The sequence below is a fragment of the Cervus canadensis genome, chromosome 25 (genome assembly GCF_019320065.1).
Source record: "Cervus canadensis isolate Bull #8, Minnesota chromosome 25, ASM1932006v1, whole genome shotgun sequence".
NCBI classification, from domain to species: domain Eukaryota; kingdom Metazoa; phylum Chordata; class Mammalia; order Artiodactyla; family Cervidae; genus Cervus; species Cervus canadensis.
Window position 1 is genome coordinate 36,166,199 of NC_057410.1, and position 71,852 is coordinate 36,238,050.

Genomic DNA, 71,852 nt, shown 5'->3' on the forward strand with positions numbered 1-71,852 from the left:
TTCTTTTTTTTCTAATTGAAATATAATTGATTTACACTGCTGTGCTAGTTTCAGGTGTATAGCAAAGTGATTCACTTTATGTAAATAGATCCCACATGTGTGCATGCTAAGTCACTTCAGTTGTGGCTGACTCTTTGCGACCCCATGGACTGTGGTTTGCCAGGCTCCTCTGTCCATGGGATTCTCCAGGCAAGAATACTAGAGTGAGTTGCCATGCCCTCTCCAGGGGATCTTTCCGACCAGGGAGTGAACCCACATCTCCTGCGACTCCTGCATTGCAGGCAGATTCTTGACCACCAGGGAAACCTATATATATGTATATACACTTTTTTTCAGATTCTTTTGCCTTATAGGTTATTCAAAAATGTTGAATATGGTTTCCTGTGCCATTCAGTAGGTCCTTGTTGTTTATCTATTTTATATATAGTAGTATGTATATGTTAATCCCAGACTCCAATACATTGATCAACTTTTATGCGGATGAATCAGGCAAACAGGTCATGGAAGACTGAGATACTGTTATAAATTCAGAGGTGTTGTTATTAACATGACATCAATGTTCCTTCTAGAGATTCTAGTGTTTTTGATGCAAAACAGTAAATAGGTGTGTGGTGTCCTCTCTGGATGGGTTCCAATGACTGTGTCTACCAAGAAGGCAAATGCCCCATTAGAAATGTGGTTCTTTTCCTGAATGATTTCTGAGCAAGGAAGAAAAGGTTTAAAAATAATCATTTTTGACAAATGATGGGAGCAGATTATAGAGGTATGTGTGTGCATCTCAGGGGAATATTCTGTATCCTAATAAAAAATTATGGCTAATCCCCGTCGAACCTACAGCAACGGAGCACGTTGTGGTAGATGACAAGGTTATAGACGATGAGACAGCTGGAAGGGGAAGAGTGAGGATTGTGGTAATGACCAGGAAAGGGAAGGCCTGGTTTCTGGTCCACTTAAGCTAACTGGTCAATGATTTCCTGTTTTCATTTTCGTTGTCTAAAGTGTTTGGTGAACTAATTGCTACTTTGCGCGAACAACCATTTCCAGCTGGGAGGTGAGGACATTTGACTCCCCTTCTCCCAGCGGTTAGACCCAGCGTCTACCTATGAGCCAAGTAGATCATCTCTCTCCTTTGGAATAGAAGCACCTGGCAGGCAAACACCTTGCCTGCCTAGTTTACCAGTGCCTGGTACAGAATATTAGAGAATATATTCTGTATGCGTATGGAATAGGCCCTTGACAGGCGCTTGTTGAGTCAAAGAACAGACAGAGGTTTTTCCTCATTAGGCTGCTGGAGTGGCTTCCGCAGCAAAACCAAACAAGAGGAGGAGGGAAGGAAGAGAAAGGAGAGAAGGGGAAGAAGTGGGGTGGAGGAAGTGGGGAAGGAGGGGGGGGGGAGGTTCCAGCAAGTTGAGGAGGGCTCTGATCAAGGTTTCCAGAAGTTCGTCTTCTCTGCACTCCTTCCCTGGCTCCCTCTTGCTTCCTAAGCTCCATCAGAGAAGGCTGGTCATTGCTGATTTAGGATACTTTTCAAACCAAAGCTGAAAATAACTTCAAAAGAATGTGACATCTTAGGGATATCAAATGCCATAACCAGGAGATGCTGCTTACAGGAAAGTAAAATACAGTCTGTCTCTTTCTCAGTGGCTGTCATGCAGAAACAGTGGTTCCGGCTGACTTTAAAATTGCTGCCTAAATGAAGGAATGAGGATCTTCTGGGAAACGTAGGCTCCTAATGGAGGGTTGTGGTTTGAAAAGTTTCCCACGCAGTGATTTTTTAAAATGCCTATTGACCTCTCTGCAGTGGCTGCTTTTCCATCATAATCTGTTACATAATTATGGTGCAACTTCCAGGCTGCTTCTTACAAAACTGATTTAAACTTAGCCACCTAGACCAGCATCACTTACCTTTTTCTAGAATCTGTGGGGCTTATTAGAATTGCATTGGCAGAGCTAGAGAATCTGGTGATTTCAGCCAAATGAACCCCTGGGAAAATTGGTTCAAGGGCTCCTTTTCCTTCCTAGGCTTGCAAGCGATGCTGTAAAGCCAACAATTGCAATTTGAACGGCTTGAGAAAAATTGAGTTTGGTGCCTGAGTAAATGTTTGTTTCGGAGCAACTCTCCCCACCTCCCACATACTGACCTTTCAGCATTGCACATTGAAACTTGCAGCATCTAAGAATCGATTTTAGTCCGAATTCTGTGATGAAAATAACAGAAGCAGAGTTCGGGTATCTTAAGCAAACAGATGAATGTATTGGAAGGATACAAAAGAGCTCATGGAACAGAAGGAGAAGCCAAGAATCCACTATATCAAAGTCCGAGAGAAGTTGTAGGAATTCAAGTGGCAGGAATAATACAATTCCCTTTGGCCATTGCTACCAGAGTAAGGGACTTAGAACCATTCTCAGTTTTCACGTCACATGTCTCCACACTAAAATTCCAGGTCAGGAGCATCTGGGACACCTAGTTTCAGCTATGTTCGTGCTCTCTGTTTGGTCAGGATAGGGGAAGGCACCGTGATGGAAAAACGTGTCTTACTGGGGAAACGTTTCTCCTACAGGGATTTTTCTCTCCAGAGAAAAATCAAGGTGCTCTCTCTTCAGGCTATGGTGGCACGTGTCTGCCCTACTGCAGGGGCAGAATGGGGTGTGTATTTTTAACTCGCCAGCCTCCAGTTCTACGTCATATCTTCCTTCTCCTCCAAACTGTGTGTTAGCACACCAGGCCAGCACACACCCGTCCCCGCAGGAACAGTCAGATGTGTGAGCAGCCTAGAATTTGGAGAAGGAGAAAAATGAGTTAAAGGAATGATATGGGAGAGTGGAGGTGTGGGTATCATGCTCTTCTTCTGAGCTGTTGATTTCTGTTTTCCTCAGGTCAACACATTTTTAATTTAATTTGAGAGAAACTCGAATTATACTTCTGCGGCAATACCATCAAATCTGCTATCTGTGATTTCTTTTTTTTAACATGTGAAGAGAAAACAAAGATAGAGTAATATCCAAGATGTTTTAAAGTTTCTTTTTCTAGAACTGACCTCTCTATAATTTTTTATTATATCATGCAGTTAATTATAACAGTGCATCCGGAGTGGAGCAAAACAACACCTCCTAGAAAAGAAAATGTCTTCCAGAGTTACACCCGTGCAGGCCTTAGTTTGAAGAATACCTATCTAATTCTGTGGCTGCTTCAGAAAATACAGAGACTTGTAGCTCTCGTAAACCTATTTGTTACTTCTTTTAAAACTCTGGTATGTTTTATACAGTTCAGCAAAAAGTTAACCCTTGAGTTTGATCCATGTTAGAGCAAATCAGTATGTTCATTCTACTTCTCTTTTCCCTTTCAGTTCCAATTACCTCCCCCAGCACTGCAAATTGCCCTCACCTCTCTATGGCGACAAGTCCCCACCCCAGAATGAAGCTGATGTTTACCGGATACCTGTCACGTGACAAACATGCACATATGTGTAATCCAAGATCCAGAGAGGTTTTTAAAAAAAAGTATTCAGGGTCACAAAGCTAGTAATTGTAAGTTCACATTGGAACCTCTATCTGTCTGATTTCAAAGCACATTCCTCCCATCGTATTACGTCAAATAAGATAGTTGGCTATCAGCTCATCTAGAACTACTACAGATTCCAGGAAAAAATGCATATTACAAGTTCCTAAGACCAAAATGACGCTAGAAGAGTTGGCTAAATGGAGGCAGAAATATGTCAGATATGTTGTATCTGACATATAGTCTCTTAGTTCTCTCCCTTTCCCGTTGGGAGTGCCCAGAGGGTGAGTGAGTGGATTGAGTACTCCTGAGCTCATGTTGAGGAGTTTAGGTCAGGGAGAAAGATGGCTAAAGGTTGGAGGACCATAAAGTCATGGTGAAAACTTATAAACTAGATGAAACAAAGCTTTCATTTTAGTGGACATTGATTCATTCTTTCATACAATGAGTATTTATGCTATGTGTTTGTGAGTGTCTATGAGAGGGCAGGCATACAAAGATGAATAAGACATGGCTCTTGCTTCAAGGAATTCAGTGTCTATTGAGGAAGAGAGATAAGTTAACAAGCTGTCAGAGTGGAGTGGGATAATACATATTTTCTCTGTCCTTAGATGCCCTTTCTATAATCAACATATTATGGGCACACACTGATTTTTGCCTGTTCATTATTCTCTCCAATTTGACTTTCTCTAGAAGGATTACATCTTCTCCACTGGAAAATCTGATGAGACTGTTAAATCTAGGGGTCCTCAACCCTCTGTGTACACGCGTTCTAAGTCACTTTAGTCACGTCTGACTCTGTGTGACCCTATGGACTGTAGCCCACCAGGCTCCTCTGTCCATGGGATTTCTCAGCCACGAACACTGGAGTGGGTTGCCATGTCCTCCTCTAGGGGATTCTCCCGACCCAAGGATCAAACCCAGGTCTCTTTCGTCTCCTGCATTGCCAGTCAAATTCTTTACCACTAGTGCCACCTGGGAAGACCCCTCAACCCTCTACTCACCAACAAGTGGCTTCCTTACCCAAGCTGGAACACTGTTTATTCCTTGGAATCAAAATCTTAAAGGAGGATAGAAAGAAAAAAAAAATCCCCAGAAATGACAGAAAATCATTCATTCTGGATCAGGGCACTGACAATACTTGAGTGTTCCTAGACCCATCTCATCCTCTCCCTGCCAGTTTCTATCAATTTAAGCATCTTCTGGACCCTCCAGAGGGCTGATAGAAATCCTCCCATTGCTTTTTTTAAAATATATGATTTTATTTATTTATGTTTGGCTACACTGGGTCTTTTTTGCTTTGCTTGGGCTTTCCCTAGTTGCAGCTAGCAGGGACTATGCATCATTGTGGTGCGTGGACTTCTCATTGTGGGGGCTTCTCTTTCGTTTTGGAGCACAGGCTCTATGCACGTGGCCTTCAGTAGTTTTGGCTCACAGGCTCTAGAGCACAAGCTCAGAGGTTGTGACCCACGGGCTTGGTTGCTCCCCAGCATGTGGGATCTTCCCAGACCAGGGATTGAACCCATATCCCCTGTATTGGCAGGCAGATTCTTATCCACTGTGCCACCAGGAAAGTCCAGGTCGCACTGTTAAACAGTGAAAAGACAAAATCCCCTGGGTGTGATATGGGTTGTCTGGGACAAGATTGAGAGCAGGAGGATCAGTTAGGAGACTATTGTATCAATCCAGGTGAGACAGTCAGCGACTAACTCACTGAGTAGAGAGTGAAAGAAGGAAAGATGAATTCTAGAATCGAGAGAGATAGAGCTAGCTGGAAGTGATGACCACCAGATGCAGAAATATGAAGAGTCGAAAGAATTGTTTTTCCATGAAACCATGTAGGGCAGCTCACGTCAACTCCTTTCTGTTGGTCTAGAGGGTATGCTCTGACCTGGCCTTGGTTCTGGCAGTATTTTCTTACCTGTGAAGGCTGTCTCTTCCCCCGCGCCCCCACCCTCCTAGTCCTGGGATGAACATATCACTTCCTCCCGAAAAATCATCTCCATTATCCACTTGGCAGGGACATCAAATTCCTCCTTTCACCTTGCCTCCTAAGCCCCCAGGGTACGTGTACAGTAGATTCTTGGAAATAGTTCTGGACAGCATGTCATTGTCCAACCTCAACAAGCACATTCTGATGACGACTGGACGTCGTGTGGATATCTGCTACATTTGTGATTCCATTTACATCCTCACCTACACGACCACAGCCCACGCAGTTCACACAACCTCAGCCCTCCTTCCCTATCGGATTCCTGAGGTGTCCTGTGCTGTCAACTCTGCTACAGAGGAAAGGTGTTCAAGGAGTGGTGTGGTCATGCGGAAAGAACCCCCCGGCGCTGGGCAGAGGTGGACTAGGTGGACTATGCTCTTTACCCTCAAAAGGAACACATGGGTCACAAGCAAACAGCAGCCTTTGTGAGTCAGCGCCCACTCTGCCCGACTGTCCTTTGCACCAATCTTTTGAACCAATAAATACAGGAACACCCACAACTACCACCTCTTATCTGCAGGAAAATAAGCCAGTTAGGGAAGTTGTGCAAGACACTGAACAAACATCCACAAGAACCAAGGACTCCACCCTCCCTGGAAAGCCCTTCAACCCCGGATGTGGGGCGCTCACCATTGAGATGGAGAAGAATTGACAATGGCTTTACTTGGGTCTTTCTCTAGTTTCTCTTTTTTTGGAAGATATCTTGGAACTTGAGGATCTTTTTAAAAAATAACATTTTAAGGAACATTAGTGGCATTCAGAATACATTATTTCCTGGGTGATCTTCTGAAAAAAATAAAAGCAAGATATTGGTAAGTTCAGTGACTTCAGGAACCTCAGAATTTTCAGATCCATGCTATTAAATAACTCCCCTATTTAAGGCTGTCCAAGTAACTAATGTGCTGCAGACTCTCAGACTGTGAAGGAAATCTTGAAGGATGATAGAAGACAAAGAAACAAACATATCTCACTTACAGTTGATGCTCCCAGGCAGTTTTTTGCTGGGTGATTAGATTATTGTATGTGTTACAACTTGATCACCTGTATTTCACTTTAAATACATTTTCCTCAGTTTCTTTGCCAGCAAAGCACACTTGATAGAAATGCCTCAAAATCAATTTATACTGCTTCACTAGTTTTATGCATTTTAAATTTCAGGAAACAACAATTAGGATATTTTCAATGAAGAAAAGAGCTCCATTAAGCTGCCACAAATGTCAAAAGTTCCTGGCTATGCTAATACTTATGTAATTGTTCTGGAAACCCCACGCACCAGAGTAGACCTACAACACAAGGAGTGACTCACTGAATATTTCTACGCACATACACTCTCTAAAATGTGCTCCAGTTTTTTTTTTTTCCCCCTGATGGGGGAAAGACAAAATATGGTACATCAAATCCAAAAGTTCTTTCTGTTATTTTTTCAAAGTACTGCCTCACATGAGAGCATTAGAAGATGCTGCTGTTTTCACTAATGAAGCAGCCAGATGGGCTAGAATTAAAACAGGTTGAAACTCTGAAATCCGTCCTGAAAGACAAAATCACACAAAGAACGTGTGGGTTCTCAAGTTTCCAAATGGTCTGCATTTCCTCTTGCGACTTTATTCCCAAGTTTGTTTTTTAAAAGTTGTGGCTGGTAGCATATGACTGGTGTCCTATCTTCTGAGCAATGTTAAGGCACCTGCCATCAAATGCCAATCAGAACACACAGGCCTGGGCCCACAACACCAAGGTTCATATACTCCCAGAGCTTTTTTTTTTCTTTTTTAATATTTATTTATTTGGCTGTGTGGGGTCTCAGCTGTGGTTTGTGGGATTTTCACTGTGTCAGGCATGGTCCTTCATTGTGGCTAACGGACTTTCTAGTTGCTCTGCAGCATGTGGGATCTTACTTTCCCGACCAGGGATCAAACCTGTGTCCCCTGCATCACAAGGCAGATTCTTAACCACTGGACCACCAGGGAAGTCCCATCTCCGGGGGCTTTTAACAGATAACTTGTTATTGTTCAGCCACTAAGTGGTATCCATCTCTTTGTGATCCCATGAACTGCAGCATGCCGGGCTCCGCTGTCCTTCACTATCTCCTGGAGTTTGCTCAGATTCATGTCCATCGAGTCAGTGTTGCTATCTAACCATCTCATCCTCTGTTGCCCCCTTCTCCTTTGGCCTTCAGTCTTTCCCAGCATCATGGTCTTTTCCAGTGAGTTGGCTCTTCGCATCAGGTGGCCAAAGTATTGGAGCTTCAGCTTCAGCATCAGTCCTTCCAGTGAATATTCAGGGTTGATTTCCTTTAGGATTGACTGGTTTGATCTCCTTGCTCTCCAAGGGACCCTCAAGAGTCTTCTCTAAGTCCAAATGCTTATGGGGAACTTGCTGAAGCATACTGCATATGCTGTGTCCCCCACAGCATATGTTTGGTGCTACCAACACCACGGTAGAGCATCAGCAAGAGATGGAATGACGTTTAGAAATTCCATCAGTGGGGAACCAAACCGAGTTTGTTTATGTGAGGACTCTAGGGGCAGCTCTGTCAGGCAGTTGAAACAGATTGTAGATGGGAGTTCCTGTTTAGGCAGTGATGGGCAGGCTATATGGTGGTCATCAGAGATTTTCAACAAGAGGTTATCAGTCTGTACTCTACCTGAGAGGATGAAGAGGAGGAATCTGGCAGGCAATAGCCATCGTGGATCAAGCTGCCACAGCTGGAGATGAAACAGGAGTTCAGAACAGAACCTGGAGCCCAGCTGACCAGATACTGATTAGATGAGCTTACACTTCCTCTGACTAAGAGTAGATATGGGTTCAACTTCTGGGGTAGGGCTGATCTGCACATGAGTCTCCATGGCCTCAGCCCAGGATTGAGCCTGAATTCAGGGAAAGACAGCAGGCAGCTGGCCAAGTACCGCCCACACCAAAGTTTTCGTGGCTCTCAGCCCACTTTTTTTTTTTTTTTTTTTTTTACAACTTCATCCCTTTTCACAAGATGTTTTAATTACTTGAAATTCCCAAGTCCTAACTCCTCAGGATCCAGTTCAAAAAGCGTCTCCTCTGTGAATCCCTTCTTCACTCCTGACACTTTCTACACCTTGTCTTATCCTGTTTCTCTTTACACATCTCTCCCTGAGTAGCCTTCAAGCTTCTTGCCAAATGAGCTTTGGCATCTCCTGAGCCCAGCACAGCACCAGCGCAGCCTAAGATCTGAATACATATTTGATGATAAATAAATGGATGGTGTAACTGAATGATTCAGTTCACTTAATGGGGTGAGCAAGTATTTACCAAATGGAAGCTGATCAATAAACAAGTTAACGAATGAATTGTTAACATTCCATATATTGACAAAGGATACAGAATAATAGCAGTAGATAACAGTTATGTATCCTGACTGTCCTGGGCGCCTGTGTTTAGTTCATTACATAGATTATCTTATTTCATTTTCACAACAACTCAAGATGGAAGTGCTATTATGACACCCATTTTACAGATGGAAAAATGGAGGCATCATGCTAGAGTCTTTAAGAAGTCAGTCTGATCTGAGATCTGTTCATTCTACCCAGCAACAGAATCACTCACTTCTCAGGCCTTTCACTTGCCACGGCGATGTTGTGACTGCTGGAGGTGGGAAAAGATGACATCAGGCCCTCCTTGTCTCTCTGCCTCTCTCCTCCTCCCCTCCCCGTCTTGCATTAACAAGAAGAGTATGTCCCCTTCAGTTTGACTGCTGGTTCCCCCATGACGACTGCCCCTTTCTCTCCTGATGAGGATAGGCTAGAGTTGTAACGAAAAAGAGCTTCCCTGGTGGCTCAGATTGGAAAGAATCCACGGGCAGTGCAGGAGACCCGGGTCCAATCCCTGGGTTGGGAAGATCCCTTGGAGGAGGGCATGCAACCCACTCCAGTATTCTTTCCTGGAGAAGCTCGTGGACAGAGGAGCCTGGAGGGCCACAGTCCATAGGGTTGCAAAGAGTTGGATACCGTGAAGTGACTTAGCATGCAGGCATGCATGTACTGAAGTAGTCTACAGAGTTGGTTCCTTTGAGTTCTTGACCTTGCTAGTATCAAGGTATAGGTGTGGCTGAAGATGAAATGAAATAATAAGGCATTTCTGTAATCATCTGATATCAGTGTATCTACTTCCTTTTGAGGACCCCAGGAAGTACTTTACCTACATCATCCACTTCAGTCCTCACTCCAGCCCCTGGAGGGAGGTATCCTTATCCCCCAACACACTTATGAGGCACCTGAGAATCCCAGAGGTTTGGCAATCTTGCCTAATGTCCCTGAAGCTAGACAAAGAGCCAGGATTGGAACCGAGGGCCGTCTGCCTCCAAGAGATGCAATTCAGTAACTGTCTATGGAGTCCTTCTTTTTGAACATGTTTATCAACACGTAGCATGCTGTCACTAAAATACTTTGGTGGTGGGGATATGGCCACAGTCACCTTCTCTGGCTGTGGGTCAAGGTCTCCTTTAAAGCATGACTTTGATGGCAGCCTTTTGGTCTGCTTACTAAAGAAAGTCACAAAGATGTCATTCATTCATGTAAAGTCAGGGACAGAAGCCAGGTAGGATGGTGTCTCCAGTTGGGAAATCCAGACTCCTTCCTCCACTGACTTCCTCCGCCCTCTCCTCATCTGCTCTTTAGCAGCTCAGTCACTCATATTTTACACGCAGCCATTTTCGTTGACCTGCTCATGATGGATGACAAGCGGCTCTTACGAAATAGGGTACCAATAGGAGAGAGGAGCCCGGAGCCCACGCCCACACTGTTTGCTGTATGAAATTCCAGACTGTTTAATCTGCTCTACCTCATCCTAAAAACTCCAGATTCCACTTTTCTGAATGACTTTCCCCTCCTTGAATGCCTACACAGTTATCTTTGAAGAAGGAGAAAAAGAATAGATGAATCATTTGCAGGAAACGGAGCGGGGAGAAGGGTGGTTGGAACAGCAGATGGCTGAGTGTGTGGGCACGTGGCTGTCTCTGTTGTTCCCTCCACCACCCTCTGGACACGAGTCCTCTGGGAGTCAGGGTACACTCATTTTGGGGTGGGGGCTGCACCCGCTTTCAGATACTAACATGTAATGCCACATCTGCTCGGATTCCTCTCAGACACTGAAATTTCAGGGATAGAGGGAAACTGACTCAGGCTGGGCTCAGATGGGACTGTTGGTTCTCTCTTTGAAGTTTTGACATTAAACATTCTAATAAGGTGAAAAGTTCCTTTCAGTTAGCAGCAGGAGAATTTCTCGTGCGGCCTTCTTTCTCCGGTAGAATATGAAGTCAGGACGTGAATATTCTTTCCATGCCGCAGTGCAAGCTCTGTAACCTGGGAAGGGGTTGGCAGATGCCTACAGGGAAGCCAGAGGAGACAGATTACCTACAGATAGAAATCTGCATTAAGCAGGAAAACACAAATTGTTCTTGGTGGGGCTTTTGGTGGGGGGGCGTTGCAGAAAGGACATAAAGACACTACAGCCTTGGGGACAAGTGTCCACGTATTGCTCCCCAAAGTTAGCTGTTTGCTGTATGTATGGAGATGATACCAACTATGGTCTGTTCACCTGGATAACTGAAATCAGTTTCCAGAATCCAGAGAATCTAAGAGAACATGCGCTTTTGGAAAAGCTTGATTTTTTTTCCCAGAAGGTTTCATGTAGACCCTCCTGTTACGTCTATGTAAATTTCCAAATGTTATCTGGATGTCACACTAGGATAAGTAATTATGGCTATTTTATTTTTAGATTACAAAACTCATTCCATCAATAAACTCTTCCACTGATTTTTTTCCCCCCACTTCCATCATCACCATCTGCCCTCCCACCTCTATTGCTCAGGACAGGACTCTGGTGTGAGCACGTGAATGAATGTGCAGAGAGGTAACAGCTTGTTAGTTTTTAGTGCAATAGGATCTTTGGTAAAATACATGGCTAGAAGTTGAGATATGCTTCTTAATGTGTGAGCACGCCTACTTAAGCCATTCGTTAAGCCATGTCTGTCTTTTTGTGACCCCACAGTCTGTAGCCCACCAGTCTCTATCCATGGGCTTTCCCAGGCAAGAATACTGGAGTGGGTTGCCATTCCCTTCTCCAGGGGATCTTCCCGACCTAGGGATTGAACGCAAGTCTCCTGCATTGAGAGGTGGGTTCTTTACCACTGAGCCACCAGGGAAGCCCATGTTTCTTAACACAAATTATTATATACCACTTGGAAACAAAGAACTGTGGCAAGATGCATTTTTAAAAATTAATGAACACTCCTTCAGAATCAACTTTAATCATAAAAGTCATCTGATCAAGAATGAGTAAACTCAGTCCAGAAATCAATCTGAATGATCATAAAAAAAATCTGTCATCATAAATCTTGTAAATAATAGAATTTTCACCTTCATTATGATGTGATGACTTGTTTATCTGAAAGTCCTTCATATTACCCTTCACAAAAGCACTAATTCTTGGATCCTCAAAAGCTTGAAAATAACTCTTCATAATTTATAAACATGACCGTACCAGACTAATTTGTATGGTTCTTGGGATGCCCCACCCAGCTTCACCTGACCCCCAGCCCCAGGCTGGTTCTGAATAGACAGCCTCCTGGGGCTAGAGGGGGTGGGGGGGTTGGGGTGGGGATCTGGTGGGATCACAGCTTACCTGCCATAACAGGAACCTCGTCAGTGGTTCCTGGTTCCTGGCCCAGGTCTGACCTGACAAAACTCATGCCCAGGGAAGGCTGCTGCCCTCCCGCCTCTCCGAGGCAGCTTGCTAAGATGCGGAATCTGGCTTCCCTAACGGCTCCCTGAAATGGCTGAATAACAACCCAGATGTGCAGGGGACTAAAACTTTGAATCAAGGAATAGAGGCTGAGAAGATAAATCCTTCTTCCTTTCTCCACCCCCACCTCTATCTGATGGATTGTTTCAAGGTGACTTGCAGGATGAGCAACTGGCTCGTAATTCTTCATGACTTTATGGCCAGTCCCCAACACGCCTGCCTAGTAACTGCATTCCTTTCTCCCCTGTCTCATCTCTTGGTCTCATTTTTGCAGCCCTGGGATTGCAGAAGCCATCATAGCAATCTTTGCCATAGGTTTTATTCTCTAGGGAATTTGGCTAATACAATGATCAAAAAAAAAAAAAAAAATCACACATCATATCTTCAGCCTGGCCTCCTACCTACAGTCTATTTTCGTCTATTTTCTTTTTAATAAGAATGAACTGAGATCTAAAGTTTACATCAAGGTTAACTAGAGCCGCTCTGGTCAAGTGTCTCTGGGTGGAGAATATGTTCTCGAAATCTAACTTTCCTGTAAGTGGGTTTCATCTCACCACAGGATGCTTGGATACTAGCAGTTCTTTTCTCAAACTGATTGCTTCTATCCAGCCTGGTTGGAGGGAACATCTGCCAACCCCTTTCTGGGTTAGAAAGCTTTCACTGTGGTACAGAAATAACAACCTAGAAACAGTTTCTCTTACATATAGCCTGGCATTTACAAACCTACCTCCAGATCTCTATCGTATTACCTTTGATGCTACGCTCTATCTTCCTTGTATCCTTAACTTCCATTTCACTGTCAGCAAATTCCTGATATGTACGTATGATAAATCTGTTTCAAAGGAAAAATCAAAATCCTTTTGATTCAGGACATTCTGTTTTGGGTAAAATATGTATCTTTTAATCAACGGTTTGAGAACATCAGACACCAAGAGCAATGTGATATTTGAAGCTTGTAAACAAGACACTTTAAACCATACCCAGAATGAAAAAGTGAAAACTATTTCACTTCCATATTTAATGAACCAGATAGCATCTTCTTATGGAGACATAGGGGGTGAGGATAAAGGCACTTAGATTTTTAGTGCTTCTGAAAGGCAGAGACTGTGAATGTTGGAAGAGAATATTAAGGCTGTTATTTTAATGAGTTAAAATTCTTCAGAAGGTTTGCATTGATAATATCTGAGGCTGAATTTAAGACAAACACTCTTCTGGGATTAAAACAAAACAAACAAAAACCGGGACTCTTGGATCCTGAGCAAACCTGAGGAATGAGAAAAGCTTTCGTTATAAGATGGCATTTAGAATGAGAAAGAAAAAGTCAGGTATCGGAGTTATATATAAAAGTGTGTTCAGGGATTGTTAAAGGCCTCTACATTTTTTTTTTTTAATTTGAAGCTAATGATTGACTTATGGTATTTTAAGTTCAGTGGCTACTATCAACTTAATATTATGGCTGAAAAATAAGGTATAAAAATAAAATAGGAGTTTTATTTTATTAACCAATCAAAAAAAAAGGGGGGGGGGAGGGACAGAATATGAGTAGATAGTTCATAGACAAGGAAATTCAAACAGCCTTTAAACATGTGCCAAGATGCTTGATCTGACTCTTAGTAAGAGAAATGGAAGTTAAAGTCGCCGTGAGATATCAAGATTCATCTATCAGATTGGCAATAGGTTTGACAGCACAGTGTATCAGCCAAAGTACGAAAAAATACATTAGTGGTAGGAATGCAAACTATACAGTCTCAGAAAGGGGCATTTGGGTGATAAGAAGCAAAATTATACATTTGCATACTCTAACCAAGCAGTTCCACATTTAACAATGTATATCACAAACATACGCATACAAAAAGCGGATAAGTGTATAAAAGCATATTCACTGCAGTCATTGCTTGCACTAGTAAAAAAGATTGTGAGGAACCACCATGCCCCCTGACAGGAAGATTTCATAAATAAACCGTGCTGTGCTCACGCAACGGAAGACTATTTGTGTGTGCTAAGTCACTTCAGTCATGTCCGACTCTTTGTGACTCCATGGACTGTAGCTCGCCAGGCTTCTCTGACCATGGGCTTCTCCAGGCAAGAATACTGGAGTGGGTTGCCGTGCCCTCCTCCAGGGTATCTTCCCAACCCAGGGGTCGAACCCACATCTTTTATGTCTACCTCCATTGGCAGGCAGGTTCTTTACCACTAGCAGCACCTGGGAAGCCCATGGCATACTATGCAGCCATTAAAAAGAATGAGGAAGCTCTATGTTTTCTGATGTGAGCCCATTTCCAAAATGTGTTCAGTGAAAAATCAAATTGCACTCCTTTATGTTTAGTCTGCACTGCTGTGTAATGATAATATCAGCAATAGTAAATGTGTATGTTTGTATATGTATAGTCTCTCTCTTTAGGAGCATGCACCAGAGTAGTTAACAATAGTTATCTCTAGGGAAAGGATCTAGGTGTCTAGGAGAGGCTTACTTTTAGTCTTTACCATTTCTTTCCTTTTGAATTTTGTTCCATGCATATGAGTATTAACTGTGCTGTGACTTAGTCACCCAGTCACGTCTGACTCTTTGAGATCCCATGGACTGCAGCCCGCCAGGCTCCTCTGTCCATGGAGATTCTCCAGGCAAGAATACTGGAGTGGGTTGCCATGTTCTCCTCCAGGGGATCTTCCCAACCCAGGGATTGAACCGAGATCTCCCACACTGCAGGCCGATTCTTTACCATCTGAGCCACCAGGGAAGTCTGAGTATTATCTATCCAGATATGTCAATAATATTTATTTTTTTAAGAGGAGGAAAAACTGTATACGTAGATATTTTAAAGGGGGCTTTCATCTAATTCATAAGAAAACTATATTCTGTTGTTCCAAGTCAACTGGAAGCAACATACACATTAATTTTTCATTTATTTTAAAATAAGCTTTATTTATTTAAAATAAACTTTATTCAGGGCAGTTTTCCATTTAGGGCAAAACTGAGCAGGAGGTACAGAGATTTCCCATATGCTCATGTGCACAGCCTCCCCCATTACCTACATCCCCCACCAGAGTGGTCCATTTGTTATAAGCCATGAACCTATAATGAGATGTCATTATCACCCAAAGTCCACACATTAAATAAGGATTCACTCTTGGTTCGGTACATTCTATGACTTTTAAGAAATATATACTGATACATATCCACCATTTTAATACTGTACAGAATAGTTTCACTGCTTTAAATATCCTCTGTACTCCACCAACTCACCCCTCTCTCCCTACAACCTCTAGCAATCACTGATTTTTTTCCTGCCTCAATAGTTTTGTCTTTTCAAGAGTGTCATATAGTGGGAATCATGCAGTGCACGGTCTTTTTCAGATGTGCTTCTTTCATTTAGCAACATGCATTTAATTTTCTTCCATGTTTTTTCATATCTTGATAACTCATATTGTGATATTTAAATTGCCCTTAAAATAAGACCTAATTTGTGCAAGCTTTAAAAAGTTAAGTTATTCTTCTGTAATTTGTAATCTCCCAGTTGCTTGGTGATGAATTTTGCCAGTAAGTTTTCCAAGAAATGCATGTTAAGAGAGAACAAGTTAAACAGAATAATTTACTGTACCAGAACAAATATTTCCATTTTGGATAACTAATCACTTCTTCTTTATGTAACTGTACCTTAGAAAGTACTGTATATTATCTTCTTCTTATGCCTTCCTGCCATGTCTTCTTATTATATCATTCTATAATCACTTAGTTTTCATATATAAAATGAAGATTTTTGGAGTTCCTCATTGTAAGTCTAAATCTTCCCGCCCTGTGTTGGCGGGACTCCACCCATCACCACCATCACCATCCTTTTGGATCTTGAACTTGATACTAAGACCACACTGAGGCTACCTCTGCAACAGTCTCTCTTAGATCATGGTCCCAGCTGTAACCTACTTGAGGGGAGTGTCCCCATGTGATTTATTCTTTTATCCCAAGAAGACCTTGCCCCAACTCAGCAGAGATATTGGGCATGGATTCTCTGAAAGGTAGAAGACAGTCATTTTGACAAAACGTAAAGCATTTTCAATCTGTACTGCATTCTGCAACAGATACCAATGATATATTTCCAAAAAGAGGAGAGAAGTCTGCTATGGTTCAGGGCGGTGAAATGGACATCTCGTTGTCAGAGAGACTCTGGGAGCAGGTGGAAAAGGCATGGCCAGGTGTCCTTTGCAACCAGGCCAGCCTCCAGGAGCCCCAAACACAAAAACACCTGATAGCAATATGCCCAATTCTCCACTTAAATAACCATGTTTAGCTCTGTCTACAAAGGACGTCCCTCCACCTCCATTGCAGCAATAGGAATAATCCCTTACAATTTTGTTTCTAATGAAAAATATGAGGGACAGAAGCCATATTCATTTATTTATTAACAAAACTTCACTTTAAGGAACAGTGTTTGTAATCACACTTGTTGCATGTATTAGAAACGCCACTTCTTGAGTAGTGGAACTTCTCTAGAAACTTAACTAGGATGCTTTTACTCCACTTTCAACTTTTCTGCAGGTCTGAAATTTTCATAATAAAAAGTTAGAGGCAAAAGGCAGTTTCTCTCCTGAAGAGAAATGACATCACTGGCATTTAGAAGAACGGTTCCCCCTCTTTCCTGGCTACAATTACAAGCATCTCTCAGTACCTCCTGGTGTGAGGTAGGATAAGGATTTTGTCATCTTCTATTAATAGGGAGGGATTTTGAGTCACAGAAGGGCTAAGTGATTTTTCTAGCCCCAGAAATAAGAAGAATAAAACGAAGCAAGATGATTAGTTCATTATTTTAGGAACAGAACTATTGTGGTGAAGAGCATCATTTTCTTGAACAGTTGCAATTCCTTCCTAATTGGTTTTCCTGCCCCCGTCTCTCTCCCCACTCCCGTCTACTCACTCCTTTTGTGAACAGAACCATATTCTGAAATCACGTCACACGTATAAATATCTGTGATGACTTCTCACTACCTGAAGAAAAATTCCAAACTCCTTAGCAGGACCTCCAAAGCCCAGGTCCACCTGGCTTAAAGTTCCCTTTCCTCTTTCCTTGCCTCTGTGTCCTTCATAGGGCTTCCCATGTGGCTCATGCCATGCAAGAGACGTGGGTTCAATTTCTGGGTCGGGAAGACCCCTGGAGAAGGGGTAGGCTACCCAGTCCAGTATTTTGGGGGCTTCCCTGGTAGCTCAGATGGTAAAGAATCCAACGGCAATGCGGGAGACCTGGGTTCGATCCCTGGGTTGAGAAGATCCCCTGAAGAAGGGAAAAGCTACCCACTCTAGTATTCTGACCTGGAGAATTCCATGGACAGAGCCTGGCAGGCTACAGTCCATGGGGTGACAAAGAGTGGGACACGACTGAGCGATTGGGCATGCACGCCCTCTCTAACTGCTCGCCCACCCTCCAGTTCTCATGCACAGCTGTCCTTGCCGCCAAACCTTTGTTCATGCCACCTGGCTCTTATCCAGAGTGCCTTTATTTCTCTATCCCTCTGGGACCGTGGAGAGAGGGCCATCTGCTAACAATGACACATTGCAAGTGCCAACAATTTCAGTAACAGAAATAATTTTTTGACATTTTTTACGCAAATTAAAAAAAAACCTCACAAGTCACTGAGTCTAACTAGAGAATGTCACAGCTAATTCTCCATCTTTACAGCATTAGAGTACTACAGGAGCTATACTGAATTACCTAAAGGAAATTACCATATAGGCACTCTAACAAAAGGGCAGAGAAATCCCCATTATAAAGGCTTTGTCCCCGGGAAACTGGTCAGGCCAGGGGGGTGGATTAAGGGAGAGGGGTAGGGTGGAGGAGGGTGGGGCATGGCCAAGCAAGGGTTTAGACTTTTGGTAAAGAATCCAAAATTTCTGATGGCTCCAAAAAAACTTGACAAATTTACACACACACACACAAAGCACATTTGTCAGACGTTTAACAAAAATAACTTTGGAACCACGCATGTGCAAAAATTACCGTAGAGAGTGTGCTGAGCAGGTGGCCTGTTTACTCAAGACGAGGTGTGCTTCTACCATGCGGCCTTTAGCAAAGCACCCTTCACCCACAAATGGAAGATTCCTCCCATTCATGGGAGAGTGGCTCTCATACTCAGTTCTGACTCAGCGCCTTCTCCCTCCACCTGAAAAGCTCCCGCCAGGCGAGACATCAAAGGAAGGAAGGAACTTCCCAGAGGGGACGTCTTAGATGCAGGAGGCCTTAAAACCTTGAGTATATAAATGGGTGCTCTTCCCAGCGACAACAAACCCAGATCACAGAGGATGGCTGCATGGCTTCGGCCAGCAGATTTCCAATTTGCCTTCTGTAGACTGTGCAAGGGGGATTCCAAGGCAGCGCAGTGGTAAAGAATCTGTACACAGATTCGATCCCTGGGTCAGGAAGATCCCCTGGAGAAGGAAATGGCAACCCACTCCAGTATTCTGGCCTGGGAAATCCCATGGACAGAGGAGTCTGGGAGGCTACAGTCCATGGGGTTGAAAGAGTTGGACATGGCTTAGTGAATGAAGAACAAGACTGTGCAGGCAATGGGCATGGCTGTGAGCCATCAGAGATGGAGGGCAAGAGAGCCTGCCGAAGTCCCAGACTGCTGGGAAGGCCCTCTGAGACAACCAATATTCCCAACGTCCCCAATTTATTCATCCAGATCTCTAGGCACCTTGAAATCCAGGCTGCTGACAGTAGCCACTAAGAGGGGTACTAAGGCAATGGGCTCTGTTCTTTAACATTTTTCTTTCAGAATCTTGCATGAATTTTTTTTTCTTTCTATTCCTAAGAATAGAACTGACACTGTATTGTTTCTTATGATATGATCCCTTTTCAGAGAGGTCAATAAACATTTATTAAGAGCTGTATGTGTGTGTGTGTGAATAAAAAAAACAGGTAACTATCAATGAATTAGTATTGCTTCAGGACTATTCTAACCCCTTTACAAATATAACTCATTTATCACGATAGTCCTCTGATATACTATCTTCACTTCAGAGATAAGGAAACTGAGGTATATGACAATTACGTGATTTCCTTCAGAGTCACATGCTAGAAAGGTTTAGAATCCAAGTTGGCCTGACTCTAGAACTTCCAGTCTTGACCTGCAAGATCCAACTGAACAAAAACAGCAGACGCTGCTCTTTTATGACAGGTTGTATGAAGTCACTCTTATCAGGCAGGGAGTAAGGTGTACGAAAGAGGCTTTGAAGGGACTGAGGTATTTGAATTCCAGGGTAATGACCTGATATCTGAGGCCAGCCCTCCCCACTATAAAGCTGTGATAACAATATTCCTGTTATGCAGAATTACCAGGGTAGTTAGACTGAACATGTGCAAAGCTTGATGTAGAATCAATTGTAGCTTTACGTTATTATTTTCACGGAATAATTACCACCTTTGTAATTAGCTCACCAAATGGCCCAAAGCAGGACTGCTTAGACTGGAGATTGGAGGTCTCTGGAGTTCCACTAATATATTCTTGGGGAATCAGTGAGTTCTTAAGTTTGATCAACGGAGCTAAAGCATTCCTTGCATTGTGGACACACATAGTTGTTTCCATTGACTGCTGAGGCAAAAATAGGCTGGCAGGAAATAGTACCTACTTAGAAAAATAATTAGTTCTCTTACACAACAGCTACTTGTACTGCTCACACCTGCGTAAACAAAAGCACACAAGATGAGGCAAAAAGTCTCCCGGGGAAATATGGCCCACATAAGGAGGTGCAAGGTAAATGTTCTGCATGTAGAGGCAGCATGGCCAATATGCAGGGTCCTTCACACATGAGGCCCCATGACTAGGCCAGGGAACGTTCTGGAAAGATAGGCCCTCAGACCCCTGGAAGGCCTAATTTCTCACCCAAGATCCTTGCTGAGGCTTTGGAAATAGTACAAGGGGAAGCAAAGTGCCATTGTTCCTTGCCCAAAACAAAAGAAAACTGAAAAGAAACCAACAGAAAATGAACTTGGCTGTACTGCTGACGCAGAGCTGCCAACCTCCTGATGAGTTCTAACATATGTATTTACATGCGCTTTTACATTTCCTACTTTGTCAAAATAAAGGGTAAGTGGAAAGGTTTCCATGGTGATCCAGTGGTTAAGACTCAGTGCTTTGACCGCAGAGGGCACAAGTTCAATCCCTGCTCTGGGAATTAAGATCCTACATGCTATGTGACACACGGGACCCCCCTCAAAAAACTGATAAAGGATGAGGGGGAAAAATCAATGAATGTTTTCCCTTTGGAAGGAAAAGGACAAAAGCATCTGAAGGAAGAAATCAACACTGCTAGCTTGACATGAATTTCCTTACTAGAAACTAATTTCCAAAGTTAGGTTCAAGTTTACAAAGTTATGTTCAAAGACATGTTCAATATTCTTGATAGAATCTCTGTGAGATCCAGGAAATACATTAATGGGCATTCCATCAGATGATGGGAAACAGAAACAGGAGAAGGACGATAAAGACCTAAGCTTTTGCCCGATTGGGGTCAAGGTCTGAAGTTCACAGGAGTTCCTATCTTACTTCAGGCTGTATCATTCCGGCAAGGTGAGGAAGTGCCATCTCTTTTATAGGAAAGCTCCGTCCACCCCTCCCCGTGACTGTGGACGCGACTCTGGAACTCCAGCTGCTTGAGTCACCACCTTCGCTTTCCCGCCTTTCCCTTCACTGCTGCACTGTTTGGGGAAATTGTTAACCTGCCTTCAGCAAGGCCCTGCAGACCCCTTGAATAAGCTCCCTGCAGCTGACCCTCGGGCAAGCTGCATGAAGCTGGGAACACTGGAAGTGGTAAGCTGGCAAACCAGAATTTGCAGTCATGGTATTTTCATTTGGGGCTCATATTTGAAACTCCCTTTGGTTTTCTCCATGCACAGCCCATCACTGTATATTACCTGGGTGTCCGATTGTCAGAGATTGGGGCCTCTTGTACAGGTCCTGCTGTTCTGACTTAACTTGCTGTCTTGAGCCTCCTGTGTGTATGCTCAGTCACACTGAACTCTTTGCAACCTCATGGACTGCAGCCCGCCAGGCTCCTCTGTCCATAAGATTTCCCAGGCAAGACTACTGGAGTGGGTTGCCATTTCCTCCTCCAGGGGATCGTCCCAGACCAGAGATTTAACCCATGTCTCCTGCATTGGCCAGGCAGGTTCTTTACCACTGTGCCACCTGGGAGGCCCTTGTGAACCCATATGCCCTTTATTTACAGTCAGACTATTTCAAACACATTTTTCAAATGCAGTTAAATTCTGTTCTGAGGTTTAAGCTGTCCTGAAAGTCACCGACTATCACTTAAAAAAAAAAAAAATTGGAGTATAGTTGATTTATAATGGCGTGTTAATTTCAGATGTATAGCAAAGTGAATTAGTTATCCATATATCCACTCTTTTCATGTTCTTTTCCCCAAAAATCACTAGAGTATTGAGGAGAGTTTCCTGTGCTATGAAGCAGATTCTTATTAGTTATATATTTTATATATCATGGTATGTATATGTCAATCCCAATTTCCCAATTTAGCCCTCCCCTCCCCTTTCCTCCTGGTAACCCTAAGTTTGTTTTCTACAACTTTGACTCTACTTCTGCTTTGTAAATAAATTCATTTCTACCTGCGTTTTTCAGATTCCACAAATAAGCACCATCATATGATATTTGTCTCTGTCTGTCTTCACTCTGACTGTCACTTTGAGGGCCTCCCCAGGACCTCTAAAAATACCGAATCCTGGATATGTCAGAAGGCTCCATTTTAAGTTTGATCTTCCAAAACACGCTCTCCATATTAGGTGAAAATCTGTTTAACTATTTTCACATGATGTGTTAATAAATGTCACTGTATTCACAGAGATTACTCCAAGAAGATTAAAGGTCGTACCAACCCTTTTAGGTCTCATAAATCACAAGTGTTCTCAAACGCAGGAAAATTCCTGCCAAGTTGGAATGCTTCTCCAATAACCAAGCAAACGTTTATAGCCAAAAGATTTTAAGGAACTTTCCAGGGGGAAATACGAGGAAGAATTCAGCACAGGTGCTCGTTGCATGCACAAACGCACACACGCAGAGGGACAGCAGGATCTATGAAACTGTTTCTGTGCACTTGTGAAAATGGATCAGAGATGACCTGCCATATTCTGCAACGTTTAAACAGTCTTCTATATGTGACTGATACCCTAAGCAGGGAACTGAGGCCTCCGGAAGTAAGGAAGCCAGTGGTTCTCACAGTCACTGGAATTCTCCTGAGAGAGCTTTTCCTGGGAGCCCTGGCAACAGGGCCAGAATGAGATTCAAAGCAGGATAACCAGCAACAGCCAATCAGCTTTATGCAGAAATGTAGCAGTGATTTTAAAAAACATCATCCATTGAGTATCTACTTTATGCCTTTTGTCTGTCATCTTGGCTGTCCCTAACCCTCACAGTCATTTGAGGTGGGCCTAACTATTCCCCATTTTACATACTGCTGAATTCCTTTCCTCGCTTTATTTTTCACTGTAGCAGTCTCCCTTTTTAACACGCTGTATAATTATTTATTTTGTTTATTGTCCTCACTAGAAGGTGCACTCCAGGAGGACAGCATTCTTACCAGTTTTACTCACTGTTGCCTTCCTGGAACCCAGAGTAAATGAATAAATGAGTGAATGAATGAATGGAGGTGCAGAGTGGTTAAATGACGTTCCTCTGTCAAACTATTACTTAAGAGACAGAGCTAAGATTTGAACTCAGGTCGTGGGTGCTACACCAACACACATCAGTAATGGTAGCTGTGAGGATAAGCATCTAAGACATACTCTAAGAAAGCTAGTTGGGCATTTATTGAATGGTTGACTGATGAAGAGGTGTATGAAGTCAAAGAAAACCACCACATGTAAAAGAAGCAGGAAGGAAATGAGCCTGACTTTTGATCCTTGACATCTGTGGGGAAGGAGCAACATAACACGTGAAGCCCAGAAAAGCCTGGTGGCCAAAATTCAGTTCAGAAGTGCAGACCTTAATTCCTTCAAACTTCAGGAGGAATAACAAAGTGTGGTGGGTCCGGTCTCCACAATGCTTTCTAATATGGGTACATGGTAATCCTTAAGGGTCTGTAAAGAGTCAGACCTCAAATCTCCACCCCACCATATGCTACCCTCTGACCTCAGGCACATTCCTTAATCTCTGTAAAGGGGAATAATTTGCAAGGGTTTTCTGAAGACTGATAGAAATACCATATGTAAACACAGAAATTAAGACCATGCCCAGTGTGGTAATGGGGTAAATGCCCATTAGCTATTTCTTCAATTATATCAGTGTACAGAGTGTTTAAGAGGGGAGCAGTAGTGAGAAGTTAGAAAGGTAGCTGGGTATATTTTGTATTTAACCGGTTTAAAGGATTTTGATGTCGGTCTGTAACAGCACATGCTTTTCTTGACATCTGAATTGCGATGGATTACACTGCTTAGCACAGTTCCTCAGAGGATTTCTCCTGAGACTAGGGAATTCCAGGCTGGCTCTTAGGCCCCACACAGCATCGTTGGGATGGAAAGGACTGGGTCCATTCTGCAGGTTACGAATTCAGAAAGATCAAAATAATACCAATGCTTAATGACACACCAACAACGTCTTAGGGCATCTCACTATACCTTTTCAATCATCACAGAGATTCTATCAATTTCCTTATGCCAACGTGGAAGACTGCAGCTTAAAAAGGTAGAGGATATAATCAAGGTCGCACATTTAGAAAGGGGTGGGGACAGACCCCTTCAAACCCGGGCCGTCGCCACCCCAGGGGCCCTTTCTTTCAAGTCAGTTCAGTTCAGTTCAGTCGCTCAGTCGTCTCCGACTCTTTGCGACCCCATGGACTGCAGCACGCCAGGATTCCCAGTCCATCACCAACTCCCGAAGTTCGCTTTTTTTTTTTTTAAACACCGCACTTTTTCGGACCCAGTGGTTAGAAAGCCATTCTATAAAATGTCTAGAGAGGAGGTGAAGGGTTTAGAAGCACGGGCAAAACTAAATGTTTCGAGTTTGAAAAGTGTGGCCACCATCACCCCAAACTGATGCCCAGGCTCAGGTAACTGCATTTTTAAAATGGCTAAATGGAAATCAACTTCTCTCCCTGTCTCTTCTGTTGGAGGGCTTGGGCTGAGAGGTTTTGCACATCTCAGTTCCGCTGCAGGGCATCCTGCCTCTCCCCTCCTGGCCTCCAGGTCCCATTAACAGAAAGGCCTCGCGGTAGAAATATCTGCAACAGGTGGGGGCGGGTCGGAGGCGTCACCTCCCGCGCAGGCCTCCTCCAGCTCGAACCGGATGGTATCCAGTGAAATATGGGAGTTCTGTTCCAAGGGATGACCAAAAAGGCGCAGGGAGAGGAGTGCTGCAACCCCCACCTTCTCCCAGCACGCTCCTCCAGGGGCGGCCCGACCGCAGCAAAGCTCCAAAATTGGCAACCTGGGCCTAGCAGCCGCTTTTTTTTTTTTCTTCAGCGTACATTCTCCACACCAGGGAAGAGACGGGTGACTAAAGATGCAAATTGGAGCGGGGGCGTCAGCAGGCAGGCCCGTGGGTGCAGGGCGTCTAGCTTGGGGAGACCCCGCGACCTCAGGTGCCCCCGGCGATATCCGCGGTGGGCGCAGAGCGCCGCGAGGGCGCTCGGAAAAGCCGCTCCCAGCCGAGCCGCTGCCTCCGCTTCCGCCTCCCCGGCGGCGGCGGCGGCGACGGGACAATGCGCGGCCTCTTTCCGCCCGGGGTTAGGGAGGGGCGGCCGGATTGGGGCCCGCGCCTTCCGGCCGCAACCCTCCCGCCCCCACCCCCTGCGCGCCGCGCCGGCCGCACACAGGTGGTTTTCCGCTCGGGAGCAGCAGGCTCGGGTACTTTCATATAACAATATGGTTGTGCGCGCTGGGAATGTTCCTCCCCGCCGCCGCCACCGCCGCGGCCCCCACCCGCCACGCCTCTATCCGGCAGCCCGCCCCACCCCGTGGTACGCCGGCCGAGCGCGGCTCGCTGCTCTGGCCAGCACCTCCCCAATTACCTGCTGGCTATGCAGCGCGGTAGAGACGCTCCCCCAAATCCCCAGGTCGCCTTTGGAGCAGGGGCAGGCACTCCTCACCCCACACCCGCCCCAGGCAGAACTGGAGCCCAAAGTTCTGTACTCGGCCCCCCACCGGTCCCCAGGGTCCCTAGACGCTCGGCGCCAGCTGAACTGGGCTGCGGAGGCGGCGGGTGCTCACGAGGAGCGCAACGCGCGGGAGGGGGCAGTGTTCCGCCAGTGCCCGGAGACTTGCAAGGGAGGGGGTTGCTGCCCCGGGAAGGAAGGGGCTGACCCGGCGCGGGTTGTCGGGGTGGCTCCGTTCTCACCTGCCTCGGTCTACAGTAAGAGTAGACCTTACTGTAAGTGGGTCTGCCGAACCCACCTTGAGCCCCCGCAGCCTGCAGGCCTTGCGGGAGGACTTCCCCACGCTTTGCGGATGGTGGGGACAGCCTGCCCGGCTCCGCGTGCCCGGGTGCACCTCGTCCAGGAAGCCCCTCCAGGGAGGCTCCTGTGTCTGGAAGCTGAGCTCGCTGCTCAGAAATGATTAACGAGCGCTACCCACCAGCGCGCAGTGGGTGACGGCGGGGACCGGGGAGGGGGTGCTTGGATCCCCGGAACAATGGCTTATAATGCCCCACGCCGCCCCAGAAGAATAAAAGCATCAGACTGCCCAACGACTTTGTTCTGCAGTCTCCACTGGTTTTTAAAATATTAATTAAAACGCCGTTGTGTTTTTTTAAAGAGGCTTGCTTCCTATTATCTGGACTTCCAAGCATTTGCTTGCTTAAAAATGTTTCAACAAAATCCTGGTTTGTTTCAAAAGATGTTTGGATTAGCATTTAACACCTCATCGGTCACTAAAGCCCAGGCAGTTTACCAGCCCCAACAGAGCCTCGGCTAAAAGAACATCAGGGGAAACAGAGCTGGGCTTTTAAAACTGGCAAACAAATGCCACACACACTGTCTAAGGGGCGGGGGGTGGGGGAGCGATCGTGAACTCCAGTGCAAATGAGTTTAAAGGGAAGAAAAGGGAAAAAGTCAGCACAAGTTTCCCTAAAGCTAGCTTGCGCTCACAGGCGTCGCGAACAAGGGCTTTTGTGCCCGCTAATTGCACCATTTGTGCGCAAAAGTTCCGACGCGAAGTGTGAACTCTCAACAGAAGGAAACATGAGACAACTGAAGTGCCCCGGTTTCTGTGCCCTGCTCCTCCTCCGCCGCCGCCGCCTCTTCTTTCTCCTTCCTCCCGCGGAGCCCGCTGTTGCAGCTTGTTTGCACTGGGGCTTATCCGGAGCGGAAATTCCTTTCCGTTTTTGTGAATGACAAACTCATTAACAATTCATCAACACAACCTGTTCCAGCCGGCCCGTCCCCACGGCAACAGCCCCTTCCGCAGAGCGCTCATTGGCTGGCCCGGAGAATGTATCCATTGAGACGCTCGCTGTTTGTATCCATTGAGGAGCTGCCTCGCGCAGGGGGTGTGCGAGCGCCGCGTCCAAGGGAGAGTGAGCAATCGAGGTTTGAATAATCCTAGGAGAAAGACGGCCGGGTGGATTTGAGGTGCAGTCTTGGAGGGAGGGATTAGGAGCCGCTGGACTTTTCTTTCCTCCCTTCTCTGTAGCACGGAGTCCGAATTAATTGGATTTCATTCATCCTGGAGGAACAAAACTGTCTGGGCAGCTTCATTCAGGGAGATTCATTGACACCGAGAACGAGCGGCTGCAGCCGGGTGCAGAGGGAACCGCCGGCTTCACTTCGGTCTCGCCTGCCCCAACCGCTATCCCGGCTTGGGAAGAGCGAGGTGGACTCCAACCCCGCTCCGAGAGCGGCGGCTTCCCGCGGCGCGCTCGGCCTCTGCCTGCCCCGAGGGGCGTCTGATAGGCACCCCGCCCTCTCCGGCAGCTCGACCCCCATGATAGATACGCTCAGACCCGTGCCCTTCGCGTCGGAAATGGCGATCAGCAAGACGGTGGCGTGGCTCAACGAGCAGCTGGAGCTGGGCAACGAGCGGCTGCTGCTGATGGACTGCCGGCCGCAGGAGCTCTACGAGTCGTCCCACATCGAGTCGGCCATCAACGTGGCCATCCCGGGGATCATGCTACGGCGCCTGCAGAAGGGCAACCTGCCGGTGCGCGCGCTGTTCACGCGCGGCGAGGACCGGGACCGCTTCACGCGGCGCTGCGGCACGGACACCGTGGTGCTCTACGATGAGAGCAGCAGCGACTGGAACGAGAATACGGGCGGCGAGTCGGTGCTCGGGCTGCTGCTCAAGAAGCTCAAGGACGAGGGCTGCCGGGCGTTCTACCTGGAAGGTACGAGCCGGGGGCTCCGCGCGGGGGGCCAGGCGGAGGACACCGAGCTGCCGGCTGCAGGCAGGGCGCCCGGCCGGCCATTCTGAACCCACTGCTGCGCCCGGCGGTTGTCTGCCTGACCCCCACCTGCGGACCTCGCGAGTCCCGCACCCACGAGCTTGGCCCGCGCGGAACCGGCCCTCTTCCGGCCGCACTCATGGGCCCTTTCTTTCTGACCACCTCTGCTTTCTACCCGAAATGTCCTTCCCCTTTCCCTACTTTCTGTCGTTCGATTTTTGATTCAGATTTTGCAGGACGGTTTTGGTGCAGATTGGCACCTTCTAGCCCTTCAAGATATTCGGAAAAGTTGCCATTTTGTGCATTTCCGGATTCAAAAGAATGAGGGTTCCCCGGGGAGGCGGGCCGTTTGTTCTGTTCCCAAGGGTGCACATTTAAGTGTCTTTCTCTTATATTTGGTTTCGCGTGTATGGGGGTTGGTAGAGTTCTGTGGTGTGTTTCTACGTGCGGCTGCGGCTCTCAAAGCTGTGAAAACTACTACGGGATCTCGGGTTACATGATTGTTTTTCTCCTTCTGGCAGGTGGTTTCAGTAAGTTCCAAGCCGAGTTCGCCTTGCACTGCGAGACCAATCTAGACGGCTCGTGTAGCAGCAGCTCGCCACCGTTGCCAGTGCTGGGGCTCGGGGGCCTGCGGATCAGCTCCGACTCCTCCTCGGACATTGAGTCTGACCTTGACCGAGACCCCAATAGTGCAACGGACTCGGATGGCAGCCCTCTGTCCAACAGTCAGCCTTCTTTCCCCGTGGAGATCTTGCCCTTCCTCTATTTGGGCTGTGCCAAGGACTCCACCAACCTGGACGTGTTGGAGGAGTTTGGCATCAAGTACATCTTGAACGTCACCCCCAACTTGCCGAATCTCTTTGAGAATGCAGGAGAGTTCAAATACAAGCAGATCCCTATCTCGGATCACTGGAGCCAAAACCTGTCCCAGTTTTTCCCTGAGGCCATTTCTTTCATAGGTGAGACTAATGAACAATTCTCGCCCAGGCTTTAAACGCAGAATTCCTCACCATTCTTAGAGTTTAAGCTGTTCATCTTTCTGGCTGCTTGCTAATTTGTGGGACTGCAGGTCTCAAATGTTTCAGGACGGTTCTTGATTCTGGTATAGCTTCTTGCTTTAAAAAAAAAAAAAAAAAGTGCCTTTTGACAAGGCTGCGGACCACAGGTGTGTTGCAAATTTTGTCCGTTGTTTGACTCTGTCTCCAGTCATTTGAAAGAGGGGCCATTTGTACGTAGACCGCTGAATTTTCCCACCATCTTTGGACTGGAGGAGGGCCAGGTAGAAGTACTCTTGGTAGACAGGAATCCTGGCATGGCTTTATAATTTTAAAAGACCGACCTGGGAGTTGTTTTAGGATACCAAGTTAGTTTGTTGGAAAGCTCCGTGAATGCGAGATGCTGTAATCCAACTGAATGTTACTGTGATACCGGTTCACAGTGAGACAGTGAGGGTAACCTGAGCCCAGCAGGAAGAACTGTGGGCTGAAAGCCTGGAGAAGCGAATCTCCAGGCATTGTAATGCATTTCCTATTACAAAGGAACTCATTTTCAGGCCATGTCGACATCCTGTTCCTCCTAATGGGCTGTCCCCTGTGACTTCCCTCTCTCTTTTTTAAAATGCCTGAATACCTCCATTGTTAGCTGCACAACAGTTGGAGAATAATTTAATAGACCCTTGCAGTCTGCTTGTCTGTATAAAAGGCATTCACGACCATATTGCAGGGTTTCTGGTATTCACATGCTGAGGCAAAGAATGCACACATTAAGGGGTTTTGTGTTGGCAGAAACTTAATACAAAAGCTCCCTTTTCAGAAAATATCTGAAATATGTAATTGTGCCCAGTGTACATGTTTTAGCCCAGTGATAACATTTTCTGCTGCCTGCAGGGCTCAGCTGCCACACACAATTATTTTTTAATCTTTAGTATTATTATTACTCAGGTTTTAGACTAATTGTTCACAAAGGGGGGTTTTCGGTCTACTGATATTTTTCCCTTTTATTTTTCTGTTTACAGATGAAGCCCGGGGCAAAAACTGTGGCGTCCTTGTGCATTGCTTAGCTGGCATCAGTCGCTCGGTCACTGTGACTGTGGCTTACCTTATGCAGAAGCTCAATCTGTCGATGAACGATGCTTATGACATTGTGAAGATGAAGAAATCCAACATCTCCCCCAACTTCAACTTCATGGGCCAGCTGCTGGACTTCGAGAGGACGCTGGGACTGAGCAGCCCCTGTGACAACCGCGTGCCCACACAGCAGCTCTATTTCACCACCCCCTCCAACCAGAATGTGTACCAGGTGGACTCTCTGCAATCCACGTGAAGGCCCCCGCCCCCCCAGCTGGAATGTGTCCAGTCGATCCTTAGCAGTTTCTCTTAGCAGCATCAGCCAGGCTGCTTTCTTTGTATGTGGCCCCAGGTGTCAGTAGGACACCAGCTGTCTGTATTAGACAAGGTTACCACGTAAGGAATTGGCTATTCCCAAGGGAGAGATTTGCTCCCTTCCTGTTGGAAGAACAGGACCTGCTGTATAGACCCAGGCCGTAGGTTCGCTCCACACCCGTGTGTACAGCCTACCCCTGCAGGGACTGGAATTCGAGGACTTCCAGGTACATAGGGTAGGACCAAATGGTAGGGTAGGAGCATGTGTTCTTTCGGGCCTTGTATGACTGTTTCTTTTGCATCTGGAACTGATTCTATATTGTCTTCAGTGAAGACCGATTCAATTTTGCATATAAAGGAGCCAAAGAGAGGTTTCAGCTCTGTGTTTGTAGTGTCAGTTTGCAAAAAACAAAAAAACAAAAATAATCAATCAAATGAATCTCATATTCCATTTGATTATTGTAAATATTTGATCTTAAATCACTTGACTGTTTGTTTGAACTGTGTTTTTCCTTTGATGGGTTTAAAAGAAATCATCCAAAGGGAGAAAGAGCAGTTTGCCACTTAAAAATAATGGAAACTTTTGCTCTTTTTGAATCCAAAGGATATATTTGCAGCATGCTCAACGTTACCAATTCTGAATGACATTTTCATGGACACTTAATGATCATGGAGACCTTGTTATGGTGCAGTCTTCAGTCTCTTTCATGTATCTTCCTTGTGACTTTTTTTCTCCTTAATGTAGTTTGTCTGCCTTATCTTTGTAAATATTTCGGTTTGTATTGTCTCAGAGTGGATATCTTGGAAAGACACCAAAATCATGGGCTCACTTTTTTGTTGTTGAAACTTCAGCTGTGCTAAACAGTATCTTACCTCTGTACAAAATTCTTCAGGGAGTGTCACCTCAAATGCAATACTTTGGGTTGGTTTCTTTCCTTTTTAAAAACAATTTGTGTGAAACTGGAAGCGTGTGTGTGTGTATGTGAAAGTGAGCATGGGTACTCATTCAATAGGCGACATGCATATGATTGTGAAGGAAGGAGACAAGTGGCTCCATATGTTCATGGTGTAAAGTTCTGAGCTGAAATTTTATTATAAGAATGTAAAACCTTAAATTATTAATAAATGACTATTTTGGCTATCAAATGTGTATTTTTTCAAAATCTCTCCTTAATTGTACTTTAGATGTGAAGTGATAAGTTCTAGGATTTTTCAGTTGGGGATTGATACTGGCTTGTATAAAATACATGTAGGAATATTGGGGCAAAGTTCTCACCTCAAACTATTTCCAAGAAGTTTTCAGGTGCAGTTTATGAAATTAGCCTTTTGCTTCAAATAAAAGTGATGTAATGGAAGGGATTGACTATATCATTTCCTATGAGTGTGAGTGTGAAATTCACTCAGTTGTGTCCGACTCTGTGATCCCATGGACTCTGCTGTCCATGGAATTCTCCAGGTGAGAGTACTGGAGTGGGCAGCCATTCTCTTCTCCAGAGGATCTTCCCAGCCCAGGGATTGAACCAGGGTCTCTCTTGCATTGCAGGCAGAGTCTTTACCATCTGAGCCAGCAGGGAAGTTCATATCATTCCTATGGACAAAATATAGTAAGTCTGGCTTATTTAAGAAAACTGGGATGCTCTTGAAGGAAAATGGTGTCATAAGAGCATAGCTTTCTGAAATTACAATATTTAGATACTCATGAACAGTCACAAAGAGAAGGCTTCAGAATAACAAGATGACAGAGCAGTAACCTCTTGATTTTCCCTGTCAGGGTCTTCTGCTCAGTAATACACATACCAGGAAGAAAGTAGAGATAATTATTTCTCTGGCTTGTAACTGGCACTTCTGCCTGCAAATTCTAGTATTGGAATAGTAAATGAATCAGGGGTGGTGTCTCCCCTTTGGTGTATGTGACAGAGCACAGCTGAGCTAAGCTGAGTCTGGATGTGGCCACTATCACATTAGCGCTTAAAGCATCACCACTCCTGTTCTAATGCGCTTGTGCTTAACTAATTTAGAATGTGGGCCAGAAACCCCTGTTGAAAAAGAGGGTTTTTTTTTTAAATGTTGAGGTTATTTTGAACCATTAATTTTGAAGGTAAAGGCTTAATATTCTGTCACTTCCCTCAGGACATCCCTCTCCTTGTCCCTAGTGTCCAAGTACACAAAAATAAAAGACAAGTGTATGAAATCAAAAAGAACTAGAACATACATTTCCAGCCCTTTTCGAAGGAGCTTAGTCCCTTTGTCTGCAGTGGAGAGAAAAGCGAGCTTTTCACGCACACGGTACATGGATGTCAGCTGGATTATCAGCTAGGAGGCAAATAACCCTGATTCTCTGGCAATTGTATCAAGCTGTCCCGTGTGACTTTTAGCAGCTAAGCGTGTACAAAAGGCAGAAAGAGTGCAGAAAAATACCAAGTCAGTCCCTCCCATTTGGGTGCCCTGAGTCAGCCGGAGCTCGGAAAGGAGAAGTGGGTTGCAGTTCAACTTGGCTCGTGTTAATCCGGTTCTGAACGGTTTCCGCTCCTGGCATTCCCTAAACTGCCTCTTCAAAGTAGGGATTTGCCAGCAGCCGTAGCAATTTCCTGTCCAGCTGCAGCTCGAGTAGCTGTGTGCGCTTCTCCTCCCTTCTCTTTTCTCTGATTTCTTTTCTCTTTTCTCTTTCTTCTCTCTTTAATACGGGCGGCGGATAATTTTAGTGCATTTCCTCTTTGTGGATTATCGTCTCCTTTCCTTCTAGCACTTGCAAACACTGAGTCCCTTCGGCTCTGCTCAGGCCGACAGCTGGCCTCCCCGGCACTTCCTCTCCGCTCACTGTGGGTTTGCTGTTTGTCACTCCACTTCTGAAATTAATAATGTTTTCTGGCCGAGTGCCACAAGCCATTACCACAAAGGGGAAGTAACACATATGAATAGCAGGAAGCCATGCAGGGTCACAGTGTGAGCTGAGCTTGCGGTGGGAGCATAATTGAGCCCGGCCCATTCAGCAAGTGTCTGACATCGATTTGGGGGAGAGGGGGCTCCCTGCCTTTAAGCAGCTCAAGCTGTGAAAAAAAAAAAGTTTCCAATAAATTGGTAGCAAATGGTCTTTGTCATCAGCGCAAATAAAAGAGAGGGAGCAAGGAGAGTTTAGGGCCCCCATAAAGTTGCAATGTTAGGGATTTCTCCCCCCTTCTCCTGGTATATTGTTTCATAAGGCTGGTGAGCAGAGCGGGGGCCAGCTTCCCTCCGTTGCCACAAAGGGCCTCATGTTAAATGGGGATTTTGGTTCACCCAGGCCAGAGGATTCAAAGAGCTATTCTCTTTCTTTTTCTTCTCTGGAAGGTGGAAGGTTGTAAATGACAGCGTGGGCCCCCACCTCACCCTGTGCCTTCCTTTCTCCAGGCCGGCCCTCGTTCCTTTGGTGCCTTTGTGCTTGCAGGAGCCCCCGTGAAGGCGATCATTTTGCATCTTGGAGTTGGGCTCACTTCCTGAATGGAGCCCTGCACGGTTACCAGGGCAACCTTTGCCAGCAGCTGCAGCTCCCCGGCCTGCCCCCTCACCTGCTGTCCCCATTAGTGGCTTCCTCAGGTCTCTCTGAGCCAGCTACTTTCCTGGCCTTCTGCAGGGAGCTGGGGGAGGCGGTGGCTTTCTTGGAGGTTTTCTGCAGGTTTCATGGGACTGCTGGAGACTTAGAAGATGTATTGCTTAATGGTCAAAATCGGTCTTAGGGTTAATATCAGACTGAGAAAGGGTTATCTGGGGATAGAAATACCAGCACAACCTTCAAAGGAGTGAAAACGGAGGCTTGCTTGACCCAACAATTAGAAGCCCTAAACTCTCACTCTCACTAATGAATCAGAAGGCCTGGGCAAGTCACCCAATCTCACTGCATCTTTCTCTCTCTCTTTTTTTCTTGTCGGTAAAGTGAGAGAGTTTTTCTCTTTCATTCTAGGATTCTCTTATCATTCCAGTGTTCTGGTACACATACTAAATGGTAAAATGAGCTGCAGATCAGGGGAAACAAATAACATTTACTGAGGGTATTAGACACTGTACTTGATGTATAATATTATCTCATTTAATCCTCAAAGCAGCTTTGAGATGAGTCCTATTATTATCCTATTTTCAATGAGGAAACTGAGGCAGAGAGAGGCCAGCAGAGCCTACGGTCCCCTCGTGGGAATTGGTAGAACTGAGCTTTGAAGCTTTAATTCTTCCTGTTGTAAAACTGCTTGTCATCAGAATTTTCTCCTCTTTGTAAAGTCCTGTGATGCTGACTAGGAAGTGGTGACCCCATTTCGCAGCCAAGGAAGTGGAGGAAGCAGGGGTTAAGTGACCTGCCAAATCAAACCCAAATCAACAGAGTCAGAGGACCCTAGCTAATGTGTCATCGGAGAGATGTCAGGCTGCCTAGAACATGCCACCCTCCCTCTACTGAAGAAGTTGCTCTGTCTTGGGCCCATGAGCCCAGAATTACAAACCTGATTTTTCCAAGGATCTCTAGAGCAGCTAGCAACAGGCCAGCTGGCCCTGACCCTTGCCCATACTCCCCTTTCAGGATTACACAAGTGAACTGGCCCCAGAGAGAGTCACTTCCTCCCTGTGATCCAGTTGGAAGAAAACTTGCCTGGTGATGGGGCGGGAGGGGAAGGGGGGAGGGGAAGGAGAGGGAGGGGGAGAGGGAGAGAGAGAGGGAGAGAGAGAGAGGGAAGCATGGGGAGCTGCAGAATAAGACAGGCATATTAGAAGTAAATGGAGAAGCAGAATACAAGGGCCGGTCACGTGAAAGCTGGCTGTAACTAAATATTCTTGAAAAGTCATCTAAAACCTCAATCTTCAGGCTTCAAACTGCTTCAAAAGGATTATTTTGGGTGTAAATTTATATGTCGTTCCTCACATACAAGATTCTGCAGACTTTCAAATACACACACTCCTTGCATGTTCCTATTGCACTTGTCCCTGAATTAGTCTGGCTTTGGTGATGGAATCTCTAAACTTCTTTAAAGTCCATAATTGATTTCCTAAGAGTATTTAAGGGAACGAAACAAAGTTCAAACAATTCACAAATATTTATCCAGGCCTTGATCTGTGTTGCACTGCTTGGATGAAACAAGGTTAAAATAAAAAGTAGCCAAAGACTTAACAGGCCCTCAAAGGCTGATGAAGACAAAGTCATGTTTCAAAGTGTAACCTCTCAATTTTGCTGCTGGTGCCCCAAGTCAAAGCGGAAGTCCAAAGGAGCTATTGGGCAAGTACTTGTATGTCCTTATCTGAGGCAACAGTCAAAATAACATTTTTTTTTTTAAACCTCATGGACGGTAGCCCATTAGGCTCCTCTGTCCATGGAATTCTCTAGACAAGAATACTGAATAGGTAAGCATTCCCTTCTCCAGGGGATCTTCCCAACCCAGGGATTGAACCCAGGTCTCCTGCATTGCAGGCAGTTTCTTTACTGTCTGAACCACCAGGGAAGCCCTTAGATCTGATGTTTTATTTTTTATATGGGAAAGGATTATTAGCCCACATGTTTGCAGTTTGGCTCACCCACTTCCCTATTTTGTCATGGAAAATACCTTTAGAAACTGTTTGCAGGCTTTTAATAATGAGAAGTTTTGGCCTACCATACCTCCAGAAATGAACTCTCAGGCACACAAAGGGAAAAAGAAAAAATATACACGATTTGATAATGACATCCTCAAAAGCACTAAGCCAAAAAAAGAAAGAAGAAAGAAAAAAAAAAGGTGCTTCTTCTAAGATAGAATTCTCCTTTTCCTGCATTTGGAGACTCACTAAGTATTTATTACATTAAGGATTTTCCACTAAGTCTAGTTTACTTCCTATTGCAAAATGCTAACAGGATAAGGAAGAAAGAGGGGAGGGTACAGAAGAGGTTCTTTGGCAGCACATAACTCCAAGGACAATTGTAGCAGGAATATCCATTTCTCTTATGTTCTGGCTATTATTGCTATGTAACAAACGAGCCCCAAACTTAGTGGCTTAAACAACAACAATCATTAGTTTTGTTCATAGGTCTGCATTAGAAGAGATCTCAGCAGGAAAGTCTGGCCTCTGCTCAGTGCTGTATTATTTGGGGTAGTTTGACTGCAACCCAGAAGCTCCATTTCCAGGATGGTGCCTTCACACACCTGGCAAGTTGGTGCGGGGAGCTCAGCCAACGGCTGGTGCCAGGGGCTTTGATTCTTTTTCATATGGTCTAAATTTCCTCCCAGTATGATGTCTGAGTTCCATGGGTGAAACCCCAAGTGAGAGAGTCAGGTGGAAACTGTTGACTTTTAGGATGTAGGCTCACAAAGGTAGTCACACAATGGTCTACACGATTTGAGGCGAGGAGATGAAGGAGGGGCAAGATTCTGGAAAAGCACATGGGATGGAGCATAAGGCTACAACCATTTGTAGCCTTACAAAAACAGAGACTGCCACATCTTATGGGGAAACTGCTTGAATTTGGGACTCTAAGAAGTAATAATGAGTCCCCAAATTAGTCTCATGATCCTATCTTGAAAAGACTATGGCTGTCAACAATGCTGCAACTATTCTTTTAATCGAACCCTTCTTTCTTCTATCTCTAATGTTCCCAATGTAGTAATACCACTGAAACGATAACAAAGATTGACTCATGAAATAAAATATGAAACAATTTGCAAAAGAAAGCTAATGCTTTCATTTGGGCCAGAGAAAATGTTATATTTGTGATAGATTCAACCAAGTTATTGAATATAGTGATAGTTCATTATTTTCATGCAAAATAGTATTCTATTGTTATTTCATAGTATTCCATTGTAGCAGACCCTCTTACATAGACAGACAGTTGGATTTTTTTCCAGTTTTAACTCTATGAACAGTACTGCTAAGAATACTTTTGTGCATCGACCCTGATACCCATGTGAACACGTTTCTCTGGGGGTAGGAAAGGAATGGAATAGGAATAGGCTGTGTAGATCCCCAATAATGGCAAATTCTTTTCAAAGTGGTTGTACCAGTTTACAATACCATCAACAGTATTTGAGTTTTTGTAGTTCCACATTTTTGTCAACACTTGATACTGTCAGACTTGTTTTAGTTGTAATTCATCTAGAAGATGTGAAATGGTTATTTATTATGATTTTCACTTTCAGTATTCTGATTCCTCATAAGGTTGAGCCTTTGTTCAGTGTTGATTGGCCAAAGGATATATATTTTATTTTGAAAAGTTCCTGTTTAAGCCTCTTGCTTTTGCCAAGTTTTTGATTGCATAACCTCTATTTTTTGTATTGATTTAAGGGCGTCCCTGGTGGCTCGGTCAGTAAAGAATCAGCCTGCAATGTGGGAGATCTCGGTTCAATCCCTGGGTTGGGAAGATCTGCTAGAGGAGGGCATGGCAACCCACTCCAGTATTCTTGCCTGGAGAAGCTCCATGGACAGAAGAGCTTGATGGGCTGCAGTCCGTGGGGTCTCACAGAGTCGGACATGACTAGGTGACTAAGCATAGCAGAAGGAATGCTTTGATGTCCTGAGCACTAGTCCCTTATTGATTATATGCATTGAAAATATCAGTGCAGTGATTTTCAGAATTTGTCCCTCTGGTGCCTCTCAGGGAAGAGCGTAGGCACCTTTGGTGGCAGGTTATATATTGTATCACTCTGAAAGGTGTTAATCAGAAAGACAATGACAAAAACGGCAGTGGCCAACCTGCATAACCTTATATGGAGGCCTTAGGGAATCACGGGACTTGTGGGTAAAAACGTTTGAAAACCACTGAATCTATTTTAACAAACATGGAAACAGAGTCAGAAAGATTGAGTTGAAAGAATAGCTACTTTGGATTACCTGGGACTGGTGTAGAAGCATTTTGGGGTGTACTAAATCTTGTACCAAGTTTTGAAGAGTGCTATGTTTTTCACAGACATGAAAAGGATGCTACGGTTATAGGTGACGAATTATGCCTAGACTTGGAAGTAGTGAAAGACAAATTCTTTGTAAGGCATGGGAATAGTATTTTTCAAGTTGTAAAAGCAAAAATCAGATGCCCAGGTATATGGGGGGTGAAATTTAAAAAGAGTTTGCAGAGAGTAGAAAAAATAGTGCCTTTTGGTGGGCCTCGTCTCCCTTCCCAGTAACATCTTGAACTGGAAAAACTCCAGCTCTCTCCTCCTGTGCGGTGGGTTCTTGTGTTTCCTTTACTACTCACACACTTTTCTTTCGACACTTCTGATCATCAGACGGGCAGAGGAATTTCCCCACACCAAGCAATTTTCTGTGATACCAGCTGGATGTCCTACAATTAAACCCCATTCTAACACTGTCTATTTAAAGATAGTGGCAGATTCTGTAGCTTCAGGGCTGAACCCCCCCCCCCCCCACCCCTGGCCCGGCCACCCCCAAGATGGTTCCTATCCCACTTCAGATGCTAATAGCAAGTAGAAGGTCACAGCTACCTACCACTTCAGCCCAATACATAGCCACTAATCAGAGGGTCCCATGACCCAGGCTCCATCAGCTTGCTAGAGCTGCTCACAGAACCCAAGGTAATGCTTAATTATGTTTTTTTTAAATATATAATTTCTTTTTAAATATATAATTTTATTTATTTATTTACTTATTTTTTGGCTGTTCTAGGTTTTCATTGCTGGGTGGGCTTTTCTCTAGTTGGGGATAGTGAGGGGCTACTCTTGTTTCAGTGCACAGGCTTCTCATTGCAGTGGCCTCTCCTGTTGGGAAACATGGGTTCCAGGGCACACAGCTTCAGTATTTGTGGCACGTGGGCTTAATCACTGAGGTTTGAGGATTCTGGAGCACAGGCTCAATAGCTGTGGCACATAGGCCTAGCTTCTCTGTGGCATGTGGGATCTTCCGAGGCCAGGGATTGAACCTGTGTCTCCCGCCTTGGCGAGCAGATTCTTTACCACTGAGCTACCAGGGAAGCCCATCCCTGGTTTCTTAAAGGGTATGATGAAGGATGCAATTGTGCATCAGGGAAGAGATACATAGGGCAAGGGTCTTCAGCAAAAGTTTATGTCTCCGTGACCTTAGGTCCTTTTCATTCACTAGACAGGAAGCTCTTGAAACTCCATACTATTGGAATTTTTATGGATGTTTTGTCGAGTAGGCATGATCAATCATTAACTTCATTTCCAGCCCTTTTCCTTTCTCAAGATAATGGGAGGCAGGGCTGAAAATTCCAATCTAATCATGACTTATTCTTTCTGATAACCAGTCCTCGTCCAAGAGCCCATGCAGAGTCCTCTTATTAAAACAAAAGACTGTCTTATCCCCCAGGAAATTACAGGGTTTCAAGGGCCCTGTGTCAGGAACTGGGGACAGAGACCAATATATATATTTCTTACTATAAATCACAATATCACACGTCTGATTACAGAATCCTACTGTATATGACGGAGAATTAGCTTCAGAGGACTATAATAGAGAACAGAAACTAAAAATTGTCAAAACCCATGAGGACTGATTCTCTTCTGTAAAAGTCAGGAGGTGGAAAATCCTGGCCTCGTCGGACCGCTTCACAGGCTCATTTAAGAATCAGGTTTCTTCTAGCTTTGATTCCCACAGTCACAAAACAGAGGCTCCTGCTGGCCATCACATTCACATTCCAGTCAGTAGGAAGGAGGATGGAGAGAAGGAAAAAGACGACACCCCTCGCAGAGTCTGTTCCCTCAAAGAATCTTCCAGGAAATCCTGTACCACACTTGTCATCTGTGACCTCAGCACCCAGAGTTATCCACATGGCCGTAACTAGAGAGACTGCAGAATACAGACTTTAGTCGGGCACGTGCGTCCCCTAATATGTAATTGAGGTTCTGTTACTGGGAAAAAAGGGGAGACTGAATATTACTTACCCTCTTCATTCCTGGAGAAAACCCTACCCCCCACTCGAGGGGGCAGGTCCATGACCCAGGCCAGGGCAAGAGTGCTGCATTTTCCCATCTCAGTGATTGATTCAGGGATAAAACATGATTCAAATTCAATCAATCCTATTACTCTCTGGATTTTTCCAAGGAAAGGATTTTCTCTTAAGGTTGCTAAGCTCTAGACCTACTCAGTTAGAATTGCTGGATATGAGGCCTGGGAATCTGTTTTTTAATAAAAGGTCCACAGGTAATTCTTTGATTGACCAGTTTGGGAATTACTAATATGTCATATATATTAAGCCAGTAGTTAATTTAATCTAGTATCTCCTGTCTCAGGATATTCAAAGAACAGTGTGAAAGGGAGATTGCTAGGTATCTTTCATAATATGAGCATCAAAAGATGGGGCATATATTAATTGTTTAGTTCTAACTGCACGGTAAGCTTTTAGGTGCCCCTGAAGATAGACTGTCTTAGAACTATGATTTTTTTCTAGTTTATTATTTGCCCTATACAATAGCATTTGAAATATAAATCATCTTAGAAATACTTTGTTTTAATTTCACCAAGACTTATAGGTCTGCTGTTCTCATTGGACTGTGCTCACTTTATGAGAACCCTCTGATCTTAAAGAAGAAAAAAAAAGAAACTTCTGTGATTTTATGGACTCGGAACCACCAACTCTTGTATTTTGTGTTTTCCAGTTTAAAGTTCCTTTAAAAATTCTAAAAATTTTAAGTGCCCTTTGGATGCGTCCAGGTTTGTTGTGACATTTTTGAGGTTTAAAGGCTGGAACTTGATCCAGTACAGTATTTCTGTAGCAAATGAATTCTGGCGTCTCTGTGTGCATGTGTGTGTGCGTGTGTGCGTGTGTGCAAGCACTTATGAGACTGCTTTCTATTTTGTTTTTAACATCCTTCCTGATGATGCTTGCTTTTGTGACTGCCACAATGCTTTGGACCTCCTTCTTCGGGGAATGGGCTGCGATGATGCCATCATCCTTTTCCTGGATCACGTCTGCACTCGGAGGCCCTGGTCTCCTGAGAACAAGGTGGCTCGCCTTTTCCTGCGGGCACTACCTGTGGCTCCCTCCACTGAGCATCAGAGTTCTCTGCCCACTCACACATCTCTGTGAGATCTTCCTTGTGTTTATTCCTGTCGGCCTGGTATTTCAATTGTCAGAGAGTCTTGGCATCATTTATAAATTTGAGATTTCACTTTATTGATGCCTACATTGTTTTTGGTAAATGATAACTTGCCCACATACAGCTTCATAAAACACAGAATTTTTAATATATCCTCAAACAGAAGAGTGATTATCCCTTTAATGTGCCCTGATAATATCCATCAGCAATTCACAGGTAATAATAGAATCTGATTAAAAGTAGTGAGTCTTTTATGAAAATATAGCTTCATAAAATATATATAATTTCAAAAAATTCTTGCTCTCTGTCCAACTTCAATTTCAGTGAAATTTCTACTCCCAAATCCTTCTCGGAAGGACATTTTGGAACTGCCACTGACTTTTATACAAAGCTTCATATTTTTCAGGCTCTCCTAACACCTTGACAAAAGAAATCTAGAGTTAAAAAGTTAAAAAAAAAAAAAAGGGCTGGCTGAGTGGACCATAGATTATCTCAGATCAGATATGATTCTTAGCTGTAAAATGAAGATTACAAGCTCCATCAATGGATTCCGTCTTCCCAGATGAGACCCCAGATCTGTCACTTACTTTCCCTGTGAACTTGAACAAGTTACTTAGTCTCTCTGAGCCTTGGGTGTCCTCACCTGAACAATGGGAATAATACCAACACTTAGCTGATCGACTTGTTGTGAAGATTGAATGAGAAAATTGATGTAAAGCACTTAGTAAAATTGAATTATGATTGTAAGCCTCTGGGGAATTCATTTAATAATAGACAAAGTGTTTGTTCAAAGAATATTTTGGGGGCTATAAAAAGATAAATTAGATACAAATCTTGACCTTTTAGCCTTGAAAGGAAGCTAATAAGGAATGTAAGTCCTTGTGGGTACAGAGTGACAAATAGCCTCAAGTTAAGAACACAGATCCTGGATTTAAACTCCTGCAGGTTCAAATCTTAGTTTCGTTACTAGCTGCATGTAAAACCTTAGACCAGTTCCTTCACCTCATTAAATTTTTCCTCTTCTCTTCTGTTAAAAAGTGGAGATAATAATATTGTTTATTCTGTGGTGGTGTTGTAGCAAGTGAGAAAATGTATGTGAAGTGCTTAGCACTTTGGCTGGCGTATAGAACGGATGTCACCTATTTCCATCAAAGAGATCCAGAAGCAGTACCACAGCAATTGAGAGGAAGAGGGGAATGTTTTTGTTTTTTTTTTCTGTTTGGGGAAGGGAAGCCTCATGAAAAACTTCCTGAAATTGCTGCTGAATCACAAAGTCAATTTAAAAATTTACCAGAGAATACACATTGAGCTTCCCAGCATTGGGTTTCCCAGGTGGTTCAGTGAGAAAAGAACCCCCCTGCCAATGCAGGAGGGTCGGGAGATTGGGGTTCAACCCCTGAGTTGGGAAGATCACCTCGAGTGGAAAATGGCTACCCACTCCAGTATTCTTGCCTGGAAAATTCCATGGACAGAAGAGCCTGGTGGGCAAAGAGTCAGACACAGCTGAGCATGGACATACATACTGAGCTATTACCGTGAGACTGGTCTAACTATCCTTTGAGGTAGGTCTTATAGAGTTTTAAAATTCCCATCTTCCAAATGAGAAAACAGAAATTAGAGAGTTTAAATCGAGTCATCTGCTGGTATTTCCTCACAGATCGGTCTGACCCCGAAGCCCAGGTTGTTAACATCTGTTTTGTCCTCCACAGCAATGTGGATATTGCCTGTCTCACTGGTCCACTTCCTTCCCAGCTCGGGGATCAGGTCATTGGGAGAGCTGAATCCGTCACTGCAAGACTGCTGACCAGCAGCAAATCAGACCCAAGGAAGCTTGTGGCTTATTTTATCCAGGTCATACTAGGGTCAAGACAAATATCCCGACTTCGTGGTAAGACAAGCGAAACAAAACCTAGCCAAACCAAACCAAACCAGACCAAACCTATACCTTTTCAATCACATGAATGTTGAAGTCCATTGAATGGTGCCGAGTGATCCTGACAAATTCCTCTCCTCTGGCTGCCTTTACCTTGTCTTTTTTTTAGTAACTCCAACACCCTCCACACATCAGTCAAGCTAGAAACTACGGCTAATTCAAACACAAATTAGTTATATTACTTTCAGGTTAGATTCCTTGTTCTTTCCTAATTCCTTGATGGGAGACAAGAAAAGCTCTAGTTTCAGCAACAGCATATCGACAGACCATTTTCTGATAGTAAAACCAGAATCTGCATTTTTTCAGCCTTTCCTTTGTGCCAGATTGTGTGCTATTTGCAGACTATCTCCTCTAATCTTTGGTAACTTCTTTGCGAGGCAGATCTTATTCTCATGGAGTGGTTAAGAACCAATTCCCTGATAGCTCAGCAGTAAAGAATCTGCCTGCAACGCAGGAGCTGCAGGAGACAGAGGTTCCATCAGGAAGATCCCTTGGAGGAGGGCATAGCAACCCACTCCAGTATTCTTGCCTGGAGAATCCCCTGGAAAGAGGAGCCTGGCGGGCTACAGTCTATAAGGTCACAAAAAGTTGGACAGGACTGAAGGGACTTAGGATGCATGCACAGTTGTTAAGTACAAGGGCTCTCAAATTAGATTGCTAGGCTCCAATCCTGACTCCATCACTTACCAGCTGTCTGACTTGAAGAAAATTGATTAACTTCTCTATGTCTCTGTTTTCTTCCCTGGAAAGTAAAAATACTATAGAGATGTGGTGGGAAACACACTAATTAACACACGATAGTGTCTTGCTTATTTTAATTAACTAATGCATGTTAGCACTGTTGAGGAGGAAATAAATCTTCCTCTGACTTCACAGGTTTAATGATTGGAGGCTTGTGAATTAAGTGGACAAAAGCCAGATTGGCAAGAGCAAAGACAAACTTTTATTCACTTATGTTTGCAGTAGTTCACAGAAAAATGTGACTCAAGAAAGTGGTTAAAATTTAGGGCTTTTTTTTTTTTACCATCTTAATAGTGGAAGAGGAGGGAGAGAAGGACACTTATGGGAAAACACAGACTTTTAAGAAAGAAAAATGGGCCCTTAGGGGAATAAATGGGAGATATGGTAGTTTTGTGACAAAGCCTATTAAGGTGATTTTCTAGTGCTGACTTCTCTCCAGCGAAAGATGTCAGTTTTCACTGGGTGGTTAAGCTCCGGGCAGGGCATTTATGACAGTTGAATTCTTTCAGGAAGCTCTGCTTCTATGCAGGTAAAGGGAGTTTAGGAAACAGACTCTTACAGTGGTATATTCTGGATCCCTTCAATTCTTATCAAGTCCATTTTGCAGATGGGCAAACGGAGGCTTAGAGAGATTGACTTACCTGTGACCACCAAGGCAGCCCCTGTGCTGGGAAAGATTGAGAGCAGGAAGAGGAGATGACATAGGATGAGACTGTTGGATGGCACCACTGACTAAGTGGACATGAATTTGAGCAAGCTCCGGGAGATAATGAAGGACAGAGAAGCCCGGCGTGCTGCAGTCCATGGGGTCACAAAGAGTTGGACACAACTAAGTGACTGAACAGCAACAACCAAGGCCGTAAAGGGTGGAATTGGGATTGATTTGAACTCAGGTTGATGTGACCTCAGAGCCTTTGATCTTTCCACTGTGCATGATCAGAGATGGAGAAACTATAATCTCGTGGCAAAATTCTTAGAAAATATAATTTTTTCGAACGAATTTGACATTCCTGGCCTTCAACTTCATCATTTTTGCAAAATGAGGTTTTGAATAATATAACCTTGCAGGGCCTCCCTACCTCAAAATTAGTATTGATTTTAGGTGTTTGTAGCATAACCTTTCACTGGAGAAGAAATTATGGTCATGTTTCTAAGAATGTAGCAGAGGAGACACTTTGATGTGTGTAGGCGCATGAGCTTGCAAGCTAGAAGCTCACGTAGTTTCCTCGTGTGTACACCTGCGGATGTGGTTCAGTTGTGAAACTGAGCAGGAAAGAGCCTGTGAGGCTTCTGGGCACAGAAGTTTTCTGTCCTGCCTTTTCTTGACCCCAGCCTCCATGACTTTCCCTGAGTTCCAAAGGGCAGATTTGAACACTTGCTAATTCAGGAAAGGAAGGGATACAAGCCCAAGGGAAGGATAGCCAGGAAATCATAGTGCAACCTTGGGGCAGGGTCCTGGTTCCACCTCAAGGGATACACATATCTTTAAGCTTGTTAAGACGGCAACATTCCTCATATCAGAGAAAGACCACTTGAGGCTACATTAAAGGAACCAGAGAAACTTATCAAGAAGATGACCTGAGACTAGATTAGAGGACTGGAGGCCCTGCCCAGACCCTAATTTTATCTTAATCTATAATCCCACCCTTTGAACTGCTGCTGTCAAAGTCCTCATCAAATCCTCCTGGGTTTGGACACAGTTTTCAAAAGCAAGAGCCCACTGTGTCCCCTTTTGCCTGGCAAAGCAATAAAGCTATTTTTTTTCTACTTTATCCAAAACTGTCTCTAAGGTTCAATTCGGCTCCCGGTGCACGGAGGCTGAGCTTTCAGCATCAGTTTCTCTGAGAAGAATGACTGTCACTGGAAGGAAAAGGGAAGACCTTAAGATGCAGAAAGTTGAGTTGTTTATTTCTATCACACACGCTGTTGACCTTAGATTCTGCACGTCCTCAGGGAGTGTCTAAGGTCATTTCCAAAAGGTGAATGGCAAGGGAAGTCCTTCTGAAAGAGATAAGTGGCTTCTTAAAGTAAACTCAGAATAAATGGACTACAAATTCTGTTTACTAAATATTTCCTGGTTGATGGACTCTAGCGTGCAGCCCTGCATGGCATTTGAGGAGGGGAAGAAAGAAGAGGTTGCATTCTGTTTCTGTATCGTTTGGGAAAGGCTTTTGGAAACTGCTCCAGATGGGAGATTACATAATTTCAGAGCAGTAACTCAAATCTATAGAAAAAATGCTACTGTCTGGATGATGTGTTTACAATGGAGACTGCTGAGACCTGTGAGAGGCTTCTGTTTTCAATTTTTTTTTTTAAATTTTTTGACCAGTTCCTGAGGCATGTAGGGTATTTGTTCTCCAAGCAGGGATTGAACCTTCAGGCCTTGCAATGGAAGCACAGAGTCTTAACCACTGGACTGCCAGGGAAGTCCCTTGTGTGAGAGGCTTTCGAAAGCTTGCGGTAAAATTTGTTAAATGTATTCTTTGTAGTTTATTAAGTCTGTATAATTCCTTGCGCCACCACAAGATTTTCTGCGTGTGCAGCTTGCTTCCTTTGTCCTAAATACACTCTGCATTTTGTGTGGTTGCATTTCAACATCACAAGGTTTTGCTGCTGGTTATTCTAACCAAAGGCTTTTTCCTCCCCACTTTGAGAACAGATTGGAAGGCTGGATGCTTGAGCCAGAGCCAGCTGAGTCAAACAGTTTAAAAATTTTTTTCCCTCTTCTTTCTCTCCTTTTAAAAATATCTCTTCTTTCTTTATATTTCCTTTTCTGATGATGGGCCTTAGTGATGTTAATTTAGTAGCAGGATTCGTGTTTTTTTTTTAATGAATTTATTTGTTTTAATTGGAGGATAATTACTTTATAATATTGTGATGGTTTTTGCCATACATCAACATTAATTGGCCTCAGGTATACATATACATGTGTCCCCCATCCTGAACCCCCCCTCCTACCTCCCTTCCCACCCCATACCTCTAGGTTGTCCTAGCACTAGTTTGGGGTGCCCAGTAGCAGGATTCTTATATTGAGTCTAATTTTTCAAGATGATTTCTTCAGCCTCAGGATGGGACTGATCTAAAGTTTGATTGTCTGATGCAGTGAAGCCTATAATTAAACCCAAAAAAAGGCTAATGCAGGAAGAGAAGGCAAAGGATTACTAGTTGAGACCCGAAGTTGTAAGATACTGAAAGACAAAAAAATTGGCTTTTTTAAATCCCATGTGAGATTAAAAAAAAAAAAACACAAAACCAAAACCCAAACAACCAAGCCAACCAAACAAAACATAAGACCTGGCTTCTAAAGACAAGGCTCACTCTTTAGAAAAGAGAAAGAGAAAATCCATTTATTTAGGCATCTGTCAAGAAGTTTGTTCTTCCCACCAGAATAAATCACAGGTGTACCCAACGGGAAGCCCACCTAAAATAAAATAATAAAATCCTAATAAAATGCTGATCAGTTCAGATTAAGGAATAGGGTTCAAAATATTAAAAAAAAAAAAAAAAAAACACCTCAAAATCTCTTTCCTTAAACCACACTTCTCCTCATATCTTCCCTACAAGTTGATTCATTCATGTTTTAAATGAAGTAAAAAAAGCGGCCCAACTTTAGTTTCTCTTGGGACTGGGACTTGAGGTGCCTGAGTTGTTTCTTCTGTCTTTTTGTGACTTTCTGATGACTGAAGAGTTCCACCCACTTTGTTTAAGGCCTCTCCAGGGCTCCAATTTACACGTCGGTGGGATCTGTTTTTTGTTTTGCTTTAATTGCTCCTCCGAACTTTACTCATTTGGCAATCCTACCCACTACCTTTCTTGTTTTTCTAATCTTTAAGGGTAATAGCCCACATCCCCCTCCCCAGCAGGCAGGCTCTTAGGGATTAATGGTGACTGATTGATTTACAGTTTTCCTTGTTTTGTTTGGCTGGTTTGGTTGTTTTGTTTTCTTCTCACAGGGGGTGAAAAGCCAAATGGTGTTTTTCTTATTACTTTGGATCTCAGCTAGCAATCCTCTGAATTCTCGTCCTAGATTAGCCCTTGTTTTTTAGTATAACTACAGTGAAAAATTATAAACCAGTCAAAAGTTTGACAAAACATACTTTGGGTGTTAAAAGTATGCATAAGTGATTTTTGCATTTTTATATAAACAGGATTATCGTCACATATTTTTCCACAACCAGCTTTTCCAACTTCAATAATTTACTAAGAACTTCTTTCACCTTCCCTAAGTATAGCTTTGTTTCCTTAAAAGAGACTTTTTTATGACATTGTATTCAGTGATACAAATGTGCAATAATTTATATGATTGACCTGTTATTGAGGAACATTAGCTTGTTTACAATTTTTCACTATGATCAGCAGTACTATAATGAAAATCATTGGTTTATTCTGTCTTAATTATTTCCTTTGGGTAAATTCCTGGAAGTGGAATGACTGGGTCAATGACCTCACACATTTTATATCTGATTCATATTGCCTTCTTGCCCTCTGCCTCAGACTTGTGCCATTATCTCATCGGACAATGTTGTCCTTTTTACCCTGTCCCAGTCAGTAGGATGGCACCTATTTTAGAAGCTGGGGTTCTCTCCACCACAGTCAGAAGATCATGCAATGCCAGATCAAACTTTCTGATGGTAACAATATTAAAGATATGAAAAGTAGGGAGAAGAGGAGGACGCAATGAATTTTCTACCTCCAACTTTGGTTTCTCCTTGATTTTATGAGATGGAAGTGGAAGAAGCAATTAATGCAAAAGAGAAAGTGTAAATCTGGTCGAGGGTATTTTTACCTCAGATCTCTGTACTCTGTACTTTTCTCAGGAAAAACAAGAGCCCCCCAGTTTTGTTCCCTAAATAGGAGAAACATTGCAGCAGACAGTATCTCAGCACAGGAATGCAGAGAGTAGGGTGGAGATGGGTTGGGTAATTTATTGAGGGCCAGCCCTCTGTATTTCAGGTGCTTTACATATATTGTCTCATTTAATCCCCCACAACAACCCTAGTGGGTAGTGGAGTTATCACCTTTAATTTGTATTTACAGAGGAGGGACCCTAAGCTCTCCGAGGGTAAGTCCACTATCAGAAGCACAGAATCTGGATTAGGTGGTGGTGGTGAGGTAGTCGGCTTAAGGACCAGTTTTGTCATCTGACACACACGCCACGGGGAGCCCGCTGGGGGGAAGAGGGCGGGACAGAGGCTGTCCGCGGGGGACAAAGCCTGTGTGAGCCTCGGGGAGTCCGCTGGGGGGAAGAGGGCAGGGACAGCGGCTGTCCTCGGGGGACAAGGCCTGTGTGAGAGCTTCGGGGAGCCCGCTGGGGGGAAGAGGGCAGGGACAGCGGCTGTGGGACAGTGCCTGTGAGAGCCTCGGGGAGTCCGCTGGGGGGAAGAGGGTGGGACAGCGGCTGTCCGTGGGGGACAATTCCTGTGTGAGCCTCGGGGTGTCTGCTGGCTGTGTCTCTGTGTCCACAGATCAAGACTCAGGATTGTCCTAAGACGCCCTTTGCTTTTGGCGACAGTAGGGCCTGTGTTTGTTTCCAGAAATCGCAGTCACCATCACAATGAGGCTGTGTTCATATGTAATCGGGTTTGACAGGAATTAATTTTTAATAAGAGGTTCCATTCAGACAAACAACTGCCCTGCGGGGCCGCGTCAGGGTCAGTTGCCCAGGGCTGGGCACTGGCACAGTATGTGCTCTTGACTGTGGCCTGGGGAGTACGTGTGTGTGTGTGTGTGTGTGTGTGTCTGTGTGTGTGTGAGTGTGTGCGTGAGTGTGTGCGTGCGTGCGTATGTGCGTGCATGTGTGAGTGTGTGTGAGTGTGTGTGTTCGCGTGTGTGTGTGCACACGCATGTGTGTGAGTGTGTGAGTGTGCGCGCGCACGTGTGTGAGTGTGTGCACGTGTGTGAGTGTATGTGCTCTTGACTGTGGCCTGGGGAGTACGTGTGTGTGTGTGTCTGTGTGTGTGTGAGTGTGTGTGTGCGTGCGTATGTGCGTGCATGTGTGAGTGTGTGTGAGTGTGTGTGTTCGCGCGTGTGTGTGCACACGCATGTGTGAGTGTGTGTGAGTGTGCGCGTGCGCGTGTGTGAGTGTGTGCACGTGTGTGAGTGTGTGTGTGAGTGAGTGTGTGTGTGTGTGTAGAGGGGGAGTAGGAGTTGGGATGGGGTTACTGATTGGTCTTCGATCTTAAGTGAGGACCAAGCATGGGTCTTAGCAGAAACTGGAGGAGACAGCTGGCCGTTTAGAATTTCCAAGAAGAATAAATCCGGTGCCCCCCAGGAAACCCCTTTTGGTTCTTCATACTAAATGCTCTTTCAACAGCTTAGAGGCTTAGGGTGTGCTGTTCACTGTGGTCTTGTTCAGTGCCACTTACTCTGTGTTGTTACTTAATCTTAACAACAATCTCACATGGTACAACAATCTTACATGGTAACAACAATCTTACAGGGTACTCTGTACCCATGCAGTCCCATATTGCAGATGAGGAAAACTGAGTCTCAGAGAAGGTAGACTACACACAACCAGAAAGCAGGGAGGTAGACTCTGTACTCCAGCTGCTGAATCATTCCGTGCCCCCTTTGTGGAGATGAATCTCCATCCTGACATTTCTCTGAGGACCAGTTATCGAAGTATTGGAACCACTCATGCTCAAACTCTGTTGTATTTACTCCATCCTTCTCACTAACATCACATTAAGCAACCACATTTACCAATGACCACTTTTCTCCCGTGTCACACAAACTCTATGTCACTCGCATCCCTTATGTGTTATTAACACCAATCAGGTGAATTTCATACCAGTTTTTGAAGATCTGGGCCTTCTGTGCTTTCTGTTAGAGGCTGCTTCCTTTTTATTGAAGAAATGCACACTTTGGGAAGCTTTCATTGTTTTTTTTTTTTTTTTTTTGGGTCCTGTGAAAAGGCAGAATCTCAAGGCTCTTCTTTCTCAGTGTGGGCGGCCCTGCCATTTCCAGCACTGCAGACTTATCCTCCAGCCGCCCCCAAAACATTTATCAGGAGATGTGACTTCTCTCTGAAATTACACAGGTTGGTTTAAAAATAGACGGCAGGGTTTCCCTCGGCAGAGAATGCTGTCAGGCTGCCCACTTCTACCTCCCTTCTTTTGTACATGTCAGAGCATTTTTATCTTGAAAAAAAAAAAAAAAAGAAAGAAAGTGCTGTGCTTAAGTAAACTGAAGCCCTGAAATTACCAAAAAGGTTCATCTGAAGCATCTAAGGATGCCTTAAAAAAAAAAATTCTTCAGTTTCCTGATTAAGAATCATGCACAATTTGATTTTCTATGCCTCACCATCTTTGCAGGGGCATTGTTAGCATGAAAATGAATTTTAAAAATACATTCTAGCGGAGGCGGGCATCCTGACATGCAGAGTTCTGTTCTGTGTGGAAGGAGACTCGGCTGGGAGCACGAAGTAGCTTTGTTGCTGGGAATAGATCAGCTTGCGTCCTGAGTGCAGCAAAGGGAGATAAAAAGTTAAACAAATAGCCCTAAGACAAAACAAATAAAAACAAAGCAAATAAAAATAAGGTTTGGAAGTAAAAACAGATTAATGGAAAAAAAAAAAAAACAAACCAAAAACCACCCCACATAGAAATGCTGGGAAAGAGAACAGGGGCTTCCGACTTGGGTAAATATTCTCTAGTCAAAATCTTTTCAGAATGATAGGACTGGTTGAAACATCTTGTCCTTTGTGTGTGGGAATGTAAAAATCTCCATTTCCCCCCCCAACCTTTTGCCTCTCCGTTCCTCTCCTCTTATCTGTACTGTCTGTTCCTCCCTTATATGGCTGTTCTCGGAAGTTCAGGAATTTGAGTGTTATGTGAAAGACTAATTCTAATTGGGCTCAGGGACATTCCTGTCAAATGGGAGATGTATGGGTGTCGTCCTGTGAAAGATCAACACTCCCGGCATCTGCTGTTCTGCATCCCTCTTTCATCCCAGTCTCTCTAAATACCAGGCTTAGCTAAATGGCCTAACAGCCCATTATCCCCTCCCTGAGACCCCTCTTTTCAGCCCCTGTTTCTTTAATTAGCAGGATAAGTGTGATTCCCTAGCATTTCTTTAACATTGTAACTTTGCAAAAAGATGTTTATTATCTCATTGATTACACACAAAACCCTGTGAGATAAGGTGGGCAGGAATTCCTAAATCATGTTTGCTTCCTAGAGACCTGGGGCTCTCATAGGCTCTGGTTCTGGCTTATGATCGCATAGCTCATTAACGGCAGAGTCCATTTCCCCTCTTCAGCCCCAGGCTCCTTGGCGCCGCCGTTGGGTGGTTTTCCCTAAACAGAGTGCTTCCTGACTTTGGACATCAGATGCTATTTGTGGATCCAAGTTAGAGATTATTTTGTAATGTGAAAGCTCTTCCAGGTTTATGCCTCCATATTAAAGAAGCTTTTCTTGTCTCAATCTAAATGACTTCATGCTTTCGGAGGCGTATTAGTTTCATTCATTCAACAAATATTTGCACAGACTTAGTTTGAGCATATAGCAGTGAAAAAACAAACAAATTCTTTACCCTCCAGGTGCTTATGTTTCAGTGGAAGAGACCAAGAAGTTAAATAAAGAAATAAGTATATATATGATAGGCCTGGTGGTAAGAAGTGGAAAGAAAGAAAAGCAAGGTCAAATGAAGTATTGTGCATTTATATGAGATGGTCAGGGAAGGTTTCTTTGTTACAGAGATATTTGATGAGATACCTGAGGATCTGAGGAAGTGGGAGCTCCAGATATTTGGATGAGGAGGAAGATGATGGCATGGGCAGAGGCCCTGGTGTGGGAGAATGCAAATAAGGTAGCTGACAGCAGCTGAGAGGGGAGGTGAGTGGTGGGAAATGAGGTCAGGGAGGTGGGCAGTGGGAGTAGCAGTGGGATAGAGCCATAGCGAGAATTTTGGCTTTAACTCTGAATGAGATGGGTCACCACTGGGCCGGGCGGTGGGGGGTGGGGGGGAGTTGAGGATGGGATTCTGGTGTCAAAGAGGGCATTTCGACAAATGTCTGCATCCTGCTGGGCAATGGCCCAGCTCTGACCTCTCGCAGCCTAGCCTCTGTCCCACTCAATATCTTTTTGTTATTCACCAGAGGTGACTACATAACTTACATGGCCTCATCAAAAAAAAAAAAAAAAAAATGTGGGGATGTGTGTTCAAAGAGTAAGGAAAAAAGGTATAGTTAAAGGTGCTAAATATACAGCCATTTCCTTCCTTCTGCAACCCCTCTTTCAACTTGTCATAGTGGTTTAAATTTGCCATTTAATGTAGTTCTAAGTAAAGGGACATTAACATTTAAAATTATCAGCATTAATTTTACTGCTCATCTTCATATTGTGCAATGCCAATATAAATGCCAGTTTTAAATGCAAATGTAAGAGCATTTTACTTGTATGTGGAATCACTAAAATTATACATTTCAGGTTTTATAGTTGATACGTGTATGTTATTTTGTTTCTGCCAAAATGAAGGAAATGCTATACAAAACTAATTCAACTATTTTTATTCTTTGATATGTAACATCTACCAACAGTTTACCCTTTGCTTACCGATGGGTAAGGAAAGACTAAAAGCAGAAGGAACTACTGGTTCTCCTCTTTCCTCCCTTTATTTTATGTCAGAGCTTTCAGGATAAGTAGTTGGCTAATACAGGGCTTCCCTGGTGGCTTGGCAGGTAAAGATTCTGCCTGAGAGGCAGGGGACCTGGGTTCGATCCCTGTGTCAAGAAGATCTCCTGGAGAAGGAAATGGCAACCCACTCCAGTATTCTTGCCTGGAAAATTCCATAGACAGAGGAGCCTGGCGGGCTACTGTCCATGAGGCCGCAAGAGTTGACACTACTTAGCGACGAAACCACCACCACCAGTGCAGGGAAGTCCTAGGAGTAACCAAAGATAAGATGGAGTTCTTTGGCTATTTAAGTTTTTAGAATGCCTTGGTCTTCTTTGTGCATTTGGAATAAGCTCTGAAGGGAGTAGAAGGCATGGCCCCTAGGTGGGACACCCCTACTTTTGCAGCCATAGATGTAACACACTTTCTACTTGGTTTGAGTCTCACTGAACTCACGAATGTTGCAGGTCATGTGATTCTGTGCACATGGGGCCTCAAAAATGCTCGGTGTGAATGGGGTGGCGGGACGTGCTGGCCAGATATAGTGTGTGTACTTCTTTACCATTGTGCCAGTGTACCATTGGACCTGATGTAAGAAGTTCAAAGACAACATTATTAAGAATTTTAGGATGGTGGCATCAGAATATTAAACCAACAGCATGGCGCATGAAACTGGCCCTGGTTTTTATCCCAGTCCTTCTAGAACTCACCTAGTCTTTGTGTAGGAGATAGTAAGGGGTTCCCTGAGTGCCTTCCCCGTGCCTTCGTGGCAATCCACACCGCTTGTGAGGATGGCATATAACCAGTCCTGCCTGAGAAGATGGTGCCTGCTTGGAACAGAGAGAATTGGGCCAGAAAGCACAGAGAAATCTGAGAAAAATGAACAAGAGAGAGGCAACTTAACATGGGTGAAAGAGAGACAGCAGGTGGGGAAGAGAAAGTGACTGGTGGCAGAGGCAGCTGCCAGGGAGGCTCTCTGATGGCCTTTTGTGTGGAGGAGGGAGGGACATGGGGCTCAGAGAGAGGGTGGTTCAGTTGTGTCCAACTCTTTGTGACTCCGTGGACTTATACAGTCCATGGAATTCTCCAGGCCAGAATACTGGAGTGGGTAGCCTTTCCCTTCTCCAGGGGATCTTCCCAGCCCAGGGATTGAACCCAGGTCTCCTGCATTGCAGGCAGATTCTTTACCAGCTGAGCCACAAGGGAAGCCCCAGAGAGAGGGGCGCCAGGGCGGTAACTATTGATAGGATAACCTCAAAGAGAAGTTCACACGAATAAAATCAGGACATAATCAGGGCCAAGGAATAAAGAGGCAAAGTTGGATATAAGTAACTGTTAATTTAAAATTTTTTAATTTTGAAAAGAGAGTGGGCATTAGTCTCCTGATTTTTTATAGGAAGTGAGAGAGAAGCAATGACTTTGAGATAGTCATTGTGTGTATATGAGCTATATATGTACATACATATATATATCTTTTCATTGCATATATCCTTTACACACACATATGTATATATCTTTTTTTCCCTCTCCCTTGGGGGAAGGATGAATGAGTAGAACTACTCTGCGACAGGATAAAATGTCAAGAAAAGACAAGCTTTCTGAATTTGGAGAAAATGAGAACCGTGGGCTTCGGTTTCAGACTAAAGAATAATGTCAGGAATGAGACATTAGGAAGGCGCTGGTTGCCTGACATTTGTTTGTGATTTACAGAGAAGGTTGTGGGAGCGTAGGTGTCACTTAAAAGAAGCTGAAGCTCAGAAAACTTCCCGAGAAGTTGTCTGTTTATGGGAGAAGATACCAGGTGGAATTTCCCTGGGGCAAAGGTCCTGAAGAGAAGATTCTGAAGAGAAGGCTGTGGTCTAGTTGGTGTTGCCCTTAGACCCCAAGCAAGAGGTGTTGGAGTTCTGAGCCCCCAGCCTGAAGGGATCCTGTCTTGGGAATATACTGGACAAGGAGTCTTCAAGACCAAGGGGACAGACTCGTCTGAAGTTCAAGCTCTTTTTCAAGACTAAGTCCGAGTGCCTAGTTTCTGTGAACTCCCCAGGCCTGATTTGCATGCCTATGTGGGCATTTGCCCTGAACTTATCCTCCTGGCTGCAGACTCTTGTGCATTTATAGCCAGGTGGGGTTGCCAAGGGCTAGCTGTCAGGCAGGGTTTGGACCGCTTGGATGTGCGTGCTGGATGGTCTCCCACCTTGCCTTTGAGGTTGCAGTGGTGCTGGCTGGACCTGGGAGGTGGAACGGGGTGGGCAGAGCTCTCTCCCCACGTCTCTGTTCCAGTGCGGAACTCCAAGGAGTCCAAAACTACTGAATTTGACCCTGGCGTTCCTTGCTATTAAGAAGTAGACTTGTCCAACCAGGAGGATAGAATATATTTTATTTGCCCATTTATTCTCTTCTTTTTATAACTTTTAATTATTTATTCTTTTGGTATGTGGGCACCTGTTTGTTCTCCAGCCTTTGCCCTGCCTCCCTGTGAACCCTTTGTGGGGGTTTAGCAGCTTAGATGAAGGTGAAGGTGATAAAATTCCACTGCCCCCCTCTCTTTTGTTGTTGTCTTGTTATTATCATTAGTAATTAAGATGGAGACCTTTCAAGGTGGAATAGCAGATCCTTCCTGCCTAAATTTACTCTGAGTTACTCCTCATTTTGTGAATGGATATAGCTGTTTTAAGGTGAAGAGTAAAAACATTTTGGTGTTATAGGCATCATTTGTTCCTTTGATACCTTGAACATGAGGGGGGTGGAAATGGAGAGACCAGAATTACTGGTTAAACTGAGTATCTTGTTTCAAGCAGATGACTGCAAGACGTTCTTTCCTCCAGGGAAGCAGGTTTAGGAGTTCCTCCCTAAGTCAGGGAGGAAGCCAGAGGGAGTCTGTACAGCCTGCTTTTCTTTCTCTCTTTTAAACTCAGATCCCGACTCTCTTGTTCTTTCTCAGACTTAAAATTAAGAGTTTAAAAAAAGGGAAGTAAAACAGCTTGGGCAAGGAGAGCAGTAGGCCCAGAATGTTCTGTTGATTTCGAATGTTCAACTTCTGCTTTGGCTCCAGGACATGGGAGCAGAGCTGACTTGGTTGTGATTCGGGGAAACTTTAAGAGTCTTTTGTGGAACATGTGACATGGCCAGTATATTTTATAACAGTACGGACAAGATTTTAACAGATTCCTGTTGAAAACATGAAGACACATTTTCTGAGCACTTAAGATGCCAGACATATGGACATATGCTGAACATATGATAAGCATCATCTCATAATTAGAAGATTCTAATACAATTACTGCTTCTCATTTTACAGATGAGGAAATGGAGAATTTAAGATACCTGGTCAAGACTTTAGAGCTAGTTGGTTACTGACCGGACCTGAAACTGGTTCCTTTTGACAACAAAATTCATCTCTTTGACCTCGACTCTACACTGCCCAGCATTCCAGTATGTGATATGAGATTGAGTCAATTATTTCACTTAATTTCTAGAAGAGCAACATTTTGACATGTCACCTAGTCTGACCTTTTCAGTGAATAGTTGTGAAAGCACAGATCCTGAGAGGTCAAATGACTTTACTTGGGATCAATCAGCTTGTTAGTGCCAAAAACAAAATTCAGGTGTCAGAAACTCTGTATTGGCAATTATTCTGCTACATTCTGATGAGGGACTCATTTGAAAACACAGTTTGAGTAATGGTAGGTGAAGAAAGTGGAAATGTTTCCTTTTAAAATTCAAACTTGGAGCAGAGTTGCCAGCCTCTCTTATACCCCCTGCTTTTTCTCTGCCTTACAATCTGTGCTATGAGTTCTAAGAGCTTTCCTAAGGAAAGGCATTGCTTATGGCTCAACTTTAATATGTCATATTAAGGATGAAGGTGTGTGTGTCCTAAGTTGCTTCAGTCCTGTCCAACTCTTTGCAACCCCAGGGACCGTAGCCCTCCAGAGTCTCCTCTGTCCATGGGATTCTCCAGACAAGAATATCGGAGTGGGTTCATGCTCTTCTCCAGGGGATCTTGCCCACCCAGGGATTGAACTGATGTCTCCTGCTTTGGCAGACTCGTTCTTTACCACAAGTGCCACCTGGGAAGCCCAGGATGAAGGTACGTGATAGTTCCTCTTGCAGTGTTTTACGCCAAACGTGCATTTTGTTTTTGTGGTTGTTCTATTGAAACTTCTTCCTTCTCTTCCTAGGTGAGCAGGATGTAGGAGTCGGGAGAAACACGCCCCCATTTTTAAGTATCTAATTTATACTTGACTTTCATGTGTGAACAACTTTTGTTCTCCATCCAGCTGGATAGAAATTGTGGGGAAAAGTCACACGATGTCTCTAATTTACTTTTAAATGCTTCTGAACAGAAAAGTAAAATGAGTTTTAAAAGGGAAACAAAAAATGTTGAAACTTTAACCTACCGTATGGATTCAGAAGTTGTTTCTGTTAGCTTTGGCAGTAGAACCGGTGTTCCCAAAATGCATTTATTTGTTCACAATCATTTGGGTAGCAGTCTGTGCAGGGCTCGGTGGTGACGGCTCATCTCAGGTTTCACTGTGGCCAGAGTGGGGATGAAATAGATGGTTTGCAAAGATGTTCATGACAGTTCCTTTCATTCCTACACAAAGGCCCCTTGGCAACATGACTTTGCCACTCTTCTCATCAAATAGGGGAGTCTAAAGTAAGCCTCTCCATATGATGAGTTCCATGCAGAGAGCACATGCATAATAAGCCCAATTTGTTCGTATTAATGACTCCAACAAAGTAAGTCTAGGTAGTCAACTAACACAATTGTCTATAAGTACTCTCCTGTAATGGGTTTATAATGCTTTCCACACAAAAAATGTATAAAAAACAAACACAAGAAATAAAACATTTTCAGTCTTATAGTACTGTACCTTGAAAAGTACACTGCAGTCCAGTACAGCAGCTGGCTCTTCTTAGCAGTACCAGCTATGTCACGGCTACTTTTACACTTGCTTCCAGGCCTCCAGGGCTTGACATAAAGGTACTGTCCTCCTGTACCCTATACAGAACCTGTCAGTAAACCATACAAAAGCGTGACCACGCGCAGAGGATGCACGCAAGTACTAACGTCCACTTGGCACGTGAACTCACATGACTGGCATGTTCACGTCTTTGAAAGTTCACAACGTGAAGGTTTGTACGTCGGAGACTGACTGTAGTTCTCTACCCCCTTGAATCTGAATTTAACGGTGACTTTTTTGCCAGAGAGGATTTTGGCAAACAGGATGCGGCACCCACTTAAAGGGAACTTGCGTTTGGGGGCTTGCACTCTTCCTGCTGCGATTGGAAAGACCGCCTTCTGAAGACGCATCAATGAACTTCCTGGAGGAGAAACGACAGGGAGAGGCAGACTTAACCATCTCTTCTGTCTTGACTTGAGGCCTCGGATGTGAGTGAGGCTGGCTTAGACCTTTCAATCTCTCTCAAGCTGACCTGGACCAGAAGAACTGGGAGAGATAAATCATTAGCTCTATAATCCACTTGTTATTCACTTTTTGGTTGGTTTGTTTAAAATATCACATTTACTGCCCATATCAGAAGTCTTACAGACTACAGTAACTCAAAAAAAATTATGTATTTATTTGGCTGTGACGAATATTAGCACGTGGGATCTTTCACTGGGACACACAGGGTCCAGAGTGCGGGCTCAGTAGTTGTGGCTCGTGGGCTTATTTGCTCCAAGGAATGTGGGATCTTACTTCCCCGACCAGGATCGAATCCATGACCCCTGCAGTGTCCGGTGTACTCCTAACCGCTGGGCCACCAGGGAAATCCTGACTACAATGATTAAAAAAAAAAAAAAAATCTATGTTTGCATGCTTAAGCAGCCTGAATGAGTACCTAGCAATCTAAGGCAGTTTTAATCAATTTTGTCCTACAAAATGGTGCTATGATATTGTTGTGTGACTTAGAGCTGGTACGCTCCCACGCCCTTGAGACAGCTCTGGTGGCTGCCTGGCTTTCAGGATCAAGGCCAGCACTAAGTGGGGCATTGCCCCCAACACCACCCGTGGCTTGGGATTGAGGGCGCTCCCAGGACACAGGAGGGCTGGGCTTATGGGACAGGAGCCCCTAAAGGTTAGGACCACCTCGGGGACAGTGCTGGTACTAGTGGGTTCGAAGACTCCCGGGTCATGAAAAGCTGAAGCCTTTCAGTTTTGGAGTGATTTGTCTGGCAATGAAAACTAACCAATATATAAATAGAGCAACTTCAGAAGATTGTTTGGAACAGAATACCCTTAGAAAATATCACTGATTATGAAAACAATGCCAGTGTCTACCAAATGAGGACAGCATAAAAATTACTGTTTTTTACTGATATACAATTGACGTATATTTCATTGATTGTAGGTGTACAATGTAATGATTTGATATATGCACATTGTGTGAGATAATTACTGGAATACACTTAGTTAACATTCACCAGCACACATAGTTACTTTTTTTTATGATGAGAACTATTAAGATTTACACACCACACAGCAGTGTTAACTACAGTCACCATGCTGTAACTTACATCCCCATCACTTATTTAACTTATAACTAAAACATGGTACTTTTTGACCACCTTCACTCATAGTACCTCCCCCCAACCTCCACTTCCAGTAATCTCCAGAGGTTATTAAAACTAACAATGATGATGATCATCCTGACAATGGAAATACCTCATTTCCTATAATAAGGAAATGTAGTAAAGGTCAAAGTTCTTCCATAGAAAGATCTCATTTAAATGTGTACACTCTGTTAAAAAATGTTTGTCCTATACTTCCATTTGTAATATTGGCATATATTCTTATGTTTCCTAAAGATATTTTTGAGGGAATAGTGTTAATAGAAATATAATAAAGTGTAATATCTATAGGAATTGGAGATATGGAGAACTGGTTGACTTTTCACGATTTAGTCAGATTGCTTTCCCCTGGATGGCTCAACTATTTGAAGGGAGAAAGGATTTTTATCGTACATAAGAACAAAGGGAGGGAGCATTTTGAGAGATCAGAACGTAGTGGGCACATCTGAGGGGAATGGGTCAGCATAAAGGTGACAAGTTCCTGGCAAGAAGATGTACAAGAGTTGTGTCAAAAGTGCGTGGAGGTCTTGACTTCAGGAATTAAGAAGAACACTTCCTTTTCCCCTTCTTTCCTCTTCATCAAAGTTCATCAAGTTTGGAGTTCTTAGCATAGTTAAGCTACATTATGACATACAATAGCATTTTCCCCAATATTTTCTTTATTAGTTCCTCAAGATGTTCAGCATAAAAGGGGTGAGTTAAATAAGTCTGACAGTATATTAAAGCTACATTTTATCAGTGCACATTAGTGTAGTATATTGAGGACTTTGAGAAACGTTACAGTAGGGACTTTCCTGGTGGTCTAGTGATGAAACAGTGTGCTTCCACTGCAGGGAGTGTGGGTTCAATTCCTGGTTGGGGAACTATGTGCCAGGAGGCCAAAAAGTTTAAAAAAACAATACTGTAGTAAAGAAATCATTCCCTCTTTTAAAAGTCCGGTGCTTGTCAATCTTATTGAAAGATAGAATTATTTTCTTCTATAAAATGCTTTAACATCACACATAACTGGCTTCACTTGAGAAAATGAAAGTTAATTGACTCAATTCAATCTGCAGTTATGTATATGTGAATATACACCTTTCTGGTGGTTGTTCAGTCCTTAAGATGTGTCCCACTCTTTGCAACGCCATGAATGACAGCATTCCAGGCATCCCTGTCTGTTACCAACTCCCAGAGCTTGCTCAAACTCATGTCCATTGAGTCAGTGATGTCATCCAACCATCTCATCCTCTGTCGTCTCCTTCTCCTCCTGCCCTCCATCTTTTCCAGCATCAGGGTCTTTTGCAAAGAGTTGGCTCTTTGCATCAGGTGGCCAAAGGACTGGAGCTTCACCTGCAGCATCAGTCCTTCCAGTGACTATTCAGGGTTGATTTCTTTTAGGACTGACAGATACAATGATATGTTCTATGCAGTATTGGTCTCAGAAAATTAATGTGTATAATAGGAAATATGAAACTGGCACACAAAAATATTATATGACGTAGAAGGAGATAAGAGTTGGATTAGTAATAGCTTTCATTGGAGGTAACAAAACCCAGCTCAAAGTGGCTTGAGGGAATGATTGGCTTATGTAATTGGAAAGTTCAGAAGTAGGTCAGGCTTGGGAAGCTTGTTCTATCAGGATCCCAGCTCTGTTTCTCTTGCCTTCTCTGGGTGTCAACTTCACCCTGGCTTGCTTGATGGGAACAACAGTTATTCTCGTAGAAACATGAGCCATATTATCCCTAACTTTCAAGTTCAAAAGAGAGTGTCTCCTTCCACAGTCACTGGTCAAAAGTTCTGACTTTTGCTGACTGTGAACCAGTCCATGGGGCCTGGAAATTGTCAAATACCTATTGGTTTACAACTAGATTACCTGGATCAAAGACTCGGTCAAGAGAGATGAGATTATCCCCATTGGCATAGACCCCACTCAAGGAAATAGGGATGGGCTCAATCTCACCCAAATCCTATGACTGTTACCATAGATTGGAGAGCATAGAATGGATGTGTGTGCCGGGGGGAGTAACCACAATGTCCACTTACAGAGGGGCAGGAAGAACACCTTAGTTCTGTGGATCCAGTGATTGGTTCATCTGTTGAGAATCTTGGTGGAGTAGCTTTTCAGATGGTTGTCAAGGGCATGAGCTGGCTTTGGATACGAAGGAGAGGAGCAGTAAAGGGCTTTCCAGGAGGAGAAAGCTGCAGAGGCAAGTCAGATGAGCAGGGCTTGGAGGAGTGAAGTGCTGTTAGGCAGATCCATTTGGCTGGAATAATCATAACAGTGTTTATATGGGAAAATTCACTCTGCGTTCCAAGTATTCAATAAGTTAAAAAAACGAAGTTTTGAAACTCAACCCATTAGTAAATTGGGAACTCCCTGTTCTCTTGAGTCATAGCCCTACTACCATTTATGATGTTTATGTTTCAAGAAGTATATAGTTGGCACATCATGTAAAATCTTTATAGAAAAACTCCAGACTTGTTTGAAAAGATGCCAGGTTAACACAGCTGAGTTGACCGTTGACGCATTTTATAGCAAAATATTTGTTGATAGGAATGAAATGAATTCCTTCTCTCTCCCTAAGGACGCCTGTCATCCTTTAGATTAGTGGTAAAAGGCAGTTTTAAAAATCAGATTTTGGAATAAATGCTATGAATTTTACAGTATCAAGTGTTTAGCATTTTATTTTGAGTAACTAAAAAGACCATCCTGCTCTTAATGTAGCATCAATTACCTAGACTAAATTTCAAAGCTGTTAATAAATTGAAGTACATTAATAGTGTGAGTTAAGGAAAAAAAAAGAGGCGCCTGATGCTGTGTGTGGAGAGAGCAGATATGCAGTTACCCATCTGGTAACAGAAAAAGCAGTGGGCGCTCTAGCATGTTTTGAGCCTTTAAAAACATCTCTGTGTTTCTTTTCATTTTTAGAGAAGTCCTTACATTTACCTATTCAGTTTTTTTTTTTTTAATTGAGGTATAGTTGATTTACTATTCCTAAAGGAGATTAGTCCTGGATGTTCATTGGAAGGAGTGATGCTGAAGCTGAAACTCCAATACTTTGGCCACCTCATGCGAAGAGTTGACTCATTGGAAAAGACCCTGATGCTGAGAGGGATTGCGGGCAGGAGGAGAAGGGGACGACAGAGGATGAGATGGCTGGATGGCATCACCGACTCGATGGACAAGAGTTTGAATAAACTCCAGGAGTTGGTGATGGACAGGGAGGCCTGGCGTGCTGTGATTCATGGGGTCGCAAAGAGTCGGACACGACTGAGCGACTGAACTGAACTGAACTGATTTACTATTCAGTCATAAGAAAGAATGAGATTTTGCTATTTGCAAAAACATGGGTGATTTTAAAGGGTATTATGTTTAGTGAAATAAGTCAGACAGAGAAAGACAAGTGTAAAATCACTTAAATGTGGAATCTAAAAATTAAAACAAATGAGTGACTACAACAAAAAAAGAATAAACAGATTCACAGGAATAGGGAACAAATTAGTGGTTACTTGTGGGGAGAGGAGAGAGGAGGGGAAGAGAAGATTGGGAGAGAGGATTAAGAGGTACAGACTATCATGTATAAAAGAAGTAAGATACAAAGATGTATGGTGCATGGAATATAGCCAATATCTTCCCACTTTTCATTCATGTTAATTTATACATTTCTTCTTTTCCTTAAAAAATCTAGCCTGGTGTTGTATGGAACATCCTATGAAATAACTGTTGGGCATTTTCATTCCTTATCACTGCCTTTGATGTACAGTTTGATCCTTCCTAAATAGCTCCCAGCTTTGGTAGCGGTCACTCTGCTTCCTCACTGGTTGATTCTAAATCTGTAATTACCTCTAGGTCCAAAGGCAAGGATTAACAGACCTTACCCTAATTGCTTGTTTTTGTAGAGTTGTTAACAAAGATTTGGGCTCCAGAAACAGAGCCAGACAGAAGGAAGCCTGGAGTTCAAAAGTCTTGTAATCTTTGGCTCCACAGGCCTATAAAAGTGAAGTGTTGACTGAATGCAAACTGCCTGCAGGCTGAGAGGCCCAGGCCGCGGAAGGACAAGGGGCCCATGGATCATTTGAAGAGGTGGGGGGTTTCATAAGGATTCTGGACTGAGCTGTTAATAGATGGCCCCATTTGATTTCCCCTTCCTCATGAATGCCCGATCTAGAGCACTCTGCTGCACAACACATCTTTTCTTACCTCCTGTGTTCCTGGAATTTAAGAATAAATGAGGCCTCTTGCAAATGCCCGGCATGAAAGGAGTAAATTGGAAATATTAAAGGATGCTGGTGCAGTAATAATGTACTCTTGTTTCCTGGTGCCACTCTTGAGCTAATGGTTACAGGCTTGCAATTTGTGAGCAAGAAGATTAAGTTCAATATTAAACCGTGATTACAGGCAAGTAGGAGCAGGGGGCTCTTTTGGGAAAGTGTGAGGGATCAGTCACCTGCTCACCTCCAAGTATTACAGGTTACCGGAGGTTATAAGATTTAACGAGTATGGAAAATTTTGCTGGGTGAGAGGGCGTTTTAAAAAACGTCACTGGGAAGCTCGTTCAGGTGGCTTTCTTAACAACAAATCAGGCCTTCTCACTCTCCATAGGATTCTTAGGAAAACTCTGGGTATCTTTACAAAGGAAAAGTGTAAACTACATGTTATACTAGATTGATTTGTGGAATAAAAGATCGATATATGATTTCATTTAAGAAGATGTAAGAGAATAGCACATTAAAGTTGGTTATAAAAAGATGTCAGAAGAACAATGGAGACAGAATTTGGTTTTAAACTAGGCAGAAATTGTAGCAGAATAATGTTTCCTTTTCTTTCTGAGTTTCTTGTCAGCAAACTAATTTTCAATTATTTTAGCAGAAATATACTTTAAACAAATTAGAAAACAGTATGCATGACAGCTAAGTTGCTTCAGTCAGGCCCCATTCTTTGTGACCCTATGGGCTTTAGCCCCACAGGCTCCTCCGTCTGTGGGCTTCTCCAGGCAAGAATACTGGAATGGGTTGCCATGCCCTTTTCCAGGGGATCTTCCCTACCCAGGGATCAAACCTTCAAAATCTCATTATGTTTCCTGTGTTGCAGTGGGTTCTTTTTTTACCTGGGAAGCCCTAGAAAACTGTATAAATGGAAATAAGTATTTTTAAATGTTTTCAATGAATCTTTTTTTTTTATTTTTTATCTCTCCTCTTCAAAAGAAGAATATCTTAGTTTAGAAAAATCTTTGTTTTATATTATTTTCATATTTTGCTTAAAAATAGGTACTTTCATCTTATTTTATCTCAATATTTGGACTTTTATAAAGTCAGGAGATTTCCTAAAATTACTCCTACATCACTAATTCCTATTCATTACTACATTTGAATTTCTCAAGGGAGAAAAAAAAAGGTTTGATATTTACATGTAAATTTTTTGCTTATAATTTGAACTCATTTCTGATCTTTTGAAACTAAATTAATTTGAGGTACAAATTTATAACAATAGATTTTGTTATGGGAGTTGTGATTAATCCCATCTTTTTTTCCTCATAAGCAAGCACTTCTGAATCTATCATATTCTAGAAGGCATTGTCTCTATGATATGTCTTGCATTGGCAAGTTTCTGACTTTCTGACCCCTGGAAAAAATTTTCAACACCCGTTAAACAAAAACCCTGGGAAAGTAGTTCTGGCCTTATCTATTCAGAAAGAATTTCTCAATTTAATTATGAATATAGTGACTGACTATCCTGCAAAAGAATTATGTCAGTTCTATATATTTTGGACCCAAGTCTCTGGCAGCAGCTCTTTCTCCAACCCAAAGACATGGGTCCCACAGGTAGTCAGAAAGAGGTTGGATGAAATGTGTGACCTGTGTGGCAGGGTTCAGGACTTAACTCACAATGAATGAGATGTGTAGAGAAACACAGCTTCTTTATTTTGTCTAGAGTCTGTCCCCTTCCTCAGTTCCCACCTGCTGGTTTGTGGGAAAAGTTAATTAAATTTCCAGTATGTTTTAAAATTAGTCAATCTGACAATTTAAATAATGCCTTTAGGCTATCCTCAGTTTCTCCTATGATTAAACATATTCAATCTCAGAGAATTTCTGTTTCCTCCCTCCCTGTTTCTAACATCGAGTTGGTATGAGCAGAAAGGTGAGTATTGCTCAAACTTGTGAAGCCTTAAAGTGAATAAGATTTGGGGGTCTTTAAGGTGTGATGTCTTCTGAGCCCCTAGGTCATGGCCATTGATTCCTGAATTCTCTCCCAGTTTTCAGAGGTGAGATCTGCAAAAGATAAGGTATGGGCTGTTCTTTTGGCTCAGGAAATGCTACCAGTGTAGACCATGGTTGCTTAGAGTCAACCACCAAGTCTCTGGCAGTTCTTCCCTATGGCTTTCTGTTCTGGGGGTCTTCCATTGTTGTGGAGACCTTATGCTTTGCTGTGACGGGCTCCATGGTTGGCTCTTGGATTTCACTGTGAATCCAAGCAACAGGAAATGCAGGTGAGCTGGGAACACAAAATCCCAAGCCTTCTTTACCTAACCACACTATGAAGGTTTCTTTTAGTGGCTGTGTCTTAGACTGGAGGCTCTGCTCAGTGGTCCTACTTCAGACTCTAAATTGGGTGTAGAGAGTCTCATCGATACTGCCTGTGTGACATATTACTGCCTTTCTTGGTGGAAGCCAAGATGGGAAAAATTTGAAACCTTGTGTTTACTTACCTTTGGTCTTCTGTCTTTTTCTGTCTCCTTTTCACCATCTATATACATAAAAGGACAATCTTTCTCCTACTTTCTTTAAGTCGAATCATCTGTCTGCCATAGTGATGGCTAGGCTGTGAGAGGACAGGCGTCCCTTTCACACCATGATAGAACTCTCGGATCTAAACTCTTGGTATCTAAAGGAAATATTAAAGTGATCCAGAATCCTCTCTCTATGCAATGATATGTCTGGCAGGGCTGTTGTCTTGGTACTTTTCCATCTCAGAATCTACTTGTAAATTTACTACACCTTGAATTTACTCTGCAAAAAATACCAATGTTTAACTTGCATCAACTGTATTACAGGCAGCTGCGATTTTGAGATTTTTCGAGAATCTTGGGGAGTTGAGCTATGTTGGGTCAGTTCTTTTTTTTTTCTGCAGTTCCTTTCTTCAGCAATATTCTTGATATTTTGCTAATTAAAATGGAAACTAAATGTATCCTTATAGTGTATATATTTTCCTTCTGCCAAAATATAGCCTTCTGAGATGTTCACCATCTATTTCATCTCCCAGCCCATCAATTAGTTTCTATTAACTTATCCTTCTTTTCCCTTAGAGCACTTAGTCATAGTGAAATTATTAATATATATTGACATTTTTATTTGCTTGCCTGCTTATTTTCTGTCTCTCTCTCTACAGTATAAGCTTAAAGAGAGGAAGGCTTTATTTTTTTTGTTCACTATGATATTCCATTGCCTAGACCAGGATGTACTCAATAAACATATGTTGGAAAAACAAATTTATAAATGAATGAATGAATCTATAACCAAATTCTACAGTCATTTGACTTTGCTTTTCCTTCTAGGTTCAAGGACTCTGCATATGCTCATTAATGATGGCTGATTGCCAATGACATTACTATAGATGACTAAGCAATCATATTCACTGAGGTTAATTCTGAGTTGTGTTTTTATTTCAAAGTGTTTCGAGCCTGAAAATTTCACTGGTCCCTGGGGAGTGTTTTCTGGAATTGGAGAAGTAGTATTATGATTGCAAAATCAATGGAAGATAAATTTATGCAACAGTCAACAAATGCTATAAACTCTTGACAACACTCTATTTATTTTTCATCGTTATATTTTGGTACCAAATCTCACTACTTGACACATAGTAAATATTCATTAATGTATGTTGAATTTGTCCAGTATGAAATGTGAGTTCAAATCTTCCAATTGTGTTTTAAGTCTACATAAATTACCCTGAAGTCCCTAAACCCTGGATAAAACAATACTGTTCAAGATATGTTTACTCTAAAAAACAAATATTGTAAATTCTAGTCTGTTTCATTTTGTCTTAATTTAGGTCCTACTATTGAGACACTTCACGGCCAGCTAGAAAAAGTCACTATCAGTAAGTTCTTTACCATTGACACCTTAGTTCCAACAGTTCCACTGTGCTTTGTTCTAACATACTGCTGCTGCTGCTGCTGCTAAGTCACTTCAGTCGTGTCCGACTTTGTGCGACCCCATAGACAGTAGCCCAACAGGCTCCTCTGTCCCTGGGATTCTCCAGGCAAGAACACTGGAGTGGGTTGCCATTTCCTTCTCCAATGCATGAAAGTGAAAAGTGAAAATAAAGTCGCTCAGTCGTGTCCAACTCTCCGCAACCCCATGGACTGTAGCCTACCAGGCTCCTCCATCCATGGGATTCTCCAGGCAAGAGTACTGGAGTGGGTTGCCATTGCCTCCTCCTCTAACACACTAGCTGATCTTAAAGCCGCAGAACAGAACTTTTCACAAATTAATCAAGAAACTCTTGTTATGGAGGTTGAGGATTTGCACAATCGTTGTTCACTGCTTGGAATGACGGATTAGTTAGATTTCCTACACTTGGAGGGGTTGACCACAAGAATTGTCCAGATCCAGGAATAAGTTGTTTCAAGCCTATTTTTACAAAGAACACATGAGCCCTCTGCTTTCTAGTGATCATGTCTATGAGTCATCTCAGCTGCAACCCCAAGCCATTTGGATCTCTTGGAAAGGCCTCACCTGTGTTTAGGGCCCAGGCTTGGGGAACCAAGAGCTGGCCAAATCACCATGGCCACAGGACCACTGGCATATTCAGCCAGTTCTCTAGTGGTTCAGTGAAATGATTAAACTGAGTTATCCTAACTCACTCTTACCATGTCAGTAGTGCAGTTTGGGGAACACAGATTTAGACACAGAGTCAGATGGTGCTGTTATTGTCTGCTGATGTTTTACTGGCATAAAAGTTACATGAGTTTTCCATCAATATAGTATATGGTTCATACCGGGTAGGCCACGTAAAGCAAAGAGGGGCTAATGGAGAAAAGTCACTCTATTCAATTATATACACTGCTTATTTAACTTATATGCAGAGTACATCACATGAAATGCCAGGCTGGATGAACCTCAAGCTGGAATCAAGATTGCTAGGAGAAATATCAATAACTCAGATACACAGATGACACCACCCTTATGGCAGAAAGCAAAAAAGAATTTAAGAGCCTCTTGATGAAGGTGATAGAGGAGAATGAAAATTCTGACTTAAAACTCAGCATTCAAAAAGTTAAGATCATGGCATCACATTACTTTATGGCAAATAGATGGGGAAACAATGAAAACAGTGACAGACTTCGTTTTCCTGGGCTCCAAAATCACTGGGGACAGTGACTGCAGCCATGAAATTAAAAGATACTTGCTCCTTGGGAGAAAAGCTATGACCAACCTAGACAGCATATTAAAAAGCAGAGATATCACTTTGCCAGCAAAGGTCCATACAGTCAAAGCTATGATTTTTCCAGCAGTTATGTGAGGATGTGAGAGTTGGACCATAACGAAGGCTTTGCACCAAAGAATTGATGCTTTCGAACTGCGGTGCTGGAGAAGACTCTTGAGAGTCCCTTGGACAGCAAGGAGATCAAACCAGTTAATCTTAAAGGAAACCAACCCTGAATATTCATTGGAAGGACTGATGCTGAAGCTGAAGTTCCAATACTTTGGCCACTTGATGCGAAGAGCTGACTTACTGGAAAAAACCCTGATGATGGGAAAGATTGAAGGCAGGAGGAGAAGGGGACGACAGAGGATGAGATAGTTGGATGGCATCACCTGCTCGATGGACATGAGTTTGAGAAAACTCCAGGAGACGGTGAAGGACAGGGAAGCCTGGTGTGCTGCTGTCCATGGGGTTGCGAAGAGTGAGACACGACTGAGAGACTGAACAGCAGCAACAACAAATTCAATTACAAATTGAGTATTCAGCACTTATTGGGTATCAGCCATTGCACTTAGTAGGTCCTGAGAGAGGTAAAAAGGAGAGCAAGAAACATTTCTTACCCTCATGAATATATCTAGTGTTAGATATATTTATGCTTATAGATAAATAGTGCATATTTTAACATGGGAAGACAATTTAGTGTTTTTTGTTTGCATGTGGTATAGGATTGACGTTTAATTGCCTTAGACTGCAGCATTAAGAAAGGTTGATGACCGATGATTTTTCTTATCTTTTGGAACATATAGCATCTCCTGACTCTTCCTTTGCTCAAGTACCAGAGCCATTAAGTAGAGCACTAAAAGCTGCATGATAGAAATGGGTGGGTTTTACTGAAACAGATCAAACGTATGAGTTGTTGAATTGGAATTTTATGTATTTTTTAAACAGTCTTTGACCTCCATTTTCTGTGACTCTCTTTTCCCCTTATTATTGAAAGTACTCAGAAGAAAATCCTATCTCTCAAGTTTTAGTCTTTGCTGAAGCCCGCATGGTTTTCAGAGTTCCTTTCAGTTACCCATGTTATAAGAGTGATATTTTTAACTTCAGACTCTTGGTGATTATTTTTATTTCGCAGGAAAATCCTTTTTTCCACCCTTCTATCCTGCTCACCAGCAGAGAGAAAACAGCCCCTTATAAGTCTTTCTTTCCTCCTACAGCATGTTTTATAATGCCAGTGCTCTTCACTTCAGCTCAGCTTCCAAATTTAATTCATTTGTTAGGCCTATTTTTACCTTGAGACATGAAATCTGAATGTGTTGCTAAACTATCAGAGAAAGCGCTTTTCTTTCTGCCTTCCATCTAAGGCAATGTGTGCTTTCCTAAATGGTATTATTTATAGCTGTGGGCTGTGAAAACGAAGCACAGACACGCTGCCTACATCCCCTGTCACACTTTTTTTTTTTTTTTTGGTTAGAGTAGTTAGTCATTAGTACTGAATTGTTTGGTCACGAGCGGGGAGAGAGTGAAAATGTAAAATTAAATACCTTTCATTTTCATGGTTCTGGTGTGAAATCTATGGGGGAAATCCCTGAGTGGAGTAACCGGACCAAAGGGTTGCAGGTACGTGGTGTTACTCAGCATCTCTTGCCTCATCCCTTCTGCCCTGAAAGTCTGTGTTCGTGAATTTGTTAGTCAGGATAGGCTAGTTTATGTTGCAGTAACAAACAAGCCTTGCCCCACCCCCAACCTCAGGGATTTATAGGCCGATTTATTTTCTTATTGGCTCAGTAGTAAAGAATCCATCTGCAATGGAGGATAGATAGGCAGGTTTGATCCCTAGGTTGGAAACATCCCCTGGAGAAGGAAATGGCAATTCACTCCAGTATTGTTGCCTGGAAAATTCAGTGGACAGAGGAGCCTGGTGGGCTATAGACCACGGGGTCACAAGAGAGTAGAACATGCCTGAGCAACTAAACAAAACAAAAACCATCTTCACCGTGTCCTTTGCATGTTGGCTGTTGTGCCATATCCTGTCATCTGATGGAGCAGGCTTTACTTGGACCCCTTGGTGGTTGTAGCAGAGGGAAAAGAAACACAAACAGTTTGCCAATTCTGAAAGCCTCTGTGTGACACCCGTCATTTCTGTTTACATTTCATTGGCTAAAACAGGTCACGTGGGCACTTCTGAGTCCATCAGAGCAGCGATATGTAATCTTCCTTCAGTGGGGGATGCTATAGAGAGGGTCCCAGAATATTTGGTGAATGAACTATCCTAGTGGGGATTCACTGACTTTCGTTTGACAGTAGTCAATAGAAAGTAAGAATTTTCCAGATGAGGACTGAATTTTGAGGTTGAGGTTGGCAAAGAACTAGTATCTTTTTTTTTAACTTTTATTTTTTCTGGGGTGCTGGAAATAAGATAGAGGTCCTCATTGCTTAGAACACTAGGCTCTTGAAGGCCACTTTCTAATGTATTAACATATATGTTATATCTATATTCATTGTGTTTGTTGTTTGATTTACTCAGTTAAAAAAATAACTTTGAACTGCAGCATTTTTACGACTATCATTTTG

The 71,852-nt window shown here is 43.5% G+C and overlaps 1 protein-coding gene and 1 long non-coding RNA gene across 4 annotated transcripts; one reads left to right on the plus strand and one right to left on the minus strand.

Moving 5' to 3' along the window:
* Positions 1-3,058: 3,058 nt before the first annotated feature.
* Positions 3,059-19,869, minus strand: LOC122427364. 3 transcript variants are annotated; one of them, XR_006265404.1, is made up of 5 exons: positions 19,688-19,869; positions 13,010-13,092; positions 10,570-10,841; positions 6,123-6,278; positions 3,059-3,111 (listed from the first exon to the last, which is right to left on the minus strand). It is a non-coding gene; the product is annotated as an uncharacterized LOC122427364 (long non-coding RNA). The 3 variants fall into 3 exon arrangements; XR_006265406.1 differs by lacking the exon at positions 13,010-13,092 and having other exon boundaries at positions 19,688-19,867; XR_006265405.1 differs by lacking the exon at positions 10,570-10,841 and having other exon boundaries at positions 19,688-19,863.
* Positions 19,870-26,204: 6,335 nt separating this feature from the next.
* On the plus strand, positions 26,205-31,157 carry DUSP6 (dual specificity phosphatase 6). Its single transcript, XM_043446778.1, has 3 exons — positions 26,205-27,578; positions 28,157-28,594; positions 29,650-31,157. The coding sequence occupies exons 1-3, from the start codon at positions 27,179-27,181 to the stop codon at positions 29,955-29,957; spliced, it is 1,146 nt and encodes a 381-aa protein (XP_043302713.1). The 5' UTR covers positions 26,205-27,178; the 3' UTR covers positions 29,958-31,157.
* Positions 31,158-71,852: the final 40,695 nt, after the last annotated feature.

Bases quoted from the DNA above. Each gene is read 5' to 3' on its own strand.
- DUSP6 (XM_043446778.1), top strand. From the start codon at position 27,179: ATGATAGATACGCTCAGACCCGTGCCCTTCGCGTCGGAAATGGCGATC. The intron at 27,579-28,156 runs GTACGAGCCGGG...TCCTTCTGGCAG, and splicing joins CCGGGCGTTCTACCTGGAAG to GTGGTTTCAGTAAGTTCCAA. The intron at 28,595-29,649 runs GTGAGACTAATG...TTCTGTTTACAG, and splicing joins TGAGGCCATTTCTTTCATAG to ATGAAGCCCGGGGCAAAAAC.